The sequence below is a fragment of the Myodes glareolus genome, chromosome 4 (assembly GCF_982192425.1).
Source record: "Myodes glareolus chromosome 4, mMyoGla1.1, whole genome shotgun sequence".
Classification (NCBI taxonomy): domain Eukaryota; kingdom Metazoa; phylum Chordata; class Mammalia; order Rodentia; family Cricetidae; genus Myodes; species Myodes glareolus.
Window position 1 is genome coordinate 66,232,615 of NC_142029.1, and position 70,227 is coordinate 66,302,841.

The following is a 70,227-nucleotide window of genomic DNA, read 5'->3' on the forward strand; positions in this document are numbered from 1 at the left end:
CTCAGAACCAGAGATCGTGGACCTGGCACGTGTACTGCACAGCCAGGTCGGGGCTGTGTACTCCAGCGACCTTTCAGAAACACGTGCCCCAGATGCAGCTGCTGTGACAGATGCTGGGTGGGAGAAGATGCTTCCAGGACTCGAGAAGTGGATGGTCTGGAGGCTTCAGGAACATAACAGTCAGCACAGAAAAGAAATCGATGCCTCATGCCCCTCCCACAAGTTCCTTCCTTCTCCCTCTCTCCCTCCCTTCTAATGTAAAAAGTTTTAGCATTTATTTGTTGTGTGGATGTATTTGTACACACACACGTATGTGAATGCCATGATGCTCATGTGAATGTCATATGCATTTTTTCCTTTCACAGATAACATAGGCAGCAAATAACTGCATCCCCATCTTGTTGACCCTCTTCTAATTTTCTTTCCTTTCTCTTTTTCTTTCTCCCTCTTTTCTTCTCTTTTTTCTCACCCCCCCCTTTTCTTTTTCTCATATTGAAAAATAAACAGTGTAGGGAAATGGACAGAACAAAGGTCACCATGCTAAGAGAAATAAACCAGACTCAGACACATGTCCAGTGTTTTTTTTTCTCATAAGCAGAATACACATACACACACACACACACACACACACACAGAAGGACACAGAAGAGGGACTATGTAAGGGGAAGAAGAGGGTAATGAGGGGCAAGGCAAAATATCAAATGTTTTCTCTTATGCAGAATCTATGCCCAATACACACTATATATGACAGGAAAAGAGAGGGGAATGTTGGGGAGGAAAAGGACAAACAAAAGAGGGGGAGGGTTGGGAATGAATAAAAACAAGATACAATGTAGCCAGGCATGGTGACTCAACGCCTTAAGTGTCAGCATGGAGGAGGCAGAGGTAGGTGGATCTCTGAGTGCCAGGCCAACCTGATCTACAAAGCGATTTCCAGGATAGCCAGAGCTACATGGAGAAACCGTGTAACGCCCCCCCCCAAAAGAAAAAAAAAACAATGTATAAACATACATATACAAAAATCTAACAATGAAAACTCATTACTTTGTATGCTAACTAAAAAAAATTAAAAAAAATAAATATACAATTTTAGGAACAGTGGTATGACTCAGCAAGTAAAACACTCATGGTGACCTGAGTTCAATCCCTGGAACCCATGTGAAGGTGGAAGGAGAGAATGGGCTCCACAAAACTGTACTCTGATCTCTACAAGTCTACCGTGGCACACGCACCCTTCCTCACACAACAATAATTAATAATGATGATTATATCTAAACATCACAGACTCAAACAAGCACAGCCCACAATTATCACATGTCAGAATCTTCCCCAGGACCTGAACTTGAAATGAGCCTCCTGTGGCAGTCGGAGACTGTCAGGGAGGTTGAGAAACACACCACTGTTCCTAACCACTTACCTGTGAGTCGAGTCCCTCGGTCCTGTCTGATGAAAATCAAACATTGAAAGAAAGTAGAAGCTTAGACCACCATAAGATTCTAATCCCTGGGGCTGGAGAGATGGCTCAGCCGTCAAGAGCACTGGCTGCTCTTCCAGAGGACCCGGATTTGGTTCCCAGCACCCACCTCAGACAGTGTAACTTCAGCTCTTGCAGAGGACTGGAGTTTGAATCCTAGTGCCCATGTCCAGCTGCCTACAGCTCCAGTTCCAGGAGCTCTGAAGCCTCCCGTCTGGGCTCTATAGTCCTGCATGTCTGTGGTGCACAGATACACAAACAGGCAAAACACTCATACATACAAAATAAAAATAAATACATCTTTAAAATAAAAAACCAATTCCCATCCTAGGCCCTGGTGCAGGCATTTGTGGGGTTTTTTTTATTTTTGTTTTTAAACATTATGTTATTAAAATGCTGCTTTTAACTTTTACAAACGTACCTGAATATCATGTGACACTCACTTAGTTTGAAGGAATAAACAGTTGTAAGGGGCAGGGATAAAGCGAAGGAGAGTTTTGCCAGGAATGGTGGCACGTGCCTTTAGTCCTATTAATCAAGAATCAGAAGCAAGCAGACCTCTGCTGAATCCGAGTTCAGTCTGGGCTATGCAGCAAGTTCCAGGCCAACATAGTGAGACCTTGGGGCCTGAAATGCTTCTTCCTCCCAAGGCGATGGGGACTTACCACCTTAACTCACCTGCCAGTCAAGAGCCAGAGCATGATGTCTGCCAGCCCCACCTCACATCCAGAGTACAGGAGTCCTGTTTCAGAACCGGTTACTTGTCCTGCCTCCTCCGCAAAACCCAGGGCTTCTTGTCTGGTTCCTCTGCAGTGGGATGTGAAAGCTGGGTAACCAAGAGAAAGCTCACCAGATTCTGGTGCTGTTTGCTTTGGCCATTTTCCCCTTTGCCTAGGGACCTATGTTGGCTCTGGGCTTCTAACCAGCTGCCAAACCTGTGAGGCAAGGCCCCGGGATGCAGGTGGCCTCTGTAGCCTGCTCACTTTCTCTCCTGCCCAGATGTTGGAGGACTGGGTACAAACCCCAGCAAGGATACTTGCTGTGTGACTCTGGACAGTCAGGCCTCACTCTTTATCCTGACAGGGGCCAGGCAGGCATCCCTGATGTGCTGTTGTCTGACTTATGACCAAAGGTTTGCGGTGCTCATCACTACTTATACATGGCAGATGTTGTTACTGTTGTTGCCAGCCCCAAGGCCGGGAAGCATCTTCCCAATTGGATGCTGTTCTCCCATGGGGTCACATCTGGATCTTTGGATGCCCAATACTGCCTCTAGGATGTTCTAAGAGTATCCTTTACTCTTAGACTCACTGTCTCCAAATCCCCACTCTCCAGCTCAGAGCAGTCCCAAGCTCCTCTGGTGCCAATCAGAGCCATGGAACACACGCACATCATGGTTCTGACCACACCATCCTCATCCCCATTTGGCTTCTCAGTAATGTCTGTGAGTCAATTGATTCAGAATGCCTTTTGCCTCCACTGAAGCTCCAGCCACCTCCAGATTGGACAATCGTGGCACTTGCCTGAACCCCCTTTTTCTGTGACCATTTGGAAGAGCACTTCAATGCCTACATGATGACCCTGTAACTCAGCTCAAAAAACCTTGCTTTTAGGTCCCTTGTCCAGGGCTGGAAAGATGGCTTAGTGGTTAAACATATTAGATATTCTCCCAGAGGATCCAAATTCAATTCCTACCATCCACATGGCAGCTAATGATCGTCTGTAACTCTAGTCCTAGGGGATCTGATGCCCTCTTCTTGCCTTCATGGGTGCCAGACATGCACTGGATACATAAGCAAAGATGCAGGCAAAACAGTCATAATACACAAAAACAAGTAATAGACGAGTTAGCCCTGGTCCCTAGTTGTGCATTTAGAGCCCAGCCAGGCCATTGCACTCCCGCTCACTTGGCACCACACAGCCCTGCTCATGTGCTTTCCAGGCCCTAGGCATTTCCCCAGGCTCTCCCCAGTGCCTGCCATATCTTTAGGTTGCGTTCATGTTTCTTATCTGTAAAATGAGGGCCTCACAGCTCCCACCTTACAGGCCAGCATGAAGGCTGATTAGGATAATCCACTGCTCGTATCCTGGTGTGCACCATTCAAGTTCGGTGTTTTCTAGCCCTTCTGCTTGGGTGTGAGCTGTCTTTCTGGAGCCTAACACCTAGTAGGACTTGGGAGACGGAGGTCCTGGCTCTGACCTGCACGTGCCTTAGGAAAGGAGCTCATCGAGCTGCTGCCTTTCTGAAAAGCTCTGTGGAGACAGCCCTGGCAACCTCTGCCCCTGCTCTGAGAGGTGAACCTTAGCGCTGAACTCTGCAGGGTGCACCCCAAGATCCATCTCCACCCATCTCTGATGGTCAGATGAACATTGGAGTAGCCTCATTCTCTCTCCCAGTTTGCTGTACAACCTCATCTGCGGTGTTCTCAGTTACATGGCCTGTAGGGTTTCCTGAGATTTATAGCTAATAATGCAGATCAGCTCTTTGGGGTCCAGTGCCTAGATGGACACTAGACACTTAGCTACAAGGTCAGTGACTAGGTAAAAGGCTCAGGCAGCACTAACCTGAATCTGCTCTGCACACTCACAAAACTCAGCTTCTCACTGACTTCCAGGAAGGACAGAGAGACTTAACTACCTCTTCTAGCAAGTGATACTGTTTCTGGAAAGCAAGATGAGATAGGAGCCTTTGATGGGTGGAGGAAGTGGTGACTATTGGGATCCCCAAAAGAACTGTTCTGCCCCCTGCCCTACTGGGCCTTAACTTCACCTACACAGGGACCTCTGTAGGCATATTGAGCCCCAACAATGGCACCTGCTGCTGGGACCCAGAGCAGGCACATCTGGCCTGTCTGCTCTTCCAGATGTGGTCCTTAGAGCAGAACTGAGAGAACAGGGTCACTTTGATGGCTGCCTCTTCTCTGAGAAGCAGAAGTCCTGGGGAGACCCAGGCCCTGGGAAAGGGGCCACCTGGTCAGAGATTCTCCAAGTTCCAGCTGGGCCCTGAAGAAAGTTAGTTCAGGTTAGCTCAGTTCAGTCTCCCAGCAAGACTAAGGTAACCTCCTTTTGTTCGTCTTACTCTCTGAACTCTAAGACTAGCTTTTACTGACGGGTAGGAGGTTATCTGGAAAAAAAAGAGGACCCTGTGGATAAAAATTGTTCCACTTCACATTCCTGACTGTAAGCCCAAAGATGCTCGGTGGCCATTTAGAAAACTGTGCTGGGTAGTTTTATGTTAACTTGACACAAGCCAGAGTCATTTGGGAAGAAAGAACCTCAATTGAGAAAATGCCCCCACAAGATTGGCCTGTGGGCAAGCCTGTGGTGTATTTTCTTGATTGACAGTGTGAGAAGGACCAGATCACTGCGGGCGGTGCCTCCCCAGGGCTGGTGGTTGTGGGTGCGAGAAGAATGATGGCTGAGCAAGATGTGGAACACGCCAGTAAGCAGCCTTCCCCCATGACCTCACATTGGCTCCTGCTTCCAGATTCCTGTCCCGTTGAAGTTCCTGCCCTCCCTTCCCTCAATGATGGACCAGGAAGTGAAACTGTAAGCTGAAAGAAACCCTTTCCTCCCCAGGTTGACTTTGATCAAGGTGTTTTACCACGACTCCAAGACAGTACCTCAGGAGGCCCAAGAGAGTCAGGGTAGATGCACAGGTAGTTCCGTCAGAGGTGGTAGTGCTCGCTTACTCACCTCACAACTGCCAGGGCTTCAGGTGGGACCACGATGTGGGTGTCCATACACGAGTGCCACAGTTGAGCTAATGCAGCTCATGCTGATCCACGAACCTAGCCCAAAGGGTTTTATACACTAGAATCCCTAGTTATAAGAGCTATCAGTGGTCCTCAATCTTCCTAATGCTGCGACCCTTTAATACAGTTCCTCATGCTGTGGTGACCCCAGCCATAAAGTTACCTTCATTGTTACTTCATAACTGTAATACTGCTACTGTTCTATTATAGAAATCTGTGTTTTCTAATGGTCTTAGGAGCGTCCTGTGAAAGGATCGTTCAAGGGGTCGCGACCTACAGGTTGAGAACCACCGAGCTATATAGAGCCACATATAAGCACCATTTATTGGCCACAGGACTTTGGAGATAACAGAGGCTGGAAGCCCTGAGCTAGGAGTCAGGAGGCAAGTGCTATGTGAACCCCTGAGTGTGGCAGTCCCTCTGGAGCCTGGCTTGAGAGACTGAGATACTGACTGTGCACTGTATGTGCCAGGATTAAGGCAGCTGCTGTGGCTGTGGGAAGCCCTGTGGGACAGTTCTGGCAACTTCTGCTCCTGTTCCGACAGGTGGATCTCAGCTCTGAGCTCTGTAAGACAGCTCAGGACCTAACTATGACAATTCCAGTGTCACTGATGGTCAGGCGGGCATCAGTGGCAGCCTCATCCTCTTCCAGCCTGCTGTGCAGACTTCTGCTTGGGAAGAGGGTAAATCAGGAGTTAAATACTCTAGGCTTCATACAAAGTATATCCAGGGGATTCATGTCCCAGCTCCTCCTTAATCCCAGGCACCTGAACTAATCCAGGTATCTGTCCTCAACTTCTCTTAAATCCACTGGGTTCCAGAAGCTCTCCACGCGACACCTGGTTTAGGACTGTAGTTTCAGGAGGGCTGCACCTTGTCCAGGTGGGATAGCTTCTCCACAGTTCCTTGTTCCTCATTCAGAGTAGTCGCAGCCTCAGACTGGCCAGGGACAGGGTCCAAAGGTAACAGTTGGCAACTCCAGCTTTGAGAACCAGAACACTATGATCCTCAGGGACAACCAGATCCAATTCCAGGATAGAATGGTGACTGAGGACTGCCTGGTGACTGACAAGAACCCAGCTATCCACTGACACGAAGGTGGCAGGCTTTCTTCTTAGGCACAGGTTACTGTACTCAGCTCACAGGCATGACATGCATACAGAGTGGGCCTTCCTCCCGCTCCAGGACTGCTAGGCCACCACATGACTCCATGGGAATCCAGGACCAGGACCTGGGTAGACCTCACATAATCAAAAATAGTCCAGGAGTCCAACCTTGCACACTCTCTAATCCCAGTCCACTCTCCCCATTGCTCCTAGGGTCTCGGCCGGTCTCTCTGTTCTGAGAGACGGCCCACTCTCTCTCTTAAGACCATAAAGTATTGCACACCTCAGGCTGGCAGACTGAGGGGAGCTGACCACCACCCACCCTGGCCACATCCCTTCTGAGGAGAGGTGTCCAAGGCAATGTATTGTGTGTCTCCAAACTCTTCCAGCCTCTGCCCATTTCCACATTCCAATTCCAGAAATACTTCTATTTTTAAGAGTTTAACATGTGGAACTGTTACTGTGGGCCTGGGTTGTCCTTCAAAGACTTCTGTGCTGAAGCCCTGGTCCCCAGCTAGCGGTGTGACTGAGATGCGGTGGGAACTTTAAGAGGCTGGTCCTGGTTGGAGGCAGTAAGAAACTGGGACCTACAGAAAAGTGTGTGCTCTCATTTGGTTTCAGTTGCTGTGATAAAAACATCGACTGAAACCTCCCACTTCCGGTTGTGGAGGGAAGGGTTTATTTCAGCACAGAGGAACTCAAGTATTGAGAACCTGGGGGCAGGAAGTGACACACAGACAGAGGAGGAACACTGCTGACTGGCTGGCTCCCAGGCTCACTTTCTAACACAGCCCAGGCCCACCTGCTAGGGAAGGTACTTCCCAGAGTGGGCAGGCTCTCCAGCATAAATTAGCATTAAGAAACTAGCCCACAGATGTGAAAACAGGCTAGTCTGGCAAGACAATTCTTCACTTGAGGCTCCCCTTTCCAGGTGCATCAAGTTGACAGCCAAGGCTAGCCACGAAAGCACATACTGTCTCAGGACCCTTTTCTCTCTCTGCTTCCTGGCTGCCATGAGGTGAGGCGCTTTCCCCCACCATCTTTCTGCTTTGTCACGTGCCCAGCAGAGCTTGCCAATCCTGAGCTGAAACAATGAACCAAACTAATCTTTCCTCCTTGTAAGAGATTTTGTCACAAGAATATAAATTAAGTGACAGGCTGGCCAGGATAACTCTGGGTAAAGGTACTCAAGACTAAATAAGCCTGAAGAATGGAGTTTAAGCCCAGGACACACACAGTGGAAAACGACTCCTACAAGTTTTCCTCTGACACAAACTAGCATGCTGTGGCACGGATGGACACACACATACACACACAATAAGTAAATGAATGTAATTTTAAAATATTTTACAAAAAGAATACAAAGTGACTAACCAAGCTCCATGGAGCATCAAGATCTGTATTAGTTTTCTATAGTTGCTGTAAAAGATTACCATAGATTTTGTAACTTAATACACACAACTACGCTGTATAATTCTAGAGGTTAGAAATCCAAAATCAATTCCACCGTGCTTAGTGAAGATGTGGGCAGGGATGCATACTTCCCTGAGGCTCTAGGGAAGAAGCTGTTTGCATTCCTTGGCTCTTGGCTGGCTCCTCTTGCAATCACACAACACTGACCTCTGCTTCTGCTCACTTCTGACACCTGTCTCTTTTCTATAGACACCTGTGAATCATGTGTTTACCTGAACAACTCAGGACAACTTTCCCTTCTTCAGATCTTCAGTCACAAGTCTGAGAAGAAGGATCTGTTGGCAAACTACCTGCTGCAAGAACTCGAGAGCCTGAGTTAGCATTCCCAGCACCCACGCAAAAGCTAGGGATGGTTGCACACATCAGTAACCCCAGAGTGGAAGGATGGAGGCAGGAGTCCTGGGACTTGTGTAATCCACGAGATCCAGATCAGTGAAAGGCCCTGTCTCAAACCATGGTGGTGATTAGGCCTTTGCTCCCCAATGCATGTATTCACATCTGCATGCTCATATGAAGACATGCATACCACACGCAGGCATACACACATATAATCTTTATTCATATCTGGCAACATCCTTTGTACCATATAAGGCAATAGTCATGTGTTGGGGAAAGAGGACACAGGTGTCTTTAATCACCACTATATTGCCTATAGAGTTGTTTTGTTTTGTCTCAAACCCAGGGTCTTGTTCAGGGCAGAGAGTTCACAAAGAGAGACCAGGCCACCGTCCTAGCCACCACCTTGACTGCTTAAGGCCTAGAGCTCCAGGAAGCTTGGCGCCTGCACCTGCTGCCGCCAAGAACAGCCTGTTCTCCTGGCATGCTGCGGGGCGGGGATCAGGTGCACTGGAGTCCTCAAAGAGATTATGGCTCAACTTGAACAGCTGCCTGGCTCAGGCAAGAAGCCAGAGCTCATGATTTCCTCTCCCTACTGACTAGAATATGTGAGTGCTATTGTCAGGTCAGATGTGGGCCACTTGGGAAGTTCTAGCCTCATCTAGAAAATGGATATGGGGTCAGTTTATTTGGTGGACTTTTACTAAACCTGCATGTGCCAGTCTCACAGGGGCTCCCAGAAAGAGACTGGAAGGTTTCTGAATTCAGGGGCCAGATATACGGGTAGGGTACTGACAGAGATGTGGGTAGGGGGAGGCACAAAGTCAGGCCAAGTGTGTTAGGACTCAGCAGGTATGACCTGGATTGGCAGTGATGGGCAAGGGAACTCCAGAAGGATGCATTACTGGGGAAAGGGGAAGTGTCTGGAGGAAGGTACCGCAGGGTAGCTGAGGTCCAGGGCAGTAAAGAATCTGAAGGCGGATGGGGAAAGATGGGGCTGGGCTGCAGAGACTGAAGGGTTTCCCACGTCTGCCCAGCAGTTCTCAGGCCCATCAGTGGTGAAACCCTTTACCCTGATAGAAGCTTACTTATGGGGCCAGAGAGGGGTACCCTGGGGGCTTTTCTCGGAGATGTCTTCCCCCACCTCTTCAGACAGCATTCTGCAAGACAGAGACCATGCTCAGGTACTGCGGATCCAGTTAAAGCTTAGAACAGAGATTGGGAACAGATGCCCAGGGTCCATGAAAGCGGGCCTGCAAGAAATGGTGTATTTCTTGTAGCTGGGGACACATTCTAATAAGGTAGCTGAATAGGCCACAAGGAATACGCCATAGGAAGTTATACAAATATCCGACTGTGAGGCAAGACCATAGCTTTCCCCCCTGCTCTAGCAGGAGACAGACTGCTCTCCCAGGATCTGGCCTCAAGACCTCAGGGCCTGTAGAACCTGCAGAGCCTGGGTAGCACCATTTGTACCACATCCTCCTGCACTGTCCCCAAAGGACTCCCTGACTTGTGTCAAGCTTCCGGCACTAGCATTAGGAGAAAGAGGATAGGGCACTGAGTCTGACTTTTCCAGAGTGGAGCCACTGGCTGCCATAGCCCTGATGGAGAGAACCGGTGAGGAAAGGAAGAGGCTGCTCCTGGTGGTTCCATCTCCAGAGGGTGGAGTCACCAATAATAGCCCAGGACTAAAATCCTGCCATCTTTCCTTTGCTGACTGCCATATCTCTGCCTGGCTCATACTGGTGCTGAGCTGACCCAGCAGGGTACAGGACCTTCCCTGTCTGCCCTCAAGGCAACAGAAACACCCACAATGTACTAAGAAAATCTCATAACCATCCTTGCGGTAAAGCACTTTGGCCCTGTTTCCCAAGGTTTGGAGGCCAAAACTAAATAAGGCGAAGTCATCTGCCCAAGGTCACATCCTGGTAAGGGACAGCCTCTAGAATCCAAACCTGGGTCGATATGGCTCCAGCATGGCAACTCAGTGTCTAGCCCAACTAAGCTAGAAGCTACATTCTAGAGGCCCTGCCTTGCCACTCTACTTGGCTTGGACTTTTATCCCAATGGAGTCAAGCCCTACAGTTTTCTGGGAAGGAAGTTGTCCCAAGGGTGGCTCCTGTTCCAGTGACCCCAACTGCCCTCCACTGTCGTTCTCCACCACTGTACTCTCTTGGGTGCCATACCCGCAGGCTCTCCAGGCCTTACCTCAGAAACAGGACTGAGGCCAGGGGGGTAAAACTGTCAGAAAACTCAGCACTGAGTATAACCCAAGCTGCGAGATGAGAGGGCAACAAATGGCTGTGAGGTCAGGGTAGCCTGATGTCTGAAAAGAGACAGAGCCAAAGGGCAGAGGCAAGAGAGAGAAGGCAATTTTCATACAGGCTTTGGCAAGCAAAGGGCAAATGGCATAGGAGGCTCAGGAGGTGAGGAGCCTTGCTCTGGTTGTACCCTATGTTACCCTCCCAGGTTCTTTCTGGAACAGTCGTGAGAGAAAGCCCAGGCTCTCTACTTCAAGGGAAGCCAGAGACAGCTTGAGGGCCACATATCTAGTGCTGGACATAGGATAGGTCACCAGGGCCAGATGCTGGGCTCTGATACCTGCAGTATAGCCTTTGCCAACACAAATAAACCCTTTAACCACAGCAGCAGGCATCATTTAAACAGGATATAAGTCCAGAAAGACAGACTCCCAGAAAGCGAGGGCCTGACTTCCTTTCTCAGTCTAGCTACCTTGTACCATGGGACTGCAGGCAGGCCTTCTCTTAGCAGTTTGACCCTCCTGCCTGGACTGTGGGTATTTAGATGCCAGCATGCATGTTCTACTTTGGTGATCTAGAACAGAATAAAGTGAAGCTATTTCCTGTACTACTCTTGGACTTAGAAGAGTCCATACCTTGGAGAAAGGCGGTAACTGGATCCAACTCAGCTGTAACCTGACACACAGTTGTCTTGGCTCTGGTGGTGTTGTTGCCTATCAGAGCACACTGTCTCTGGCTGTTGCACGTTAGGTCAGGCCTTTGCAAATGCTAGGGGCAGGAGAGAGTCAGGTAGAATGGACATGTTTAGTCTTCAACACTTGATGATCTACCCAGATGCAATCTTGCATCAACACTCACCACTGAGAAGTTTCCTATTGCTGTTGACAGTACCTGATCTTTGGGCCTCCTGGTAGCTGTGAATCTGCTCAGAGCTGGAGCAAAGGTCACAATTCAATGATCACACTTGGTTGGGCGCATCAGCCGGGGAGATTTATGTGGGTTATTTGAACTCCAAATTTGAATTTCCACATTTGGAAAGGAAGTTCAATGAAAGCAAACAAAAGTCCTGTGGGTTTTTTTTTCCACCTTACTGTCTCAAACCTTCACTGACATTAGTGTGGGCATGCAACCCCAGGATCATGTGTCAAAAAACCCTCAACTCCACCCTCATCCTCAGACATGGCCCCCATGCTCAATCTAGACCCAGTCAAGGAAGGGTATATAGGAATACTCAGGCTGGAGGTAGACGATGTTAACCCAAAGAATAAGCTATTCTGTGCAGTCCCTACAGTGTCCAAGGACAGGATTAAGCCTCATACCCCTATCCCCATTATGTGCTCTCCTTATACTGGGTCCCAACCCATCACACAGTCTGCTTGACTTACTGGGTAGGAGGCTCTCAGGCCTAATCCTATACAGAGGACAAGGGCCCACAGATACTGCTAACAAAACACTGGCTTACCATTTATTGTTCTCTCAGTACTTAACTGGCTGCATTTCCCAATATCTGCTCAGCAGTTTCACCAACAGGAACTCCAGGTATCCTGTGACACTGCGGAGAAAGAGCTGGGCTCTTGAGTCTCTGTTCTTTGCTGCCCCAGAAAGAACACTCCATCCTTATTTCCAAGTCTCCTAGCAACTTCCATCGTGGGGAATCGCAGAACCACGGGCCATGCCTGTGGTTCTGGACAGCATTATTGCCTCTCTCTGAGCAGTATTCCATGCAGGGTCAGCCAGGCCCCCAGCAGACTGGAATCCTGGCCAGCTGTTCAGAGTAGCCACACTATACTGCAGACTTCCGGACATGCAGGAACCGGGGCCTGGGGAGACAGGATGAGTATCTGGGTACCATCTACGCTCTAAGGAATGCACAAGTGGTGGGGGCTGCTAGAGAGCACGGAAGGAGTAGGGCGACGGGAGCTGTAGCCTTACCTCCCACAGAAATCTTTCCGTACAGCCACAAGACTAAGGCGCAGATCGGGCCGGCTCTGAAGCCAGCTGCTGACAAGCTCTGGGTGTCTTGGGTCCACTTCTAAGAAGATGCTTCTACATGGTGGAAAGAGAGGTCAGCTCAGCTAGGGAGGGCCAGGACCTGTGCTTCTACATTGTCTGGACTGCTAGAGGCAGGGGCACAAGATTGCCAAGACACATCAATTATACAGTGGAAGTGGAGGTGGCGTCCATACCCAGAGACATTGAATAGCCGGGGAGCCAAGGTCAAGATGTGGGTAATGATGTCCATGCCTTCCTCACCACCATCCAGGGCCACCAGGTCTTCATAGCTGAATGGGAAAACAGTGGCAGGTAAGAGACTGGGGTAGGGTAAGTGAAAGGGTTGACAGGCCAGGGGGCATTCACAAAGGGCCTGGGACTTAGACTCTGGGTGGAGAGGTAAGCTGAGGATCCATTAGCAAGTGGTTCCTAAAGTCTGACCTTCCTGCCCGCTCTTGCAGACCTCCCCACAGAGCAGGGCCAGATGGACTTGGGAGTCCCACTGACAGAGAGTCCTCAGGGCATGAGGCTCTCTCAAAACCCAGCTGCTTCTGCTCTTCATCTGACTACTTCTATGTGCCCAGAAAAGAGGAGCCAGCATCCAGCTGGTGTCACCAGGGCTTATGGAGGGACATGTGGTTACACTGGGTTTCCCGTCCTTGTAAATGCAGGATGGCTTTCCCACTAAGTCCTCATGGGGCCTTAAATGGGCAGCCCCCCTCTCTGGTGTAAAATGGCACATTCCTCCACAAGTGCCTTCTATCACGATGCCTGATGCTAAGTCCTTCCCATGGTCCTGCAAGTACCGCTGCTTTTCAAAGCAGGAAACGGAGGTTCAGAGAGGCTAGGGACCTCCAGGAGTCAGAAGTGCAAAGGCAAAAACTGTCCCAGTAAGGCTGTGGGCGCTAACGTGCACCTCTCAACACTGCTGTCCCTCTGGGCCCCACCCGTTTTCTCCAGGCGGAAGTCCTCCAGCATAGAGGGATCTTGGTAGAGCTTCTCTAACAGTCTACCCACCCTGTACCTGCAGATCTCTGGGGCCAGCTGTTCCATGTCCTTGTGGAAGACGTAGGGAGGGTTACTGACCACCAAGTCTATGGGACCCCAGGACAAAAGGTGTGTCCAGCACCCTTCTGTGGACAAAGAAACAGATACATATGGAATGGTCCACTGTGAAGGGAAAGTTGGTAGCTCCACTTGCCACCTTGTCCCTTGGACAGTCCCTCTTCCCTAGTCATACTATGGGCCTGTCTCTAGACCTGGCCAGACTTGAAGATTAGTAGCCAGAGTCTCTACTTAGCAGGCTGGCCAGAAGTGGACATGTTCTGACAGGCAGCCTTTCACCTAGCATGTCTGCATTCCCTCTGCTCCCTGTCAAGGTCTCCTTAGTAAGCAATAATCAAGTGCCACCTCCAGAAAACCCTCCCTGATTACACAGGCAGAGGAAGGGCTTCTCGCTCTGCAGCCCCCTGGCCTTGCTACTCTCTGCTTTATAAACAGTATGTTCTGAAAGCATATGGAGGGCAGCCCGGCCCTCAGCCAACCCCTTATGGCTGTGTCTGGGTCCCACTTGTACCAGATGCTAAACCAGGCAGATCACACTCTCACAAAACTCGGGGACCCTACGGGTAACAGAAGAATCAGAACTGGAGCTGGAAACCTGAGACTCTTGCAAAGTTCCCCACAAGCCAGGCACGGCCTCGCCACCTCTTTCAGGCCAGGCGGAGACAGAGAGGCTCACAAGTATCTTGGTCCTAAAATTTTCTTTCTTAGTTGTTGATGTTTTATTTGATGTTTTTGTGTGAGAGATGTTTTACTTTGTATCCCACGCTAGTCTAGGCTTCACTTTGTCCTTAGACAGGCCTTGAATTCACAGGAATCCTCCTGGGGCGGGGGGGGGGGGGGGGGGGGGGGGGAGGAGAGAAGGGCACTGCTAAGATAACAGGTTCCTGGCTCTGAACGACTTTCCTTTGAATATCTCTTTATCACTTGCCAGTAAACACACCCTAGTTAAACTTATCAGTTATAGGGATCCAGAAGATAAAGAAAAGGCCTTGTTACTGGGCAGTGGGGGCTCACACCTTTATTCACACCACTCAGGGAGCAGAGGCCAACAGCCAGCCAGGGCTACATAGAGAAACCCTGTCTCAACCCCGCCCGCACCCGAGAAGACCTTCATGGGTCAGGTCAGCCAAGGAGACGACAACAGTATCTTGTCTATCCTCAGTAAGGGCTAATCTGAGATGGTCCACTGGTCCACAGATATGCTTACTGGGAAACCCTTACCCCATTTCAACAGCGCCTCACCCACCAGAAATTCCTCTATCCAGGATCCCCACCCCAAAAAGATGGGCAGGGGGATGTACCTGAAGTTATATCAAGGGGAACGATCCGAATCCTGTCCTGCAACTGAAGCCTGGAGAGATGGGGAGGTGGTGGTGAGCATAGGATGTGAGCCTTTACCCTTGGCTGCAAGGACCAGGAGGGGAAATGAGACCTTCTCGGACCAGCAATATAGCCGCTGCTCACAGTCCATCCATCCATAAACCCATGGGACCAACGCCAGGCAACCCTCATTGCATCTCTCCCTCAAGAACAGAAGGCAGGAATGGGTTTGATACTAGAATAAAGGTCAAGTCCAGGTCCCCAAGTCCAACTCCCCAGTGCTGGCCCTCTGGGCTTCTCAGTCCATATACCTCTGAGCATTCTGATGGGTCAGACGAACAGCAGCTTCTCCCTTATCCACAGCAATGACTTGACTCTGCCCCAAGAACAAAGGAAGAGAGGAGGAGTTCTGGAAGATGCCTGTCTGAGAACTCCCCACTAAACTCCTCAAAAGAAAGAAACATGGAACAAAATTTTCCTATAGTTAGGCTCCAGCCGGACAGACAGGGGTGGAAGGCAGAGGTTATCGCCATGCTGGGCTGAGCACACCTTCCTTTTCTGGCCACTTTCCCTCAATGCTTCTAGAAGAAGGATGTGGGTGAAGGGTCAATATAAGGGACAGTGAGTGACTATCTCAATCTATCTCAATGTCTAATAAAGGCAGGGCAGAGGAAAGCTGAGGGGGCTTACCTCAGGGAGTTGATTCAGCAGGCTGAGGGCAATGGCTCCTGATCCACAGCCCACCTCCAGAATCAGGGGACCACCCTGGGCTCCCACTGTAGTGGGTCTCTGGGCCACTTCCTCTAAAACCCATTCAACCAGTTCCTGGAAAGCAGAGGGCCTGGATTAGACTGGGTGCCATCTTGCTCCTGGGAGTCTTAAAAAGAGGTCCAAGCAGTTGGTTCCAAGTGAAGACAGGTGGGGGACTACCAAGGCCAAAATGATCCTGACATCAGCAAGGACCCTGAGTGGATCACTTTGTCCCTGCATGCCTTAGTTTACTCATCTGCAAAACTGAACACTGCCCTCAAGAACACAGTAAAAATTAGTCAGAGTCATATGCCTGACCCCTTATCTGCCTACGTGCACTTAATCAACCCCAGTTATGCCTGTCCGGACATTTTCCATTTTTATACTCACAGCAATGCTGAGAACCATATTGGATGACCAATCCCTCTGTGCCTGGTCTTGAATCAAAGGGTTGGAGTTGAGGATATAGCTCACAGGAAGAGCACTTGCCTACATATGTAAAGTCCTGGGTTCCATCCCTAGTACCATGGTGGGGAAAATAAATAAATCAGGGGTGGCTAGTGTGCCCTCAGCTTTCTCAGAGTTGTGTTTGGGAATTCCCAGAAGATTCCTAGACCAAAGGGACAAGCAGTTACCTAATGGGGCAGGGACACACCTCTGTCCACGTCTCATACCTGCAGGTGGCTGTGGCACACACAGAACATGGTAAAGGGGCACAGGTGTGGTGAGAGCCTGTCCGGACGGTACCCACTTCTGGAGCAAAGTATACTTTTAGAAATCATCAGCATGAACGCAAGAGGGTTTAGGGTCTTGCCCACCATCTGATGCCCACTGGGGCTGTACATGGTAATCAGCACACGGTGAGGTAGGAGTGAAAGGTGAAGGTTGCTGTTGTCCAGAGCTGAAATGTTTCTACCCAGAGAGTGGGGGATCCAAGCATACAGCAGGTTGTCTTCTCAAAGACAAACCCCTTGGGTATGGGCAGAGGGACCCTTCAAGGCTCAGGAAACTGGGAGGAAAGCAGTTTCCTTTGAAGGAAGCCTTCCTCGGCCCCTGTAAAGTGTCTCTGTTATCAGACTTGGAGGTTACAAACTGTGCCCCAAATCAGAACTGGCCACCCATCCTCAATAAGCCAATAAAAAGAGCCAAATTAAAAGTAGAAGGCAGAAAGGAGGGGAGGTTATGGGAGGGAAGGAGAAGGGAGGGGAGGAGAGGTTATGAGAGGAGAGGGGAGTAGAAGGGAGGTGAAGAGAGGTTATAGGAGAGGCGGTGAAAGGAGGGAAGAGGAAAGGAGAGGAGAGGAGGAGGGAGGAAGGGAAAGGAAAGGGAAAAAAAGAGACTTTTTCAGTGTGGCTACAATGAGAGGAGGGACAAAGAAATCCAGCAAACCCTTCAAGTCTATCTCAGATTCCTAAAGTGAGGTCAAAACATAACCAGCAGGCCAAGGATGCACAGGTCTAAGCAGTCCGGCCAAGGTGTGGTCCTGCCCACCACCAACTCATCACTGCCTAGGCTGCAGTCTGACAGGTTGTTAGCACTGTGAGATCCCTTTGTGGGAGACAAGCTCCCTCCTGACTAGTGCATGAGATTTCTCAGGAAATCCCTACTTCTTTGGGGTCCGTTGTTTCCAACAGTCTGATAGATTGAGGGACACAGTTACCTCTTTAGAACATCTTCATTCTGCAGACTGGTTGCATCTCTACAACCCAAAGATATTCAGCCTGACTTGAAGATCTAAGACAGGGGTTGCCTCTTATATTAAACTATGAGAAGACCAGGCCCAGTGGAGCAAACAACATCAGATCACCCAAACCCCCTTTCCTTTTAAGTTTGTCCTGCTGAGTCTCAAAAGCATTTTGCCCTTCCTAGGGCCCCAATCTCAATGGCAATGCTCATTCACACCAAAGGTAACAAGTCCAAAGCAGACAGAGAGGAGAGCTGGACCAGCCCTCCCTGAACCAAGCCCATTCTGCACTACTGTCTATAGATGAGGAAGCTTGATTCAGTCCTGTGCCAGGGATGAGTGGAGAGCACTGGGTGTGTGCACCAAACTGGGCTTATGGCCGGCGAAAAGCTCACAATCTAGGACTGTGACTGAGAGGCTGTGGTAAAGGCAACAGGTTGAAAGGCCGGCAAAATGACAGCCTATGTTAGGGGTGTGAGTTTCTCTGGGTTTCCTGGCCACAAACAGCCCACTCTGGCTGGAGGATGACCCCTCAGCCAGCCCACACTGGCTAGCCACCTCACAGAGGCATCCCTGACCTCAGACACACACACCATCCATGCAAATGGCCACCTGGGGCAGGGCTGAGAGACTGGGCCCTCACTGACACCAGTGGCCTCTTACCTCTCCTTCTACCACAGACCATGAAAGCTCATCTTGATCAGAAGACCATCTGGGGACTATCTATGTTGAGATTGCATTCAGGAAGTCCAGAAAATTCTTTCCTAGGCAGTAAAGACCTTCCCTCTACCTAAGCTGTTGGTTCTTTGAGAAGGGATATGAGCCAAGCTGGTCACAGACCCAGACCATCTGTTCCAACTGAATCCAGGAAGAATTCAAAACATGGGGTGACAGATAAGAGAAATAGGAGACAGAGGCAGGGAAAGAGCAGTGGGCGGTTTTGCCCAGTCATTGCTCCCAATGAGACTGCAGACACCTTATAGAGGCAACTCTGAGGGCTCAGAAGGCTTCTCATGAACACCCTCTAGTAGGATCATATCCCTGGTGAGTTGACACTAGTCAGGTGTACTGCCTCCCTAAAACAGTGACGGCACTAGGCTCCCACAGCCTCTACAGTCATACCACACAGATGGGGATGGAATGGCTCACACCCCAGACTTCAGTTTCCCACTGTACAGACTGCCATACAGGAGACTCAGCCACCCTCTCACTCCCCCTCCCAGGGAAAATAAAACTCATCAGGCCACAAGCCACTTGCAACTTTGCATTTCAGACTTTCACACCCACCAGCAAAAGCCGCCCTTTGATGGATAGAGAATACAGACTTCGTGACCCCTCCCCTGCACCCAATCTCTCTCCTCTCTGCCACAGGCCACGTCCTCTTGATTTCTTAGTAAAGCACCCCTGCCTGATGTGGCTTCACATTGGGGCGAACCTGGTGAGTTCTCAGAAATGTCTGTACAGTGAGGCAGACCTGGCCCCCCAACCACAGCATCCTCACTCTTCCCCTCCTCAAGCAGCAAAGCTGCCTTCCTGGCCCAGACACCCCGAGAATGGGTGGGGCACACGGGAGTCAAAAGCTCACACCCAACACCCGGAATCCAAACACACACACCAGTTACCACCATGATAGCATGATAGCTCAGACCTTCTATGTCTGAGCCTTGACAGTTTCCATGCATGGCTAGTGATCTCCTAGCCAGACGTCAGGTATTTGGAGAAAGCTGCAGGGCAATCTTCCAAAAGCCTGAAGATGACAGGTCACATCCTGCTTCTGAGTGTCTGTACCCCATCCCAGGTTATGTCAGTACTAAACAGGAGAGAGTCAGGAAGTTCAGGTGCAGCCCTTCCTTGATAGCTCTTTGACTTCTCAAGGCCTCAGACTTCCTTGCAGTTCTGCTCCAATTTGGGGGAATAAAGTGAAGTTCAGTCTTTCAACCACCTGATAAGGGGGTACCCCAGGTAATCAGCGAATTTTTTTTTAATGTGCATAGTATTTTGCTGGTATGTATGCCCATGTCCAGTGTGCATGCAGTGCCCACAGGGGCCAGAAGAGGATGTCAGATCCCATGGGACTGTAGTTACAGATGGTTATAAATTACTGTGTAGGTTCTAAGAATTGAACCTGGGTCCTCCGGAAGAGCAGCAAGTGCTCCTAACCACTGAGCCATCTCTCCAAAATGATCAGAATATTCTTGGCCAAGGGACAGAGATTGAAAGGGTGAAGGACAGACAGCTCAGAGGCCCGGGCTAGTAAAAGTGGAAGGGGATGAACTTTCCCCCAAAATGTTTATTTGCCAAGAAATCTTTCCAGAAACAATCTTTTCCAGAGTCTAGCGCCCTCTGATTTTGCTCAGCATCCCCTCTGCAGCCCCGCTTCACGCCAGAGTTCACTTCTAGCTCCCAGCTCTGCCACCAACAAAATAAGGGAGCAGTGTAAGGACAGAGAAACATCTCTCCCAGATGAGGGTGTGTCCCAAGGGACAGCATGCATGGGCCACACAATCCCCAGTTCTGGCCATCTGAGGGACTGACACAGACAATCACCTGACCAGACAACAGACCTAAGCAGGTCACCCAGTCACAGATACCCTAGCCTGACAGGCCAACACTCCCATCATCTGAGCCGGCAGCAACCGCCTCTAATCACACGGCTCTTATGGAGGGCCCCCAGGTGCCCAGCTAGAGCACTCTCTACTTCTCCCTGCTCTATAAGTTGCTGGAGGCCATTTATTTCCTATGGGTTGAGTCAGCCATGGGCCTACAGGACAGCTCCTAAGGAATGGCCACAACAGGTGAAGCACTGGGACAACACTTGGAGCATTCTATGTCACTTCCAGTCCTTGGAGCTGGGTGGAGAGTCAAAGGAAGAAGGCAAGAGGAGTCTTCTATCCTGGCACAGCCAACCTGGACAGCAAGAAGACCTGTGTGGAAGGGCACTGTCCCTGTGAATGGCAGCCATGGGGCCCCAGCACCCCCTGGAGGAAGTCTGGGGCAAGGCAGGTACCTTCCCCATTTTCTTATCTTCATCCTGACTTGTCTCAGTGATATACTCACTTCCGTCTCTGGCCGAGGAATGAACACCGGGGGTTCCATTTTCAGACTGAGTCCCTGAAAGTCCCACTCCCCAAGGATATATTGCACCGGCATCCTGCAAAAGGAGCATTCAGGGAGGTCATCAGAACCAGAACCTGGACTAACAAAGGCCAGAGCTGAGGTGAAGATGACTGTGGCCAACACTATCAGGCAGGTTCCCTGTCTGCAATGCCCTAAGACACAGTCTAGGCCTACCCTTTTTCCCTTCTTTAAACTTACTATACCAGTCCCTCTCTTGCCACTTCCTCACCCCAACAGATCTCTTTACGCCTCCATGACCATAACTTGGCAGGAGTAGGGGAGGATGATTCTCTGTTCCTAACTCAAGAGTTCTCAGATCTGTCCATGGCTGCTTACCTCTGTAATCGATGACTACACAGTTCCTGGATGTACTGCAGTTGTTTAGGGGTCAGTGGCTTGGTCCAAAGTACTGGTCTCAGGCTCTGAAACTGTCCCCATGGAGAACGTGAGTGGCTGGCTCCCTTGGTTTCTTGTGTGGACAATGGACTCAACACTCTGGACTCAACACTAGCCACTTAGTCCTCCCTGGGCCTACAGAGCCTGGAATGCACTGTAACCATTTGTTGGATGAACGAATATCTGCCTGAAACATCTGTTCAGCAAAATTCCACCAAGTCTCTGCTAAGCACTCTGACTGAGGAAAACAATATAAAATAGCAACGCCCCCCCCCCCCCGCCAATATCTGTTCCCTAGAGTTCTCCCTCCTCTCTCTTTTTATCCCCAACACAGCACTTAACTGTTTTGGCTCCAAGAACATGGGCCACGATGTACTCACTGGACTCCCGAGCCTCTGGGATACCTCTTTGCTCAAAGACCTGTGTCCAGTGGCTGACCACCTCTCTGGCACTCAACAGTCCAGTTAGAGATGAAAGAGGCTTCCATGAGTTGAGGGCCCAGCCTTGGGGGACTCCCCTCCTTCCCCTGGAACCAGATAGGAGGGTCCAAAGTATTCGCCCCCAAAGCTTCATGTCTTAGAGAAAGGTTTGCAAGTTCCTAAGTCTCCCTTGTGATACCAGTCACCGAGGGAGGTGCCAGGGTGATCCCTAGGCTGGACTGGGTGCAGAAGGATCAGTCATAAACTCTGGTTCTCTGGTGTTTTATTTCTCAGATGCTGTTGTCACCCTAAAGGAGAATGAGGAAAGATTCAAAAGCTGCCTGAAAAGAGTGCGTATTTTAGTCTGTCACCTCCTGGACTATATTCACACCCTCAACCACCTATTTGATTTCTTGTCTTGGCCAGGTTTTTTTTTTTTTTTTTTTTTTATGTAGGTTGAACTGGCAGAGCTTGGTTCCTGTTAATAGTCAGGGTGTGGGCTTGGGAGTAGGGCTAATGTCAGACCCCAGTGTATGTGAACTCAGGCAAATCATTGTTTCTGACTTCCAGTTTGAGCATCCATATGTGGGGAAAATAACTCCAGTTCTATGGCGACTGCTGCCTTAACCAATGGATGTCAAGGGCCTGTACAACAGTACACCACACACCAGGAACTCATTAATAGAGGGCAGGAGACTGTCATGCTTCGGAGCTTTGCTTCACATTCTGTATGCACCATCATTGCTTGGAAGCTGAATTTTTCCCTCCAACTTAACCCATAATCCTAGACATTTGCATGAATTGAAGGTTGAAAAATCGTTACACTTAAGTTAACATAAATAAGTTATCTGAAAAATTAAAATCGGTGGTCCCCTCTGCTTCCAAGCAAACTAAGTTCCAAAACTAACATCTGCTGAGCACTTGCTAACAACCACAGCCTCAAAGACTGGGCTTCAGAAGAAAGAAGCAACTTGTTCCCAGGTCCGGAAGGAAGCAAAGCTCCAAGTCTCAACAACACAACTTCCATCCCAAATACGCAAGGACATTATCAACGACTCTGTTAAGCGTGCCTTCTCTCCGAGTCTATTTGCCAGGACTGTGAGGGATAGGACCGGCTTGGTCTCAAAAGGCAACACTGCGGCCATGCACTCCCATCCCGATCTCTACCGCTGGTGCGTACCCGGTTGAGGGAATGAACGCTTGCCCTACTTACACACCAGCACCAGGAGCCGGCCCCAGGATCAGCCCCGGATATGCGTATTCTGCAGTGCACTCCCTCGGCACCTTGCTTCCGCCTCAGTGCTGTTGAGAAAGTGCTCGGGTGCACCACGTCCCCCTAGTCTAGGGTTCCTACAGCGGTAAATTCCGCCTTTAAAGACTACGAGAGGACGGGTGGGCTGAGCTGACTGGCACCCACCCGCAGCCCCACTAAGGGGAAAGTGCAGAGGTGTGTGAGTTGCTTTGTAGGGTCCCAGACCCACTAGTCTTCCTTAAGGTCGCAGCAGAGCTGTGGCTCCAGCCTGCAGTGACTGCTTCAAGCACACGGTTTTTCCTTTCCAGTAGGGGCGGTGTATGGGCAGAAACAAACAGCGAGGATGTCACCCATGTGCGCTGGGTTTGAAAACCAGGCTAGATGGGGAGGGAGGGTGCTGTTCTAACATCTCGTAAGCTAAGTCTAGCAGCGTGTGGTTGGGTTCTCGTGTTTGAGGGCAGTCTCTGTTTTCGGGAAGGGACTAGACATATAAAGACCCGCTTGACCTCACATGCACATAAAATATGGACCAGATAGCAGAAAAGCAAATACTGGGAAACTGGATTTGAATCCTAATTTTGTTGGCAACTCGTTGATTAACTTTGTTTAAGTGCCCAAACCTTTCTAGGCTTTAGTTGCACCTTTTATAAAATTCATAGCGGTTGCAGGACCTGCACCGGCATGTAGCCGCAGCTCCTGGAGAGGCTGAAGCAGGAAGACCATACGCTCAGGGACAGCCTGCCAGCCTGCGTAATTTAGTAAAAACCTGTCTCAAAATTTAAAAGTTGGGAGAAAACCTTGAAGGGATAGCTCAGCGGTTAGAAGCACATATTGCTCTTGCAGAGGCCTTCAGTTCCAAGTACCTCAGGCAGCACCTGTGCTCACCTGTACATACCTACCCCCACCCACATACACATAATTTTAAGAAATAAAATTTTAAAATTTTGAAAATAAAAAATATTTCATTGGGGGTAGCTCAGTTGTTGGCGTGCTCACCTAACATGCACAAAATTCTGGGTTTGGTGCCCATCAATGGGATATGGTGATATGCACTTATAAACCCCAGCTCTCAAAAGGTGGAGGCACAGAGACCAGAAGCTCATCTTTCAAGGCTAGACTGGGCTACAGAAAACCCTGTTTCAAAAAAGTAAAAAACAAAAAATTGGGGGGAAAGAGGGAGGGGGCTGTGTTGTGGAATAGAATATTTGTTTAACTAAGATGTGTTACATTTGTTTGTGCTGCAGAATAATTGTTTAGCTATGTAAAGATGTGTTGAATTTGTTTTTTAAAAAATGTATTTATTTATTATGTATACAATAGTCTTAGTATTCTGCATGTATGCCTGCAGGCCAGAAGAGGGCACCAGATCTCATTACAGATGGTTGTGAACCACCATGTACATGGTTGATGAAAACTGAACTCAGGACCTTTGGAAGAGCAAGCAGCGCTCTTAACCACTGAGTCATCTCTCCAGCCCCAAATTTGTTTAATGATGTAAAGATGTTTTGCTTTTGTTTATGCTGCATTTGTTTAACTATATAAGGATGTTTTGCTGTCTTCCCTTGCCTGCCTAAGGCACCTGACTGAGCTAATAGAAATCTGAACAGCCAATAGCTAAGCAGTAGAGGAATAGGCGGGGCTGATGAGCAGAGAGAATAAGTAGGAGGAGGAATCTAGGCTCAAGGGAGAAAGAGAAGGAGGTGTCCAGGGCCAGCCAGCCAGGCAGCTACCTGCCTGACACAGATACAGAGTAGGCATACAGAAGGAAAGAAAGGTTAAAAAAAAAGGCTTAGGCAAAATGTAGATGCAGAGACACAGGTTATAAAAAAGGCTTAGGCAAAATGTAGATGAAGAGACATAAGTTATAAGAGCTAGTGGGACAAGCCTAAACTAAAGCCAAGATTCATAACAAATAATAAGTCTCCAAGACATGATCGGGGAGTTGGTGGTCCTAGAAACTCTGCTACGGGGTTGGGTACAGGGTGTACTGGTGCACACCTATAAATCCCAGTACAAGGGGTTCTGGGGAGATGGCTCCGTGGTTAAGAGCACTGGCTGTTTTTCTAGAAGACCTAGGTTCAATTCTCAGCACCCACACAGAGGCTAACAGCAGTCTGTAACTCCAGTACCAAAGATTCAATGCTGGCTTCCTCAGGCACCACACACACACACACACACACACACACACGCACGCACGCACGCACGCACGCACACGCACACATGTGAGCTCACGCGCACATGGTGCACAGATATACATGCTGACAAAACATTCTTACACATAAAAATCAATTAAAATTCAAAATCCCAGCACCCAGGGAGTGGAGGGTTGGCTTGTTTCAAGACCAGCCTTGGTTACATAGTGAGTATCAGGTCATCCTGGACAACACAACAGTATGATACTTTGTCTAGAGGGCCAGAGTTGGGAGGGGGCGGTTAAAGGGCTGGGGAAATCTAACTCTGGAGTAGAGGGAATTAGTGCCTCAGTCCTGAGATGAATTTTACTGTGGATGGAAGCTGTTATGAGGGGTATAGGCTTGCTTGGGTCAAGGTACACAATTATACTATAATGTCATTCCATTATAATTCCATTCTGCTCCCAACATCTCTGGACTGAAGACTTTTCATTTATAGCCCCATAGTTGGAGTCATTTACCAAAAAATTACCAAAAAGTCCTTTCATCAGTGTTCCTATCTAAGCAGGAAGTGGAGGCAAAAGGAAGAGACGCAGTTTGCTGTTCAAGGACATAAACTCAGTAGAGGATCGAGCCAGAGTTCAATTTAGGCTTTAAAGATCGAGTCTACTGCTCTCATCAAACCTCTGTACCTAAGCATTTTTTGCTTACTAGACTATCCCAGTGCGGGTGGAGCTGGTCAGGAGCCCGAATTCTGGCCCAGAAAGGATCTGGCCACCTACGGTCCACTGCCCAATTTCCGGCAGGTCACCAGGGTCAGAGGTAGTCTCCGAGAATCTCTTCTAGGCTGTTGGATTTCAGCTCCCAGCTCCCGCTGGGGGCGGAACTATATCCAAACGACAAGAGAGTGAGCCAATGTTGGTCGGGTTTTAGGCCTGTCAACCAATCAGAGCCAGGAGGTGCGGAGGGGGCGGGAGGCAAGGCGCTCCGGCTACTGGGGATCCCCCGGGGCTGCTCATCCTAACCCCACCCCCTCCATGGTGCGGACCCAGCCCACCCCAGCTCCGGCTGTCAGCTGGCGCAGGCTAATACTAGCTGATCCCTGCGTTCAGGGAAGGCGGACCTTGGGTCGGACCTGTCGCCTCCAAAGCCCGGGCCTGGGTGTTCCCCCCTCCCGCCCACGCCTCCCGCCCGCCTGCCGGTCGCTACCACCCTTAGCTTCTCAGACTGAGCTCCTCGTCCCGGAGAGGATTAAGTAAGTGCCTTAGCTCTGCTGCTTCTGAGCAAGAATGGAGGAATAAGTGTTCGTGGAGGCGGGCGTGGGGACTGAGGCAGGGAGGACTGAGAGACCTGATGGAGAATGGCATGCAGCTTCTTGGAGGTCGCGGTGCCCACCACTTTCACCCCAGTGTTCGTCCTTCCCCTTTGGATCCCGAGGCAGGCCAAGAAAATACCCAGCAGGATGCCTTCTCTCCCTTTGGCTCATAATAAACCGAGACTCAAAGCAAGTTAAGGGTCTGATCCAAGGTCATGGCTGGGATCAGTGGCAGAGCTCAGAAGTGAACCTGAGACTTCTTCTTGAGCCAAGCTGGAGAGGTCAGAAAGGAATAAGTCTGCTCCATGCATGACCTTCTGCCAGTTTTGCTCCTCCCTAGGGGACCATGATGGGTATGTGCTCATTTTCACATATAATCTTGCACCTGCAAGAGGAGGTATCCCATGCACGCCTATGAGCCACACAGAGAAACATGTATGTAGCCATAAGCTAAGGACCCTTTCTTTTTCTAGGTCTGCCCCTCTGCGCCACTGCTAGGACTCCTTCCCATCCTGCTTTACCTAAGACCCACGGGGCTCAGTGATCTCCCACTCTCTGGTTCCAAAATAGGAGAGAAACAGGAGAAGGCGGTTCAAAGTGGGTATTCCCTTACTGCCTTTGCAGATGTAACTCCTTGCCTTGCTTCTAGGAATGACAGGAGTTGGTCCAGTGACCACCCCTGCCAACTGCCCCCCTGCCAGAGAACCTAGCTCAGTCTGTCCTTCCTGACTCTTGGTGTCTCAGCACCAGCCCCACCTCAGCCCCAACCACAACCTGGGTCACACAGGTCCAGGGACTCCTGTGCCCTCTTCCTCCTGGCTTGTGGGTGGTAGTGAGGGAGATTTGAAACAAGTACCTCATGTGGACAGGCCTTGTGCTCAGCTAAATTCTCTCCCTACTGGGAACGTCCCCCCTGAGGGACTTGTTCATTCTAACTAGCCCTACCACAGATTGGGATTACTCTTACCATTTCCACTTCGGGGCGGGGAGGGGGGGAACTAGACACAGAGAAAAGTGGGGACTTGCCTGGGATTATCCTGTGAGCCCAGGATTCAAAATCAGGTCTTTCTGAATCTTAGGCAAGCATTTCCCTTCAAGCAAGGAAAAGGCTGCAGGTTTTTTCCCAAGCAGGATGAGAGGTGTATGGGGTGTGAGGAGGTAGGAAGAGGAGAAATTGAGAGTGCAGAGATTTTGTGCAAAAGTGGACTTTTCCTTTCAGGCCTTCTGCATCTTCTCCTATCTTCCATGTATGATCAATATAATCATATTTTCATGTCCCTGCATCCATATAGGAACCATAGGCAAAGCCTGTGTTCTAATACTCCCTGAACTTGACTTACTCCATCTTGAAACCTTTACTTCCTCAGCACCTCTAGATTCTAGAGGGATTTATCTCTGGCCATACCCCTGCTGTAACTCCTGCTTTTATTCTTGCCTTCCTAGAGCCCAGAAAGGCAGGGGTCTCCTGCTAAGGATTTGGCTGTGCTGGTGGTCATCACATTGGTGAGAGCTACAGCCTTGGACACCCCTCACGTCAGAAGTCAGTGGGCAGGTTGACTGAGCACTGGCAGACTCCCAGCATCAGCATGAACTCCAGGGTCCCAGCTACTCAGAACTGGTTCAGCAGCCACCCACCCACCGCAGAGCCTGACTTGGAACCTGCCACTGAAGGGTCTACCACAGAGACTGCTACCCTCAGCCCAGAAACCACAAGCTTCAATGGCACCAGAATCCCTGATATGGCAGGTGGTGCAGCTGGTGTGGGTACCATGCTTCTGTCTTTTGGGATCATCACAATGATTGGCCTGGCTGTGGCCATGGTGAGAGCTGGGGAGAGCTGGAGAAGGTCAGAGGCTGTCCTCTGGGGGAGGGTGATTAGTGTTTAGACTTACAGACTTCCTAATTAGAAGACAATGGTCCATTAATGATAATGCAATTCCCTCCCACCTACTCCCAAGATTTATTTACTGGGGCCCAGATAAGCAATTCTAATCGGAAGAGCCAGAAGCAAGTCTGAATAATACATGGTGTTTTGAGCTGGGACATATAAGATTGAGACTGGGGAGGGGTCAAGACACACCTAGTCTTGGTAGGCAGATTTTGAAGCAGATAGGAGGTTCTGTGAGCAACAAGCAGGGCAGTGAAGCAAAGGAGTTTCAGTAGCAGTAGAGACCAGAAGGTGGTTGAGCTGTTTTGTGGGCAACAGAGTCTGGGTGGGATGCTTTAGCATGGCAGGCTGTGAGCAGTTCATTTATGCATCGTTTGGCAGTTATTTACTGACTATCCTCCTTTACCCTTGGAACACAACAGGGCCAGAAGAGACAAGAGAGATCCTGACTTGTGTTTCTTATGAAGAATGGGTTAATAGGCAAGGCGTTTTATGTAGGCTAGGTGGTCATAGACAGCTGGGAAGAAACATTCGAGTTCTGACTCCAGGTAGGAGCCTGACCTCATTGTCACAGGAAGGGCCAGGGCAGGTAGCCATCAGAACACAGGTGAACTAGAAGAACACTGTGAATATCCTTCAACAGTGACAGACACAAAGAATGCCACTGAAGGGCCACTAGCGGTTGTACAAGTTAAGACTAAGGAAAGTGGGGTGCACCTGGAGTTCCCTAGAAGGCCTAGTAATAATTTGCATTCTGCCCATTGCCCTTTACAGGCAATGGATGGCTAGCCTTAAGCTCAGGAACATGTGGATCTGACTACAGGGCTGGACAGGGCCACGGGAATGTAGATCAGTTAGTCAAGTGTATAGCATGTACAGCAGGTGCAAAGTCCTAGGTTCAGTCTTCAGCAGTGGGATAAAAACAAGTAAACAAACAACGCACACACACACACACATTCACACACACACACACACACACACACGCACACACATTCACACACACACAACACACTCACAAGCTCACACACACAAAAGGCAAGGCTTGTCATCCAAGGCCTGACTAGAGCTAGGGTTAAACTAGGGTTGCCATATGGGCCCTGCAGGCTCCAGATGGATGCCAGGGAGCAACTGTTGGCCAGCAATGGGGCCAGGATGCATCACACGCAGAGGGAGGCCAGGAAGGAGAGCTTTCCTGGGGTAGGAATGAGGAAAAATGGTAGTGCTGCCCCTCGGCACCTGTGGCGTTAAAACAGCCTGAGACTCCCTGACCTCAGGGGCAAATGGCTTAGAGTCTGTCTCAGTTCTAAGCGGAAGATTTTGACATGGGAATTTGATAAGGCTGCCTTATTCTTTGTCCCTAAGGGACATTCAGGCCAGAGTGGATGATCTTCCCACCAAAGGTAGAGGGCCAGAAGGTGGTAAGACAAAGACAGTGGAGGGCAGGGAAGAGCTCCAAAGCACACAGGGGAAGACTTCTAGAAATGTCTCACGTGCCTCTTCCTTCCCCTTGTGCCAGGCTTGAGCCACGCCATGGATGCATGCAGGAGTCAGTGCCAGCCTCATGCCTTGCATGGGAAGCATGAAAAGAGCGTAGTGCAGGCAGATGCAGAACTCCCAGCAGATCCCTGGGAGATGTGGGGCTGGGCAGACAGTCAGAGGCAGGGGGACTGGGTAAGGAAGTGAAAGCTGTCCTCAGCTGGGGCGGAGGGCCCTCAGGGCAAAGGCCTGCAAACTGGTTGGAGTTTCTGTCTGGCATTTCCTGAGATTATCCTGAGTCACAGGCCACAGAGGAGGGGGGAGATTTGGATTAAAAGCCATGAAGTCAAGGAGCAAGACCAGGGTCCTGTGGCTGGAGCTCAGGGTGGAAGGGGGCTGGGGAGACTTAGACCTGAGTTTCTCTTTCATCTACCCATAGGACAGCAAAGAATCACTCCCTGGAGCAGGTGGATGAGCAAGGGGCATTTTCGCTTTTTTCCACTTGAGATCAGATGAGAAAGCTCTCAGACAGATTGGGAATTAAACAGATTCAAGCTATTGACTTGACTACAAAGACTGTGGGAGCCACAGGGGCTTAGGACAAACTCGAAGATGTGGTTTTCCCCAAGCAGAAGCTGTCATATTCTTTTGGTTGATCTGCTTGTTTTTGTTTTTCGAAGCAAGATCTCACTTAAACTCGCAGAGATCTGCCTGCCTCTGCCTCCTAAGTGCTGGGATCAAAGGTATTCATGACGATACCTGGCTGTCATATTCTTGATATTCAAAACTTGTCGGTTTGGGGAAGAGCAGATGGTGTCAGTAGGCCTTGGAGTCCCTACCCAGGTGTGGTCTCCCAAACATTCCCACCTTCTTCTCTCTCTTTGGTGCTTGGAACCAAGGTCTCCCACTCCTGCTGGTGAATTCTAGATAGTATCTGGTTGCCAACCTTTCACTTTTGTGTCTGGACAAGGGAGGGAGGGACCCAGGGACTTCTTTAGGATCCCTTAGCACCAGAGTTCTGATCTGCAGGGCTGAGTTCCAAGACTCAGCTGTGCAGAGCGTTGCCTGGAGCTACGGTTCTACAGCCGGGCTGTCATTGATCTGTCCTGCGTTTTACCTAGAGGTGGCTTCAGTGGGAATTGAGGGGAAGGGACACACCGAGTCCTCCCTTTCCCCTTCAGCACTGAGGAGTCCCAGGCAGATGCTGAGTGGGAGTTCAGTCAGGATTTGGAGAGCTGGAAACAGTCAATTCTAGACAGGCCTAACTAGTTTTTCTATGCCTGATCCCCATCTGCAAGTCTCCAGACTCAGTCCGGGATCGGTCGGCTTCTGAGGATATCAAAGGAACCAGGTGTGGGTGTGCAGACCTGCAATTCTAGCTCTCAGAGACTGAATTAGAAGAATGGAAAGTTCAAGGCCGGCCTGGACTACATAGGGAATTCCAGGCAAGCCTGGGCTACCTAGCAAGACCTTATTGAGGCAGGGGATGGGGCGAATATGAAGCGTACATGTAAGATATACATGTCTGAATGGGATGGGGAGCCACAAGTGTTTCCCTCTTTATCCTCTACGGCTCTCCCATCATGAGGACATGCTGGGTTGGTGGGGATCTCCGTTTCTCACTATCTGATGCTGTTCCTTCTCTTGCAGGTTTTATACATCAGGAAGAAGAAGAGGTAATTCCCCAGATGGTTCCTGAAGCTGTAGCCCACAGGAAGGGCTGGGCTAGGGTCCAGGGGATGTGAGTGGGAAAGGAGAATGAGGCCCAGCACTAAGGCTCCTGTCCCTGGGTGTGGGGGTGGAGATCAAGGCCTCTTCAGCCCACTCATGATTGGGGGTGGCCACTTTCACACGCAGGCAGGCAGGTATGAAGATTCTGAGAAAACAGGTGTAAACCCCGGAATCGGGGTATGGGGAAAGGAAAGAAGAGTAGGGATCATCACCACCCAGCTACCCTGGCCCTGATGGCTTATGTTGGCTGCCACCGGCTCCCTCCTCGACTTCAGTCCATAGAGGCTGGGAGTGCAGTAGATTCCTGACCCAGGCAGTCCCCATAGATCCTATAGCCAGACCCTGGAATGGCTAGTTGTTCATGCTAAGGCTGGCCGTCTGAGAGTCAGCTTGATACTTCAGGTTCAAAGATGTCTACCAGTGAATCCTGAGGGAAGATTTAGAGTACCTTAAACTTGGTGTGTGGCTCTCTTGGCCACCAGGACTGAGGGAGGAAAGCTCTGTCCTACCCTCAAAGAGCCTCTGTCCTCCCCCAAGGCTGGAGAAGCTACGCCACCAGCTCATGCCTATGTACAACTTTGACCCCACGGAGGAGCAAGACGAACTGGAGCAGGAGCTCCTGGAACATGGGCGAGATGCAGCCTCCATACAGGCCGCGGCCTCCCTGCAGGCCACACAGGGCAAGGTAGGCACTGGCCAGTTTCCCCACCCACCCCCGGAGCTGTCCAGTCTCCTACAATCCACCCTCCATCCTTCCCGTGCATTTTGCCAGCCCCTGCCAGGTGGGGAGGTGGCAGCTTTGTGTATGTGGGTCTCCTCAGATATTTTTAGAAAGTGCTGGAATTGTTCTCTGGCCCTCATGGACTCACCATGCAAAGCCAGGCTTTGTGGGCTCAGCCTGGCTAAACTCTAACAGCCTATAGATCTTGGAGGCCCAGCTGGGATCCCTGAGCCTAGTTTTCTCGTCGACGTATGGAAATCCTAATTCTTGCCCTATGAACCCTCATGTACTACCTGGGAAAGCAGAAAACAAATGAAAACTAAAGGCAAGACTGAGAGGGGCAAGGAGTCTTAGGCTGCTCTAGTCCGTGAAGATCCATGGACCTGCGTGAGTGGTGAGTGGGCTCAGACTCTTCACCTGAGACAGCTCTGAGTAGGCTGGCGAATCCTAACGCCGGACAGTCCAGGGCTGTGGAGACCTAAGCCAAATACACCTCAGCCATGCCCTTATCTTCTCAGAGTCATCAGGCAACCTGGCCCCTTGCTACCACTTTCCCAATCCTCAAAGCTCGAGGACCATGAAGGGGAGGGGGAGGCTGTCCTTGATCAAGGGCGAGAAGGCCAGAGGTGAGATCTTCCTGCTGACAGAAAGAACACATGCTGAATTAGTTCAATACTAAGCCCATAGTAATTGCTGCCAAGGTCCAGGGCAAGCTGGGAATGGCTTGGGAGAGGGAGGAGTCATTGGAGCCAGGTCACATTTCTAGACTGAACTTGGCAGAAGGGCACTGTAGGCAGAAGGCATAGCTGATACCAGGCCAAAGCAGGCACCAGGAAGTGAGTGTGGAAGCGACTGGACCAGAGACTGGCTTTGGTCAAGGTTTTGATGCCCCTGCCTATCTCCCTGCAGGGCACTCTCTCTTCCCAAGGCCCACTGCAGAGGCCTAGCAGGCTGGTGTTTACTGATGTAGCCAATGCCATCCATGCGTGAATGGCCTGAGAACAGCCCTGGACCTCTGACAAAGACACCTGCCACAGTGCCAGCAGCGCTGCCCACTTCCTGACTGTTGAGACCTATTCTCAGGACCTGCGCCTTTGCCACCACAAGACAGAAAAGGGCTGCAAGAGACCCCAGCTGTGCTGAGGCCCCATCCGCTGACTCTCAGGCTTGAAGAGGGAGCTCTGACCAGGCTAGCCATCTGGCCACTGACTTCTCCTGAACCGATGGCTCTGGCACGGAAGGCAGCCCTCATGCAGGCAGGCTAAGAGCCACACTGATGGCTACCTGGTCTCCTGGACATAAACCTTGCATCAAGGTCTGCTTCTCTGATGGGGAGGAGGGCACAAGCTTGACAGGCAAGGGAGAAGAGAGGCACACTCCCCCCTCTAGGATTGCCTCTCTCTCTCTCTCTCTCTCTCTCTCTCTCTCTCTCTCTCTCTTTCTTTCTTTCTTTTTTTTGCCTGGAGCCTCCTCTAGGGTAGAGAGAGGCAAAGCCCCAGATGATAGGGACAGGGAAGGGCAGCACCTTTTGGGGAGGGTTGTTTGTTTGGTTGTTTGTTTTTTTGAGACAGGGTCTTGCCTGGCCTGGAATTTGCTGTGTAAACGAGGCTGATCTCCAACTCATAGAGAGCTACCTGCCTCTGCCTCCTGAATGCTGAGATGAAAGGAGCACCCCACCACATCCAGCTAAGACAGCACCCAGGGACAGAGCTGGAAATGCCTAATAGAAAGGGCCACAGAAACCCAGGGGCTGTCCATTGGTAGGGTATTGGATATTATGGTGAGTGGGTGAGCACGAAATCTTTCAACCACATATCACTGGCAGCCAAGGTAGCTGAGAGAGATGAGATTGGGAGCCTGGGTATGGAAAGATGCAACTCCCCCAGATGTGGAGAAAGGCTTTACGAATGTGCATGAGTGGGCTGTACACAGACATGTACCCGTTCCAGAATAAGAGTAAGACGGAGGCCCTCCGCATCAGCTCCACTTTGCAAGCTGACTCCCACCCCGCGGTATGTGGTGGAGAATCACCATAGGCTGCTTCCTCTCCTTCAGTGCTCAGGGCTACACGGAAGAGGGAAAGAGGGCTGGGTTCCTCTGTCCACTGTGTTTCTTCAGTGGGCTCCAAAAGCTGGGCTGAACTGCTCCTGGAAATGGCTCCTCTTCCAATATGGGGTTCTGGGAGAGGCCTTTGGTCTAAGGGCAGTCACAGGTGAGACTCGTAGGAAAAGTTATGGTTGCCTAGAGGGGAGTGTTCTTTGAGGAAAAGACCTAAGAAAGCAAGTCTGGTTTTAGTTTTGCCCTTCCGCCCTCTGTGCAGGAAGGGCCACTTGGTGTCGTGGACTGTGGAGGGGGCTTCTACCACTGGTCTCAATCTAGTCTTGGATGCGGGAGCTGACACCAGGGGCCTCAGACGGGGCAGTCTTCTCGACTGGGACTCACACGTGAGCATGCACAGAGGCGTGTCCCCAGCTCCATCGCCGTGGCTGTCCTCTGCTGGCTAGAGGGGATGCGGGGGTGGCACATGCCGTTGGGCTGATCCCATATGTCAGGAGGTGAGAGGCTAGGAGGATCCCATGGGGACGGCTCTGGTTTTATCCCTGCCCGGAGATGCTATAAATATGTTAGCGCTTGAGCAACTGGAGGGCTCTGAGTAATTTAGGATGCACAACGCTGTAATTTAACTCGCAGCATCTCCATGTGGGAGAGCATTAAAGATGTAATTAAGATGTTTACACAAAGAAAATGGAGTCTTTAACACTTGGGGTGCAAAACCCCAGGAGGGGACACAATGGGTGAGGCGAGGATCTGTGGGAGGTCTGGGGACAGTCATTTGGATCCTAGCTATGAGGTGGCAGGCAGCCCAGCTGTTTTTCTTGATCTGTCCATGGAAATGCTTTGGCCTGGAGTCCAAGGTTGCTCTGGGGCCTCATGCTTCAACTGGGAGATGGGGTGACAAGGCCTGCAGTTGTGGAGAGGTCAAGAGGACAGAATCTTGTGAGATCAGGTCCAGAGGGCTTGATCTCCAAAGAGTGTGGAGTGGCATGTGGTGTCTCAGGATTCACAGGAGTTAGGTTTGAAATACAAAAGTAAAATGGTTTTCTATGGAACACAAAGTAAAGGATATATAGCATGGGACGGGAGTCAATCAGGTTTTACGTATGGGACCCACCTGCGAGGCTAACAGAGATTTAGAGGAAAAAGACATTGCGGTGACCAGTTTGCCCAGGAACGCTCCAGTGATAATGCTGAAAGCCCCATAAGAGGCTTTCAGACCAGCATGATGGAAATATGGAGGGAGTTAGCCTCCAAGTTTCATGATGAGGGCTGGGCTGAAGGTGGGGGGCAGTGGGTCTCAGGATAGAGCTCCAGCAAGGCTGAGAACCGTGTACTCTGTGGGTCACGCACATGAGTTATGACTGAACCTGTTAGTGATAGATTGCTGTTAGGAAAGCCTCCCCACAGAAGACTGCCCGGGCATGGGATGAGCAAGTGGGCTGTGTGTTCCCACATTATTAGTCAACCCTTGGTTTGGGGATGGGGTGCTGCAGAGCCCTTGTTATCCTGAAGAAATAGTTCCTGGGGAGTAAGGGTGACACCCAGGGATCAGGGATGCTGATGGAAGTAGGAGAACCCCTGTGCCCTTTCCTTCTGCCACATGACCAGGCCTCTTTCCTGAATGGTGGACCCGACTAAGAGAAGGACACAGGCTGCTTTCTGTGAGTGGCAGGCCACCTATTTATAGACTGTACCCTCACGGTCACCTCGGCAGCAAGGAAGACGCAACACCGGACTCTTCTCTCTGTGGTTTATTCAGGAACCTTGAACAATCTTCTGACCCTCTCGCCCTGGGGAAAGCCAGCCCATAGCTTAAATACCCTCTGGGTAGCCAACCCTGGCATGCTACGTGGGGAATGCAGATAGGTCCAGATACACGGAAGCAAGCCAGATCTCTAGCCTTAGCCTTATATGGAGTTGTTTGTGCCAGGGAGCACTCACCTTCGGGGAGGTGGAAAGCAGAAATTGGCGCCATCTTTAAGGCTTGGAACTATGCAGCTCCCTACAGGTAAATTGTCCCTTCTACTCACATTGCTCTGTTTTCTAGATCTTCTACTCTCAGAAGAAAAATCAAATTCCTGTATCTTTCACAGAGTGTAGGGTTGATAAACATTGAGGTGAAAGGGTCTGGTGGATGTGTTCTCCTTGAGGACTTAGGCTTGGTTGCCTAAGGAGACTCTCCTTGCCTCTCTCAGTGGTGAACAGGGTAAGGCTGTATTGCCCACCATTGCTGCTTCTAAAATTGGCAATTGGGCCTCTCTAAGGAAGGCCCTCCCTCCTCCCTATAATCGATCAGACTCTCTGCCTGTCTCTGTCTGTCTTTGTCTGTCTCTGTCTCTGTCTCTCTCTCTCTCCCATGCATGAAATTCTCTCTTTGTGAATAGCAACCAGGGTTTCAGGTCAGAAGCAGCGGTGGTTGGCAGTGGGCAGTGTCAAGGTAGATGTGGATGTCTCTTGTTTAATATAGTGAAGTGTCACCTTGGAGCCAAAGTGACTAGAGTAATCCCATTGCTTGGCTGCAGGCAGACAGTGGGGATGCCTTCAGAATGTAAAGGGAAGCTCTTGTCGGAGAGAGCTCAAAAACCCTACAGTGTCCTGACCTTCCTGGAGACTCTTAGAAACATTTCCCTCCAGCCCGGTAGCCCATTAGTGAGCCAACCCACACTGTACTTTGTTCTACACAGGAGAGAAGGATGCCAAGTAGAAAAAAAAAAAAAAAGATGAGCCGTGTTATGAGTGTCCTGTGTGTCCATATCTTTATATTTACAGCTAAACATAAAAAAAGGCAGAAGGTTAGGTCAGAGAATGCCTGGAGTGTTCCAAGCTCTGACATCCCTACGCTGTCCTGTGAAGCTGTACCTACTTGGTAGGCCTCAGTGTGTGTGTCAGGGTGGGGCTTGTCTAAGAATGTCTGAGGGAAATCCCAGGGCATCCTGGCCTCCAAGGGCTCAGGACATGGGACAACTGCAGGTGGGACAGCTGTGGCTTCCCAGAGAATGCCCTTGAAAGGCCATACTGAGAAACGAACACGAAATCTGTGAGGGTGCAGGGAGAGGAAGAGTATGGGGCCCTTAGGTGTCACCAAGTAGGATTAGGACACGTGCCATCCCACCTGGGACGAGGTTTGCCTTTGCATGCCACCTCACTTCACCTTCAGAGTTAGGTGGCAGTGGTCACTGGCTCTTACTTCTCAGTGTGGGTCCTGCAGAGGCAGATCAGGGTAGGGGACAGGACTCCTTAGGGACATCCTGGCCACCCCCACACAAGGCCCCAAAAAAGCTAGCTCAAGTAAGCATGCAAAGTAAGGATAAGAATCTCAGAGAAGGACTGGAGAGACTGATCAGTGGTTACAGCATGTACTGCTGTGGCAGAAGATCTCAGTTCTGCTCCCAACATTCTTACCAGATGGATCACAGCCCCTGTGACTCCAGCTCCCAGCATCCATGTCAGATGGATCACACCCCTTGTGACCCCCAGCTCCCAACATCCATGTCAGATGGATCACAATCCCTGTGACCCCCAGCTCCCAACATCCATGTCAGAGGGATCACACCCCCTGTGACTCCAGCTCCCAACACCCATGTCGGATGGATCACACCCCCTGTGACTCCAGCTCCAGAGGGCCCCTCTTCGGGCCTCCATAGACATCTGCACTCAGGTACACAAACCTATGCATACAGATAATTTTATAAACTATAAATAAATCTTTGTAAGTTTTTTTTTCCAGAATCCCAGAGCAAAGCCCAGTGATAGAGCCTTCATTCAGGAGGGGGACTGTGTAGGAGGTAGAGGGACCGAGTGCTGAGACATGAAGGTGGTTTCCTTCCCTCGCCCCTGCCCTGGGACAGGGGTGTGTGTTAGAAAGTCCAATGCTCTGAGAATCCCAGTTTGCGGGTCACTTTCCAGTTTTCACAGTTCATCTGTGAAGCGACAGGCCTGAGATCCCTGTATGGTGGATAGGAAGAAGGCTGGGACACTGCAAGGTCCCTCAGAGTCAGGGTTTCTGTACCTAGTGTAGAAGTAAGTGCTGGAACCTGCAGGCGGTGGGGGGGGGGGGGAGGGCACTGAGAGAGGTAGCCTTTCTCCAAGGCCAAGGATCCTATCTCTGACCAGTGGGTCACAGCCTGGGCTAGTGTCTTAGGGTTTCTATTGCTGTGATAAAACATCATGACTACCATAAACAACTTGGTGAGGATATCGGTTTACAGTTCCACACTGTCATCCACCATTGAGGGAAGTCAGGGCAGGAGCCTGGAGGCAGCAGCTGGAACAGGGGCCATGGAGAGGTGCTTCCCACTGACTGCACTTCATGGCTTCCTCCTCTTGCTTTCTTACACACTCCTAGGCCACCTGCCCAGGAGTGGCACCACCTACAGTGAGCTGGGTCCTCCCACATCAATCATTAATCAAGAAAATGCACCACAGGCTTGTCCGCAGGCCAATTAGGGTGTGTGTGTGTGTGTGTGTGTGTGTGTGTGTGTGTGTGTGTGTGATGTGGAGGAATTTTCTCAGTTGAGGCTCTTTCTTCAAACTGACTTTAGCTTGTGTCGAGTTGACATAAAACTAGCCAGCACAGCACAGTCCTCGCAGTTAGAGGAAAGCCCCAGGCAGCTTGGAAGCAGAATCGATCACAGGAGGGCTTCCTTCCAAGTGTCCCCCATAGTGTGAGGGTTCTAGAATGTGTAGGGAGCTAGAAGGGCAGGAGGAGGGCTGGGACACAGTTGAAGTCAAAGTGAATACAAGAGCCCCGTTAAATTTCTCACTGGCCTCTGGAGTCTGGGCTCCACTGCACAAGAGAACCTTCTGAGTAATAGTTGCTGGTAGCCGACACAGGGGTGACATGGACCCTCACAGTGGCCTAGAAGGCGACAGCAGCAAACATTACCCAAAGTGGTCAGAAACATAAATAAGCTAGTTCTTGAGTGTGGAGGGTTAGGAAGAGGCTGAGAATCTGCCTGGCGGGTGGTCTGCGAGCTTGGGGAGAATTGAGACTCTCTTTTGCCTCCTGGAACACCCCTTGAGGAGAGCCCTCAGAAACAGACCAGGCCCTCTGTTTCTAGGAGATGGCTTCCTTAGGCTCCCGGACACATTGCCACATGATTTCCAGTCTAGACCTCCTCATCAGAGGCTTCGCCTGGTCCAGAGCAAGACATGAGGATACCTGGGCCAAGTACCCACTGCCTCTTTCATTTCGCGTGGTCACTAGGCCCATTGGTGCCTTGCTCCATCAGGTGACTGGCAGGCCTGAAGATCCCTCTGAGAGTCCAGGTCTGACCTCACCTCACCCCAGTCATCTCTCTCACCACCCCACTTGCCTGTCCCAGATGGAATCCAGGCCAGTCCCCAGGGACGGAAGTTTTGGCAGAAGCCACAGTTTGGGCTGGATTCCACTTGGCGAGAGAACTCACACTCCTCCCTGTTTCCCTCAGTCCAGCTGGATGCTCCTACAAACACCTCTGCATCTCACATGTTTATAGCGCCATGGGATGGGTGGGGGCTCTCAGACTCTGACACAGGAGTCTTTGACATGTGGCTTCCTTTCTTCCCCGGGCCCCTCAGACCTCACAAAATACACAGGACTAAGCAAGCATTTTGAATGTGGCTAACAACATGTGAGGTGCTTCCTGCCTTCCAGGATTGACTTTGCTGAGTTAGAGAAAAGGTACTGACCAGAGTTGCTCCCAGGCCCCAAAGTTTTAGTCAGGGAAGTCTTCCTGGAGGAGGCACGGGGCCATGCCCAACCACTTTCCCCTTCAGCTGTCCAGGACATGGCTGTGGCTGTGGCTATGACTCGCCTATGACTTCCCCCAAGAAATTCTGTGGAAGTTAGCGCTCTCTCCCCCAACAAGCACCGTGAGTCCAGGAGATTCCACACTCCAGCCAGATTTCCTTGTATTGACCACACAGGCTTCCTAGCTCTGAGTCAGTTGGAAGCCCAGTACAATAGGTCCCTCAACCATAGCCTGGGGATGAGCTTCTCTACTCAAATAACTAAAGCTTCTTCTCAGGTCTTGGAGCCCTTTGGGTCTAAAGCAGGGGAAGAGGGTTTATCCCTCATGAGGAGTGCTAGGGGGAGGACTTGGGTAAAGTCATCTTAGAGGCCTGGTACCTATGAGCCTAGAATGGGACAGATGGCAGGAAGGCGTAGATGGAAACCTGCCTGCCTGGCACCCAGGCACCCATCTGGTCAGATGGCAGAAGACATGCTTAGCCTAAAGCTGGAGGTTGCATGAAAGCTGGAGTCCAGCTGCCTGCATTGCTTAGCCAGAGGCTGGAGGTTGCATGAAGGCTGGAGTCCAGCTGCTGGCACTGGCAGGAATGGGACCTGGAACACCCTCCTGCTACAGACACGTTCCTGCTGGGTGTGACAACTCATGGGGAGCTGCCTTGTGAACTGGAGCCACTGTCAGAGGAGGTGAGAACACCCAGTCCTTGTGCAGCTCACCCTCATAGGCACCTCCCCCTGGTCACCCACTCCCCCACCTGGGGGCTCTTCCTGACCCCTCAGGGCAGTCACCTTTTCTCTTCCATTCACCTGCCCTTTGACCCAGCCAGTGGGCTCTCTATTTTGCCTAAAGCATGGCAGAGCAAAACTGAACAGGGCGGCGTCTATTGGCAATCCCAGCCTTCTAGAGGTCAAGACAGTAGGATTGTGAGTTTGCGATCCAGCCGGGCTACATCATATGAAGAGGACAAAAATGAGGAGGGGAAGGAGGCAGAAGAAGAAACTGTCAGACATAGAACCTGAAAGTAACAGCCTCCTGTGTGCTACATAGTATCTGCTGCAAGCCAGGTACTTTCGCCCATCCCCCTCCAGGGCGAAAAATCAGAGAATATATCAGAGAAAGCATAGGTGTGTTCAGGGAGCCATGGGGACTAGTTCAGGACCCTATGGCCAGGAAGCAAGACAGAAGGGGGACAGCTGGAGAACATGTCTGGATCTTTGCAGAGCTGATACCCAGGAAGGCTGCTGATTTCTCAGCCCCCCAAGATATTTTCCGCAGACTGACTTGCTTATGGAGACCCCATCAAAGAGATAGCCCGCCCCACTTTGTCCAGAGGAGAATGAAAAGGAACTGAGCAGCAGTCTGAATGGAGAGGCAGAACTTACACCTGGAAAAGTTGGCTCAGAGGAGGCCCCTCACCTATGTTCACTACAGTGGGGAAGCCCACGAATACCCACCGCACCCCTCAACTCAAGTGCATGGAGCAGGTATTGGCAGTGGCTTCAGGTGCCAAGTCTGGCTCCAGGCTACTTGATCCAGGCACAGCGAAGGGTGTGGTGATCGCAGACACCCATGATTGTGCGATCTGCGTGATTGGCCCCTCCAGCAGGCCAGAGGGCCACCTGCATAGCACAGGAGGTCTAGACTCACAGACTGGGGGCATCAGGCTTCCACCTGGGCCAGGGCCGTCCACACGCGTCCAGACCAGAGCTTCAGGCAAGGCCTAGAAGAGGGGGGAGGTGTGTTTCTGGAATCTGACCGGTCGCCTGCCACACTCAGTTCCAATCGGCCTTTCTGCCTCTCAAAGCAACTATGATGCCACCTGCTGGCAACTCTATGCACTGACAGCCTCAGCCAAGTACTAATGGATAGCCTAAGAGCTGTCCTCTGACTCCATTCTTTGACCTCTCTCCTGTCCCCTCCCCTCTTCTCCTATTGTCCCCTCCTCTCCCCATTTCCCCTTCCCTCCTCTATCCAGAAGCCCTGGTCATGCACTCTCACCACGGACAACACTCACTCCTTACCTCCGCACCCTGGCTGCCTCTCTCACTTCACTCTGACACCCATGCTGCTACCCATACTTCTGTTGGTCAAGATCCACAGGGCCCACCCTGCTCTCCTGCCATTAGACTGCAGGACCCAGAGAGCCATAAAATGGGCCTAATTTTCCCTGTCTGGCATTCAGTGAAAGACTCATTCACCGAAGGAAGTCAAGAACACAAAATTATCAGAGATTTAAGAGATTTACCAGTAGCTCAACAACAAATTGATAAAATGACACACTGAAGCCTGGTTGAAGTGTGTGAAGCTCCTGGATCCTCATAGACAGAACCAGAGCTCTCCAATCTCCCGGCAACCTAGTGAGCATCCTTTGTGTGTCCAGATTATAGGAAACAAAGTCACAGGACAATAGGGGAGCCTAGTATATAGCAGAGCCTGAACTTGGCCCCAGGTAAGATAGCCCTGGATCCCATTGCCAACATTCACAAAGAAGGAAAAAATATTCTCTGGATCTGATGCTGCTTCTTGGCTAGTTATTTGTTCTTTTGGGTCACTCTTAACTTTTCTACACCAGGTCCTCTGTGGGGCTCTGGTTCTGACGGGCACAGATGGGGCTGGCCTTAGAAGAACCCCAGCTGTTGAGAGTCAAGGCGACATGGCCATGAGCAATGACATCCCTTACCAGGAAGTGAGGGAAGGCACAAGTGAGGTCACAGGAAGATAGAGAGGAGGACCCATAGGCAAGGGTGTGTTGTGCTGAGTCTTGCAGTGGGTTGAGTTAGGTTTGATATACAGCAAAATTTCAATGGGGACGCGCTTCTTCCGAGGCAGGCCACTAACAATGGCGATCTGACCGCAACCCTGCAAACATGGAACACTTGTCTGTGTGGGGTTCGCACCACGCGACACACCCATTCTGCTTCCCTTTCTAAATTGCCTTTCTTGGGACTAGTGCTAGTTGAGATGACTCTATTGGATGCTTCTCTGAGACCACACCTGTGTCTCCAGCTCCTGCCCTCTCAGTGATAATTTTCTAGACAATGAGTGAGATGAAATCAAGTCCGCCTGGCCAGAGGAGGCAGCGGCACTGTTGGGAGTATTCCCTCTGTGACCACCAGGTGACAGTACAGGTCAGAATATTGGGTTGAACGGTGGTGTAGTGGGTGATGAGTGGGAATGGGGCTGAAACTGGGAGTGGTGTCCAAAGGGTGGCCCAGGGGATGCTGGGGCTTTCGTAGGCTTCTGCAGGGGCAGGGGTGAAGCCTCTGAGCCACATTCATGCTCAGTCTTTGGAAAGTCCTGCAGTCCACTGGGCCGCAGGGTCCCCTAGTTCTAGGTCACATTCCAGGCTCACCTTCTGCTCTGACTCTCCCAAGTGGCTCAAGTTTCAAAGTGGCCTCCCACTACCAGCGCTTAGGAGACTATGGAAGGCTAGCCTGAGCTACAGAGTAAGACCCTGACTCAAAACGAGAGAAGGGGACTGAAGCTACCTGTCAGTGGTAGAGAGCCTGCCTACCACGGACAGAACCCTGACTTTGATCGCCAGCACCATAAAAAGGAAAGTGGCCCCTGACCAACAGAAAATGTGCAGACCTCCCCGCAAGTTTCTCAAAGCCCAGCCAGGAAGTCCCTTACTTCAGACGCAACTGACCTTGTACTTCTTGGATCCAGCCTGGGAATGGTCTAGCCTGGGAACTCTGGGACAGGGCCTGAGCTCTAGAGCCAGGGAACCCCTCTGACAAGGCTTCAAGCGGCAGCCTTGGGTCACAAGACCATGGGGGTTTATTTTACACCGGCCAAGGGTGAGGTTCCTAAGATTTGTGGAAACACAAATGGCAGGGGCTGCTTCCCTGCTCGATCTGAGATGACATTTCCAGAAGGGCATTTCACTACAGCTTCTGTCTTAGGATAGATACCCACTCCCTCCCTAGTGCCCAGGTCAGATATTATGCTCTATCCAGCCCCAGAGGCCAGTTACTCTCTCCCCTCCAGTTTTATGAGCACATGTGTGTATGTACCTACTGAGCCTCCCAGTCTCCCCCACTATGCTCCCTTTGTACCATCTTCACCCAAGAGACTTCAGTTCATGAAGAGCCCAGTCTGGCCACCAAGGTCCTCCATGCACCGCCTCTCATTGTGCCCCAACCATTTGATCCTAGACCATCCGGTCACTGCTGCTGCCCCCTCACCCTCTGCTTGGGCTGTGGTCACTTCTCATTCTGCCCCTGGTCAGGTCTTCCCCTGGTGGGCAGTGGCCTCTTCCCTGCCCTCCACCCAGTTCTCTGGAAATTACCTGGGTGATTAATTTGGCAATTAATTTAGTAATTAATCATGTTCTGGCTTTTCAAGATGCTCTTTTTAGCTAGCCTGGCCTGGAATATAGATCTGCTTGGCTCGACTTTCCTGGGAAGGGGGAGGGGAACAGGTCTATCCAGGTCTATTCTGAATGCTCTTAAGCAGCCCTAAGAATACAGCAGCTATGGGTGGGAGTTGGGGGAATTCAGGCTGCAATTTCTCAGGGAGAGAGACTCAGTTCCACCTCCAGAGGCCCAGAGGGAGCTCCCAGCTATAGTTCGGCTCTCTCTCAGCCTGTATCCAGCTATGAGGACTTGTTACTCCTGAAGCGCTTGTCCCACCTCCTGCCTAGCCTCCCTACAGCCTCCTGGAAACTTCTTTCAGGATCCCAGCAGAGCCAATCACTCTTGGATCGATGAAGAACTGTGGGCCTGCTCCTCGATGGGTCCCCAGTCCTCTGAAGGCTACTGTCGGCCTGGAAGAATGGCAGAGGTGCCATTCAGATTAGCTTTGGTCAATACCAGGACTTGGCAGTAGTGGGGAAAGTGAGTCTTGCTGTGTGGTGAGGTTTGAGAGCTAGGCTTAACCTTGGTGGCCCTGACCTTGCTGTGAGCTCCTCTGGCGCTAGTCACCAGATGGTGGCCCACACTTCTAGTCACCAGATGTACTGCCAAGATGGGGTCCCTATGGAGCCAGCTCTGTGGCATTGATTGAAATGCCCCCTGCCAATTATGATTTTTAAAGAAATGCATAATGATCCTTAATTGGCACCCTCATTAGGTGCCAATTAAACACTTATGTGTTTTTTTATAAGTTTAACACATTAATAAGGCAGCTCATTACATGGTAACAAGATTTATTTCTCATATTCAGTATATTGTTTCACCATCATTGGCAGTAGAGTCATTTTGAAAAACATGGCATCTTAATCATTGTACAGATATGCCTTCCCACCTTGCCTCAGCCGCTGGATGATCCTGCCAGACACCAGATCCTTGATCTCTGGTGGGCCAGGTGCCAGTCCCTGGGTCCCCTGGATTCTTTGAACTGGCCTCCCAAAGTGAGTCAAGCAGGGTCACTTTCTTTCCGAGTCTGGAAGGGCCAGAGTTGGCCTCTGCAGCAGGGTACAATCTGCCGGGCCTCAGGGATGAGGAGCCCCGTACAACTCCTGTCCATTTAGCCAGCTTTGCACTGCATGGGCACTGGAGTCAGGAGGGTGCGTGCTTTCTGCTTTCTGTTACCTGGCAGAACCCAGGTGGGAGGCAGACACCAGACTCCTGACTGACATTGTAAGGGCAGGAGGACCGAAGCCAGAGGAGGATGGAGGCTCTTTGAGGTTGTACCCTAGAGTGGGCAGAGGGTTGCAGAGAGAACTATGCAAAGGCCAGGGACCTGGGAGAGGTTGGAGACGCTAGACCAGTGGTTCTCAACCTGTGGGTCGCAACCCCTTGGGGGGACCCCATGTCAGACGTCCTGCATATCAGATATTTACGTTACGATTCATAGCAGTAGCAAAACTAGTTAGGAAGCAGCAACAAAATAGTTTTGTGGTTGGGGGTCACCACACGAGGAGCTGTATTAAGGGGCTGAGGCATTAGAAAGGCTGACAGTCAGTATTATGGAGCCTAGAGGATGGACTTCTGACTGGAATTGACCCTCTAATGACCTCCATCCAAAGAGCAATGGGGAATCAATGCTTTGAACATACACTCACATAGGGAGAAGAGAGAGACAGAGGTGACCAGACGCCTGGCTTAGAAAACTCAAGTGGAGGAGCCCGGGGTAATACATACAGCCTCTGTCTCCTACCTGCTTAACCCCTAGGTACCGATCACCAGACTGTAGAGCCAGATGCAGTTACATTTTTTTTTGGAACAGGACAGTAGGGATGGAAATGGAGAGAGGTCTGGAGAACACTGTAAGCTTTGGGCTGTCATTTTTTATTATTTGTTTATGTGTGTACCTGTCTTGTATGCACATGTGTGTGTACAGTTGTGTGTCTTGTATGCACATGTGTGTGTACAGTTGTGTGGCTTGTATGCACATGTGTGTGTACAGTTGTGTGGCTTGTATGCACATGTGTGTGTACAGTTGTGCGTCTTGTATGCACATGTGTGTGTACAGTTGTGTGTCTTGTATGCACATGTGTGTGTGCTATTGCACTCACAGGAAGATGCTGAGCATCTCCTAATGCTCTCTTACTCCCCTGAGACAGGGCCTTTCACTGAATCTAGAAGTCAACCTTTTCCAGCTGTGCTGGTGGCTAGCAAGCCTCACCAGCCTTCCCAGAGGAGGTCACAGATGCGTGTGGAGAAAGTCCAGCCGTTTACGAAACTGCTGAAGACCAGAACTCAGACCCTCGTTCTTGCACAACAGGCACACTTACCCACCAAGCCGTCTGTCTTCCCAGGCCCTGCTGTCTTCTTAAAAACAAACAAAGCAAAGCAAAGCAAAACAAAACAGGTTAGCATCCTGCAGTTTCAGGACTTCCCGTGTTTCTCTCGCTGCATGTGGCCCCCAGCCTTCGCCCATCCAGGTAGCTGCAGACTATACATGATGCAACCACTCCCTGTTTACCCAGACGTGCTCCCCAGGCCCGCTGTTTCCAATTACTCCTCCAAACACTGCGTAGTGAGCATCCTTGAGCATAATTTCACACGTGTGTGAGTTCATCTGTAGGATATTCCCTAGAAGTGGGTTGTATGGGTCAAAGGGGTTGTGCATTTTACATTTTGACAGACATTGTGAAATTGCTTTCAGGGAAGTTGAACAATTTTCTCCCAGCAAACAGCTTTAATTCCTGCTTCCCCCACCGTGAGATGCTTCCAAGATTTGCCTATTTAACTGCTTCTCTTAGAGGAATGCAGTTGTGTCTTAGGATATCTTTGAATTTCCTTTGATATGAACTATTTGTTCATCTCCTTCATCCATATTTCTCTTCTTTCCTTTCTTCCTTCCTTTCTTCTTTTTTTCTGTTTGTTTTTGAGACACTGTCTCATGCATTTGGCCTAGGCTACCCTTAAACTCATTACGTAGTCCAGGATGACCATGAGGTGATCTTATATAGGAGGGTTCCAGAATGAGTTAGGAATAGCAAAGGCAAGGGTTCAGAATCTTCTTGGAGAAACGTGGGGTAGGAAGAGGCAGTGTGTTATAGTAATTGGAGTGTGTACGTGTGTGTATGTGATAAACATGTTCATTTAGGTGTGTGTTTCTGTATGAGTGTGAATGCATGTGCCCATGTGTGTGTACTCTTGTGGAAACCAGTTGGTCTCTGGTGTCTTCCTAAATCATCTTCTACTTTGTTATTGTTTGAGACCTGTGTAACTTCCATGGCTGTCCTGGAACTCTCTCTGTAAACCAGGCTGACCTCGAACTCACAGAGTTCTTCCTGTCTCTGCCTCCTGAGGGACTAAGTGTGCATGCCACCACTGCCCAGCCATTTTATACTTTTTAATATATATTAATACATATATTTTTTAATAATATATTTAACTTTATTTTATGTGCATTGGTGTGAAGTATCAGATCCCCTGGAACTGGTGTTATAGACAGTTGTGAGATACCATGTGGGTGCTGGGAATTGAACCCAGGTCCTCTGGAAGAACAGTCAGTGCTCCTAACCGCTGAGCCGTCTCTCCAGCCCTTAAAAAGCATTTTGATTAAATTTTTTTATACGATATATTTTGGTGATGTTATCCTTTTCTCCAACTTCCCCCAGGTCCTCCCACCTCCTTACTCACCCAACTTCATGTTGTCTCTCTAAAACAAACAAAACCAACATAAAAGAACTCATAAAAATGAAAACCAAAACAAAGAAGAAAAAGACAAAAAAAAATCAAACAAAGCAAAACAAAGCCAAAGGTCCACAAAAATAGCACTGAGTTCATTTTGTGTTGGCCAACTACTTCTGGGAACAGGGCCTGCCCTGGAGTGTGGTTGATGTAGCCAGCAACAGTGGAGAAAACGGATTTTGTCCTTGCCAATTGAGGCATCAATTGCAGACAGCTTCTTGAAGTGTTCACTTCTCTCTCTCAGAGCTGAGCACATCCAGCTTGATCCTGAGCGAGTCCTGCGTGTGCTGTGAGTTTGTATGCATGTCAGTCATGCTGTGTCTTAGATATTGTTCCCTTGGAGTCACCTAGAGGTAATACATGGCTATTAGTCATCTGGCTCTTAAGTCTTTCTGCCTCCTCTTCCACATAGATCCCTGATCCTCGAGGAAGGCTTTGATGAAGACATCCCATTCAGGACTGAGTTCTCCAAACTCTGCACACTGTCCAGTTGTGGTCCCTGTGTCTGTTCCCATCTACTGCAAGAGGAGGCTTCTCTGATGAGGACTGAGTGAGCCATCTATCTGCCTCTTGGCTCAGTATGGGCACTGGGGGTCCTGATGGAGCTTTCCTGCTAGTCAGCTGACACAGAGGAATGAAGATGAGCAAAATGGAGGCTGAAAACATCCTTGGAAAAGATTGTGGGGGATCCTGGATCTGCATCAAAATGTGAAGTTCCCAGGGAATGGAGGCAGGGTGGGAGGAGGGATTCCAGGAGAGGCTGCAGCAGGACCAAGAGTCAGTCTGGAAAGACCAGAATGGAAGAACTCTGTGATGATTTGAATAAAAATGGCTCCCTAGATTCATATATTTGAATGCTTGTTCATTATGTAGTGGCATTACTTGAGAGGGATTAGGAGATGTGGCCTTGTTGGTGTAGGTGGAGGAAATGTGTTACTGGGGATGGACTTTGAGGTTTTCAAGCACCCAAGCCAGGCTCAGAGGCACTCCCTCTTCTTGTTGCCTTCGGATCCAGATGTAAAACTCTTAACTACCAAGTCTGCCTTTCTGCTGTCATGCTCCCTGCCATGACGGACTCTCTACCACTTCTTTCTTTATCTAGGATCTCTCATTAAACCTTGAGCTTATTGATTCACTTAGGCTGGCTGGCCAATGGGTTCCAGGACACTCTCTAACCCCACATTCCCTGCCCAGGGTTACAGACACCTCACGATGCCTGGCTTTTACGTGTACACTGGGGATCTGAATGTGGGTTCCCTTGCTTGTGTGTAGGGTGCCTTACAGACTGAGCCACCTCCCCAGTTCATGATAGCTCATCTTGATTGACAGCAGGGCGAGATATAAAATCTCCTGAGAGGCAAGTCTCTGGAGTGCCCATGAGGATGATCAGCTGCCATTAGAAGACCCAACCGAATGCAGGAGATAACCTTCCATGGGCTGGGGACCTGAACTGAGTGTAGAGAAGAAAGCAAGGAGGGTAATGACATTCATCTGCCTCCTGGCTGCAAATATAATGTGACCAGCCCCCTCACGCTCCTGCCACCATGCCTCCCCATTGTGATGGACTGCATTACTTTTAAACCCGTGAGCCAAAAAGAACTCTTCTTAAGTTGCCCTTATCAGGTCCCTGGTCACAGAAACAAGAAAACGCAACTATGCACAATACAACTATGATACCATTGGGTGACAGTCAAGTGCTGAACAGAGCCTGTGGGACTCACACCAGTGTGACAAAGATGGGATAACAGAGGAAGGGCCTGGCTGGGCTGCACCCACTTTTCAGTGGCTTTTTTTTTTCAAGACGGGGTTTCTCTGTGTAACAGCCCTAGCTGTCCTGGAACTAGCTCTTGTAGACCAGGTTGACCTCAAACTCACAGAGATTCGCCTGCCTCTGCCTCCTGAGAGTTGGGTTTAAAGGTGTGCACCACCACTGCCCGGCCCCAGTGGCTCTTTCTGCCTTTTCGCTTCTTGTTCCCATTCTTGCCATTCTTCTCTGTCACCAGGACTGGTAGGTAGGATGTGGCTCTTGGTGTCACTGGAGCTCTATAGAGTGTAGGCAGGACAGGCTGCCCCTGATCCTAGTCAAGTCATTTATTATAACTTTCTGCAAGGTTCTGAAACCTAGACCAAGAAAAGTGAAGGCCCAGGATAGTGGCCTGGAAGAGGCACCCCACCCCCACCTCTGCCCTGTATCTTTGCCTCAATTCTATGCTATTTCTTTCACCCACCTTATTTCCTGGAATTTCAACAGCACACTAATATATATATATTCTCCTTCAACCACCAGGTGGCAGCAGTGAAATCTGCAGGCTGTTTTGCTTGATTCCTGTGGACTTGACCTCCAAAGAGATCTGAGGTTTCTGTGGTGGGTCTGGACCAGACAGAATTGAAGAAAAATGGGGCCTATACTCTAAAGCAAAGGGTCTAAAAAGAAGTTGGGCTGGAGGAGCTGCAGCTTGGCTCCTGGTAGATGCGGTAGAGACACCGCATCTACCAGGTCTGCTGATAACCTCAGTGAACCATAAAGGACCTTTCCTGGAGCTGAAGGAGGTTAGGAGGGTGGAAGGAGAGAGAAGAGGGCAGGGCAGATGGGATTAGGAGACAGGAGTCATGGGTGAAGCCTCTCCATTGCCGCCTGCCAGTCCCTACCAGGGTCAGCACCGCAGTGATGCTGCGAGCTCTCATGTGGCCCCTCCATGGCCGAAGCTGAGCCAGACCCTAGACTTACACCATCGTAAACCTTCCGGATTGCCCCCCTCCATCAAGGACAGTGTTTTAAAGGGTTTATGGATTCTCACATCTCGTAACGTCCCTGGTCTCCCTTTCCTTCGCCACCTCCCAAAGCCCTGCATCACTCGGGCTGCACTAGGCTTCTTGTCATTTGTCAAAGATCCAGACACCTCTCATTTGTCACTGTCAGACGGAGATGCCCTGACTTTATGTCAACATCCCTTCTAGGCTCTGGTCACGGGGTCTAGCCCAGGCAGGGTTCCAAGAATGTACTTTCTGGCTTTACAGTACCCTTATAGTCCCGATCATATAGACGGCCCCTCCTACAGCCTGGACCCCAAATATAAGCCTTTGCAGAGTTCCTTGGAGATGGACCACAACCCTCTCACACTGCTCCATGAGATGAGCCTGCTTTGCCCTGTCTTGACTGCCCTGGGGACCTGATGGGCAAGGTAGCTAGGACCTCGCATTTTAGGGAGGGCTTGATGAGGAACTTGCTTCTCTTTGGGGCTCCCCAATTCCTGGTAGAGACAGCTGATGAAACTGGTGAACTAAGTAAAATAAAATAAGTTATTTTGAGGTTCTGAAAGGAAACAAGCAAGGCCTGTGTGGATGAGGAGACCAAGGAGGGAAGGGTGGGAGACCTGGATGTCAAAAGCTAACCCCAGGGGACATTGCAAAGGGGTGTTGCAGGCTAGGTTGTAGATGGCAAAGGCAAAGGTCCAGAAGCTTCTTAGAGAAACAGCCAGAGGCCAGTGTGGTAGGAGGGGTGCGCAGGTGACAGGGCAAGGGGACATGGGTGTCCTTACCTCTCCAATGCAGACGGTTCATAGCAGGCAGGAAGTACAGCAGGGGCAGATAAGAGAGTGGATGAGCGACCAGGTTTTTGCAACAGCTTAGCTCTCACCTTAAAGCTGTGAGCAGTGGGCCCCTCCTATCTGAGCAGATCTGCTACAGGAGACCTCCTTTACTTCCTGGCCCAGCCCTGAGTCATCCACCAGGCCTAAAACTACCTTACCCAGCCCTGACCCCAACCTTGGACAGGAGCCATTTATCTCCATCAGCCGCTCACAGGAGTCAAACTCTCAGCCAACAGGTCCTGTCTCCTCACTTTGGAGCTGAGGCAGCTGGTCCCCTCTGATCTCTCAACTCATCGGCTGGACTCCTTCAAGGAAGACACTACAGCAGTTGGGCACCTTACTTAGTTCTGAGGGACCTAGAGGAAAGGCCCCATCCACTAAGTCTCAGGAGCCCCAGCTTCTAATATCTTAGCATTACCTGCCTGCTGCCATAATGGTATTGGGCACGCTTAGAGAGTGAGGCCAGTCCCACCCCATCCACACAGAATTATGCTAACACTGGTCAAGACAGTTTCTTGGGCACAGTACCCTGAGCAAGGCAGGCTCTGGGAGCCTCAGACTAGGCTTGCCGCATCCAAAACTCAGGGTCCATGAACCTCCTGTCTTGGAGAGTGAGGGGGTGGTAGTCTTCATAATTTAACCCTAAGAATACCCTTAGGCAACAAGGTGTTTTCCCTCACCCAGCACCCAGCCCAACTCCAACTGACTGGGGCTCATTTTTATCTACTGTGGGTAAGAGCCACAGCACCAGGTTGAGTGTAGGAATCAATGACGTTCGAAGAGGGGACTGTAGGACATAACTATACAAAGATGCAAGGGTAGCTAAACCCCACTGGGGCAGGGACAGCGACCGTGACTAGAATGGGTTGCCATGCCTGCCAGGGGTCAGGCTGGCCACAGTTACTGCTTGTCTTTGGTTGGGAGGCTCCCTGCACGCAGGGAATCTTCTAAACTGAAACCTGACTGGGTCTAGTCACCTGGGCCTGAATAGATAGTCCCTGCTTCTAGTCTGCTAGGCTGCAAGGATGGGGCTGGTGACATAGCGGGTGGTAGGGGGCTTTCTTATTCATCCCAAGGACAGAGGGTTCCCTTAAATAGGGACTTTCTCTTCTTTCCTCCAGCCTTCATCTTCCTGGGTTTCCATTCGCAAGACAAGCCCTTGGAGTCCCTAACTCCCATGCTCCCATCAGCTACTGTGTGACTATGAGTCTTTCTCCCCAACCTTATCTGTCTCCTGCAGCCATGGTTGATTCCCCTGTGGCCCAGGCTCCCCCTCCCTCCAGACCCTGCAAGTCTGGCAGTTGTGTCCTCCCCTTTCCTCTCCCCCTCTCCTCCCTTCAACTTCCTTCTCCTTCCCTTCTCCTCCCCTCCCTCCTGCAGTCTCCCCCTCCTTCCCATCTTCCCCTCCCTTTTCCCTTCTTTCTCTCTCCTCATCCCCCTCCCCATTCCCTTCTCCTTTTTTCTTCATTCCTTCATTCACCCCCCCACCTCTTAGGGAGGAGAATTGAGGGACGCTGGCCAGCAGCCACCACACTCACTCCAAGGTCAGTCTTACAGCACCAGCACCAGCTGACAAAGACCCCTGGGCCACTTCCTTAACAACCCCCAATCTAATATGGCCAAGTGAGGGAAGAGCAGCTAATGACACCTGACAAAGAGAGGGCCTGGGGCTGTTTTTTTTTTTTTTTTTTATGGAGATAAGAGAGGCAAGGGTAGGGGCACGCTTACCCGCAAAATGTGAGTTGCCTGCCCTAGAAGGGCTTGGATCCCACCCCACAGAACATAATCTTCAGGAAATCTGGCAGGAGCCTTGTCACGCAGCTCCAGAAAGAATAGGGAAGAAAGAAAACGTCCTATGATTGCTTTACCTCTTGCAAGGGTTGTAGCCCAAGTCCCTCTGACAAAAGCTGGATTAGCAGGAGTAAAGCCAGACCTTCTTTAGCCAGTTCTACCTGCCATGGGACTCTTAGGAGGGGCTCAAGGACTAGGAAATCTAAATAGAAAGGGTGTGGTGTCAGGGTAATAAACCCGAGCTGTGGTGCTGCCTTCCTGTGTCCCCTGTGAGGTGTCCTTTCCTCTCACCCCTCCTGATTAAGGGGCAAGACACTGTGGGAACTGCAGCCCCGAGTTACATATCCCTGCCCCCATTTGAAGTGCTCATCTGTAAAGAAAATAAATAATTTCCCTCTGCTCCTGGAGTTGGGGAAGGAATTTTGAGTGCATGGTGACCATTCCTTGATCCCTGCTGTGGTCAGGTTACAGTCCCTTCGCAGCCCCCTCCTCATTTGGTGCTATGGTATAAAAGCTAGCCCCAGCAGAACAATAAAAAAGCTGTTCCACCTCAACCTTGTGCTCTGTGCATTCATTCAACCTGGACACCCTCTGCTGAGATTCTTGGTTACAGCCCACACTGGCGCGGCATCTGTAGGCCCCCACTGAGATCGGAAAGTGAGGTACAGTGGACCGGGTTATCCTGTAAGCCAGCCAGGACGAATTGGGGAGATATATAAAAAATAAAAATAAAAAATTAAGATATGGGGAATATCCTGGGTAAATCAGAGTTAAAGTTTCAGTTAAAGAGATTGTTGAAAGAGCAGGGAACAGCTGTAAAAACTAAGACTTTAGAAGATTTTCTTAAAACTATAGAAACGCGGAGTCCCTGGTTCATCACCAGTGGAGCCCTCAATATTTCTGAATGGGAACAGGTCCACAGGGATCTTCAAAAACTTTGAGAAAGGAGGGGCCTGAAGTCCTGCCAATCGCCACGTTCTCCCTTTGGAGACTGATCAGGGATGCTTTGCATACAGAGAAAGTCTGGGTTAAGCAGGCTTTGGAAGCAACAAAAGAGGTGTTATCTGAGATTCAAGACAGTGAGACTAAGGCTCCCTTTGTTCTGATATTGCCTCCTGACACGGAGGTCGAACCACTCTCTCAGCCTAAGGGGAGGCCCAGTAAGGTAGAGGAGAGGAAGACTAAAAAGAGAAAACCTCCAGACAGGGGGGAGGGAAATGAGTCCTGGGACGGAGTTTCCACTCAGAACTTAGGGGCTCATCCCAAGCAAAATTCTTCGGGGCAAACACGCCTCTATTCCTCTTTGTCTGATTTTGAAGAGAGCTTGGGGGAATCAACAGGCTCAGAAGAAGAAACTTTAGAGGGAGAAATCACAGCACTTAAGCGGGAATTATGCAGGGCCCCTTTACAAGAAAAGACAAAAGGGACCTCTGGGGAGCAGGACAAGCCCCCGCCCTATCTTCTTTCTGCCATGGCCAGGACCTCTCCGGCCCCTCCCATTCGGTTGGGCTCAGAGGAGGCTCCCCGCGGAGGCGTTAAGTGCTACCCAGTGATTGCCCCTGTTATGGAAATTCCAGATCCCAACAATCCAGGGCAGGTTTTTCGCCATCATGAACCTCTGGCTTTTAAGGATTTAAAACAATTAAAGGAAGCTGCCAGCCCTTACAGCACCCAAGCCCCATTTACGTTATCTCTTATGGAGTCTTTTCGGGCTCTTAATCTCACCCCAAGTGATTGGCAGGAGCTAGGCTGCGCTGCGCTTAGTGAGGGAGACTTTCTTATACGGAGAGGAGAGTTTCAGGATAGATGTACCCAGACTGCCACTCAGAATGCGCTGCATGGGCAACTCCAAAGAAACGCTGACATGCTGGCAGGGACAGGTGCTTTTGGGACCATCCAGGAACAAATTCAGTACGGTCTGGCAGTATATGCCCAGGTGGCAACTGTAGCCATCAGGGCCTGGAGGGCTCTCCCTCTAACTGACGGAGGAGATCATGATAAGGGAGTTCAGCCAATCACATTCTGTTCGTGGGGTGTGTTGCCCTAAGGCAAAAATTTACCTATAAACCTGGTGGGTGAAAGCCCCCGCCCTCTCTCTCTCCCTCTCGACCTGGCCTAGATCCAGCGTTCCAGATGTGTGGGACTCTGTGTAGGTTTTTCCTTCTGTTTTATTAAAGCTGTATCTTTTGTAAGATAGTCTGGGGACTTTTCATTATTGATTGCCCTGTGGCATCATCTGGCGCCCAAACATGTGGGTTTTTCCTTCCTTGTGGTCGGCGCGGGCCGCAAACTGGCCAGCAGAGCCCACACCGCACCTGGGGTCTGTCTGCAGCCCCATGGCCTTTACCCTGACTAGCCAGCTCCAGATTTCCTAGCTTAAGTGCGAACCACATTCGCTCGGCTGCCACTGAAACAGCAGTTGGCTAACTACAGCTTCCTTGCGCGGGCCGAGCAGTAAAGCCTGCACACTAGATCCCAGCTCCGTTCAATAGAATCGGTGCGGGGAACTTCCTACCAGAGCCGTACACCACTGCTGGCTCCTGACTGGCCCCGACTACCGTGGAACTTCGGGCACATAGGGGAGGGAACTTCAAGAGCACCCCTGCGGCAGCTCTACCCCCTTCGGGCAATGTCTTCTCCGCCGCCCAGCTAAGTCTGGCCTGCGCCAGAGCATATGATCTGTGAATTTAACCTCTGGATTTGAGTATATATATTGACTCCCTTGCCACGTGGATTCAGGTGCGCCCCGCCACCTACTGGCGGGCAATAGTCATTACAGGTAAGATTTTTCTTTTCGGTTGAAAATACATACATACAGACATACATACAAGTATGATTTCTTTTGATTGAAAATGTCAGAAAATATTACTATCCAAAAGTTCAATGGCCTTTTTAATTACGCCATGGAGGATATCCTGCAAGATGTTTCTGATATTCCTCTTACTTGGTTATTTCTGGGGTTTACCATTTTTCTGGTGTTTGGCTGTCTTTTAAGAAGGATGCAGTTCTTACAGACCGACTGCATAATGCTGAGGACAGAGATTCAAACCTTAAGGATAATTCAGACTGACACCAACCTCCTCAAAAGAGTTTGGAGTTCTCAAGGAGGAGACTAGATCAGAGTTTGGAGTTCTCAAGGAGAAGACTAGATCTTTGTCTGATATGACTCGGTCAACTGACCAAAATATCCAGAAGGTGCAGTCTAATATTACTTTTTTAGAAGGGAGCTTCACTGCTCTGGAGGAGGGAACAACGAAAATGACTCGTAACCTCCAGTCCATGACTGTAAGTGCTGAAACATTAGCTAAGAGGATTAAAACCATTGAATGTGAAAATCGGACTTTATCAAAAGGGTATGATAGATTAATTGACAGGATTTCCATACAAGAAGGCACAGTACATGCCTTGAGGATTATGTCCAAGGAGGATATGGTATCTCTAATGGACAAGTTCCGTGCCTTAGAATTATCAATGAAGGCGATTGTGTCCAAGGAGGAAATGGTGTCTCTAACGGACAAGCTCCATGCCTTAGAATCTTTAATGAAGGCTTTGGAGCATAATACTGGGCAGGAGATTCAGGACTTACAGAAGGCAATGGTGAGCAGATTTAATAAGATTGAAGAAATCATAGACTCTAATGAACAGGAGCAAAAGGTAGAAAGGCAACATTTAACTCCCAAAACTCTCAGTCTACACAGAGGTATACCTGCTTTTCCAGTAATAATATCAGAAAAGATAACTGGCTCCAAAAACCCTGAGGTCATTAAAGAACATACATGGGGGCCTGTACGTATGAGTGATCTGAAAGAATTTAAACAAGCAATTGTGAATTACAGACTACATTCGTCCTTTGTTAGAGAGATGTTAAAAACCTGGGCTCTCAGCAATAGGGCAACTCCTCAAGATTGGAACCAGCTCACGTCAGCTGTCCTGGAGGACGGACTTTTATGGCATTTCAAATGCCTATTCAAACAAGAGGCCAGACTTTTACAACAACATGAATCAGCAAAAGGAATTGAGGTTTCTCTAGATCAAATTCTGGGTGAAGGTCTTTACTCTGATCCTCAGGAACAAGCTCTTTATGACGAAAACATTTTATCCATATGTGCCACAGCAGCTCTAAGGGCCTGGGACAGGGTTCAAGACTCAGGTCAGAGAGTAGAATCATATATCAGGGTAAAACAGGGTCAGAGAGAACTGTTTAGTGACTTTTTACAAAGACTAACTAAGGCTGTACAAATAGGGATACCTGATCCAGAAGCAAGAAATATAGTAATTGAGTCTTTGACTTATGAGAATGCCAACACAGAATGCAAAAGGATCCTGGGGCCTTTAAAGATCAGATCAGTGCCTTTGGATGAATGGGTTCTACATACAATGAATGTTGATACATTTGATTATGACAATGAAACATGGGTACAAGAAGCAATTTCCAAAGATAAAAGGAGACATCAGATTACAAAATGCTTTCATTGTGGCAAAATGGGACACATGAAAAGGGACTGCAGACAATGGAATTCCAGGAACAATGCCTGTTCTAGGAATAACAGGAATAGGAGGAATCAGCCTTCAGGTTTATGTAGGAGATGTGGAAAGGGCAGGCATTGGACAAATGAGTGTAGGTCAACAAGAGATAAACAAGGCAACCCGTTGCCATCGGGAAATGCAATGGGGGCCTCTTGCAGGCCCCCATGGCGAATGTGGTCCAGTCATTTCCGGTCACTGCAGAGAACATGCCTCTTCAGGGAAATTAGAATGCCCCATGCCTGCTGTTAAAAGCAATAACAGCCTGAAGGATGAGTTAAATGTGGTGAATGAATCAAGAAATCTAAGAGGACAAAGTAAACGTATATTCTGGCAGACATCTATAAATTAACAAAGACCAAAGCTAAGAGTGTGTGTAAATGGCAAATTTATTACTGTCTTACTGGACACAGGTGAGGATGTGAGTATCATTACTCCAGAATCTTGGCATCCACATTGGCCTCTTCAGGAGGTAGATATTCAGTTCCTGGGAATTGGAACCCTATCTCGAGTAAGACAAAGCATGAGATGGGTTGAATATATCGGTCCAGAAGGACAAATAGGAACACTAAGGCCATATGTAGCCAATATTGCAGTGAATTTATGGGGCTGTGACCTATTGCAGCAATGGAATACCCAAATTAACATTCCTGCTGCTTCTAGAGCCTATAGTTCTGAGGAAAATATTACAAGATATTACAGATGGCAGAAGCCAGCCATTAGAGCTGTACAAGAACACAAAACAATCGATGGCCCTTCAGAGGTACCAACAGCCATGCCTCTAAAATGGTTGACTGAGAAACCAATATGGACTAAACAATGGCCTTTAGCTGAGGAAAAGTTGCAGGCTTTAGAACAGCTGGTACAAGAGCAATTAGATGCGCGACATATAGAAGAATCTACCAGCCCTTGGAATTCTCCTATATTTATTGTTAAGAAAAAATCTGGTAAATGGGGAATGGTGACAGATCTTAGAGCTATCAACAAGGTTATTCAACCTATGGGCCCTCTACAATCTGGAATTCCTCTGCCCTCCCTGTTACCAAAGGGATGGCTTCTTATAGTTACTGATCTGAAAGATTGTTTCTTCCCTATACCTTTACAAGAAAAAGATAGAGAAAAGTTTGCCTTCACAGTGCCTACTTATAACAACTCTCAGCCTACAAGGAGGCACTAGTGGACTGTCCTCGCACAGGGAATGTTAAACTCTCCCATCCTGTGCCAATATTTTGTAAGCCAACCATTGAAAATTATACGCAATTTCCCAAGTTGATAATTTACCACTATATGGACGATATCTTGATATCTGATCAAAACAAAGATACTTTAGAAAGGCTGTTTGAAGAAGTAAAAATAGTTTTACCTAAATGGAGATTGCAAATTGCTCCTGAAAAAATTCAGAGAGGAGATTCTGTTAATTATTTAGGTTATGAAATAGGTTTACAGAGAATTAACACACAAAAGGCACAAATCAGGAGAGACCGGTTACAAACTCTTCATGACTTTCAAAGATTATTAGGAGACATCTCCAGCCTACAACCGGCTGTTGGGATAACACCTGATCTAATAATTCATTTAAACAAGACCTTGGATGATGATAAAGACTTGAACAGTCCCAGAGAATTAACAGCTGAAGCAGAAAAAGAACTGACAATAGTTGAAGAAAAATTACAGGAGGCTTATGTGGACAGGGTAAATCCAAAGCTTAGTTGTATTCTTGTCATATTGCTTTCCAGAATTTCTCCTACAGGAATCTTGATGTAAAGAGATGATATTATTTTGGAATGGATCTTTTTGTCACACAAACCAAGTAAAAAATTAAAAATTTATGTGGAAAAAGTCTCTGAATTGATTATAAAAGGAAAATTGAGACTTTGTCAATTAGCAGGTATAGACCCAGCAGAAATTATAGTGCCTTCACTGCTGATGAGATAAAAAGTTGTGGGAAGACAATGAACCATGGCAAAGAGCTTGTGCTAATTTTTTGGGAGAAATCAATAACAATTACCCAAAAAGCAAGAGACTTAACTTTATAAAGAGAACTTCTTGGATTCGTCCTCAAATCATCCATGATGCTCCAATAACCGGAGCCTGTACATTTTGTACTGATGCTAACAAATCAGGGAAAGCGGGTTACAAATCAGAAGAATTGAGTAAAGTGGAACAAAGTCCTTATGATTCTGTCCAGAAGGCAGAATTATATGCCATCCTTATGGTGCTTAGGGATTTTAAAGAACCTCTTAATATAATTACTGAGTCACAATATACAGAAAGCGTTATCTTGCATATTGAAACTGCTGAATTTATACCTGATGATACAGAACTGACCTCATTGTTTATCCAGGTACAAGACATTATCAGGAACAGGCTTTGCCCTATGTATATAACACATATCCTATCCCATACGGGTCTGCCAGGTCCTCTAGCACAAGGTAATGCAGATATTGATCAATTATTGATTGGTAGTGTGCTGCAGGCATCTGAATTTCATAAAAAACATCATCTCAATAGCAAAGGCTTGAAAAAAGAGTTTTCTATTACATGGCAACAAGCTAATGAGATTGTAAAGAAATGCCCTACTTGCTCTTTTTATAACCAAACACCATTGCCTGCAGGGACTAATCCAAAGGGTATTAAAAGGAATGAAATTTGGCAGATGGATGTGTTCCCCTTTCCAGAATTTGGCAAATTAAAATATGTACATCACACCATTGACATGTATTCAGGTTTCCAATGGGCAACTGCTTTAAGCTCAGAAAAAGTTGATTCAGTAATCACTCATTTATTAGAAGTTATGGCCATCATGGGTATACCTACACAGATAAAGACGGATAATGGTCCAGCTTATGTTTCTAGGAAAATGACACGATTTTTTGCTTATTATAATATTAAGCATGTTACAGGTATACCATACAATCCCACAGGTCAAGCAGTTATAGAAAGATCAAATCGAACTATAAAAGATATGTTGAACAAACAGAAAGGGGTGGAAAATACCTCCAGGAATAGGTTACATAATGCTTTATTAACCTTGAATTTTCTCAACGCTAATGAGAAGGGGACAATGGCTGCAGAAAGACATTGGATAATGGAAAAGTCTGCTGAATTAAATCAACCAATTTATTTCAAGGATGTGCTGACCTCACAGTGAAAGCTAGGAGATGTGCTGCGTTGGGGAAGAGGTTTTGCTCTTGTTTCCACAGGAGAGGAAAAATTGTGGATACTATCAAAATTAATAAAGTTTTGGTTTGAAGAGGAGAAGCCTCTTGGAAGAGATAAATGATAACTCACTTACAAGGATATTAATCACACCAAAGGTAAGAGAAATATATAGGCTGGGGGCAGGGTTCTCTTCTTGTCTCCACAGGAGAATGCTCATTTTCAAAGGATTCAAGGGACCCTGGATAATTGAATACTGATGGATAGAAACCACCTATGACCCAAAGAGGATCAACAAAGAATCCAAATAGTTTATTAATATGTACTAATGTGCATTTATTTATAAATATGTAGAGCTGGTTTTGGAGTTGGACTATGGCTCAGTCCCTCTTCATTTTCAAGCCTGTTGATAAGAGATATCCCAGAGTTTCTGTCTCATGTCAAGAGTCAAGATATGGGACAAAATAATTATAATTGATAAATTTTCTTTGCCTTTCCCCACATCTGTTTCTGTCTTTATTAATATATATGTCTGTATATGTCTTCATAGATAATGTTTAACTTTCCCATGACAAACAATAAATTTTCCTGCAGTAATTTTTAAAGCTTCTAGGATGAAGATGGGGCCCCACAACACCAACTCCACCTGGTTACTATGACGTCATAATGTTGATAGTGCTATTTTTAGACCTGTTTTTTGGTACCAGCTACACAAGACAGTTCCGAATGATGCGCAAAATTTGACAACACTCTGGCCAGACCTCCTCAAACTACTCAGAGACTATTTGCAACTTCCTCATACCAAATGTTAATATTGGAATTTTACCATCAATTATTTTCACAGGACCCCCTAAGAGAAACATCACTCCATGACAGCTGGAAGCAATTTTAGAGGACGACGTCCCCTCTCCCAGTAAAATTTGCCCTCAGGTTTAGGGACATCATTTAGGGGTTGGTTATAATTGATATAGAAATGAGGGAATGAGGGAGGTATTTTATAAGCTCAGGGATGTTTATCAAAAAAAAAGAGAGAAAAAGGGGGATTGATTGGTGATGGGATAATAATATATTGGTATTTGTGAGTTATTGTTTTTAGAAAATTGTATTGGTATTGATTTCTGTACATTGATATATTGAATATTGTATGTGAGTATGCTTCTACCTCTATTTGTATTGATATATATATACATATATATACATATATTTACATTCCTACCTCTGATTAAGATATTTATGTAATGATATCCATTGTTACATTTGGAGGTCATTGTCTTCACTCATTGCACAGTTGTTCATTCTCTTAGTCTTCAAGTTAGATAGATAGAAATCAATAGTCATATATGTTTGTTATATTTATATTTAGGCTAATCAGGTTATTTAGGTGCATAGAGATCATACTGAGTATAGCTAGTATAATCTTCATCCTCTTCGAAGAGCTGTAGAAAATGGCCTTTAATCTAACTCATAGTTCTATAGTAGTGAGACACAATCGCTCCTGGCATCACCGCTCTACTCCCAAGAGAACATTGAGCACCAAAGACACTCCACCTGGAGCTTGTCTTCTTCCTGGCAGAACTGGCCTTTGGGCAAAGAAAAAGCCCATACCTCGACCACTGACAAAATTACAGAATATCCGTAAATGGATAAAAACAGGATTGTCTTATCTTGCCAAGACAGGGTGAGAGAGTCCTAAAAGGTTTCTTGCCTTTGAAAAATGGCATGTCAGTTACATCAGGCCTTAGCCAAAGTTGGTTGACTCAACATTGCAAACGAGACTTTGGGTGATTGCCCAGGTATTCAGTTGTCTCTTCCATTTGCTGCACATTTTGTAAGTTTCCCGCTTGTACTTCTGGGCTGCTTGAATAAAATCATTTTCCTTCTCAGATCTTTGATGGAGTTGAAGATTAGATAGTTGTAGTTACCATCTACATTATTTAGACTCCCTGAAATAGAATGTTTAGTAAAACTTTTGTTATATGTTTCTTGCTTAATATTGGTTGTTGTTTGTAACTTTATATTTATTATTTGTTTCTATTGTATATAGTTGTATTTGGTTTTGTTCTGTCTTATTTTAGAAAAAAGGGGGAGATGATAGGGGAGTTCAGCCAATCACATTCTGTTCATGGGGCGTGTCGCCCTAAGGCAAAAATTTACCTATAAACCTGGTGGGTGAAAGCCTCCGCCCTCTCTCTCCCTCTCGACCTGGCCTGGATCCAGCATTCCAGATGTGTGGGACTCTCTGTAAGTTTTTCCTTCTGTTTTATTAAAGCTGTATCTTTTGTAAGATAGTCTGGGGACTTTTCATTACCGATCACCCTGCGACATCAAGATCATCTGTCTAAAATCCTTCAGGGACCTTCCGAACCATTTTCAGATTTTGTGGATCGACTCATACAAGTAGCAGAGCGACTTTTTGGACCAGCAGGAAATTCTATGCCAATGGTGAAACAAATGGCCTACGAGGATGCCAACAGATTCTGTAAGGAAGCCCTCCATCCCCACTGGAAGAAGAGTCTTAATGACTATATCCAGATATGTCGAGACATCGATGGGAATTTTATTCAGGGGCAGATCTTGGCCACTGCACTAGGGCCCCAAAGAGGGGGGGACAATAATGGTGCCACCAAGGGACCAAGGACTTGCTTTGGTTGTGGCCAAATTGGACATTTTCGCAGAGTGCCCCCAAAATTTAAATAGCAATCTTCGCCACCCGGGACTATGCCCCCGCTGCAAGTGAGGATACCATTGGGCCAATGATTGTCGCTCTAAGACAGATGTGGAAGGACAGCCTCTTCCTCCTCCTACCAATCAGGGAAACTGGAAGAGGGTCCAGCCTCAGGGCCCCAAAGCCAGTGCGTATGGGGCTATGACCTCCCTTCCAGGGAGTGGCAGGATTCGTTTCGTTCCCCAGTACAACCCCTTCACATCTCAGACCTCATCCATGGAACCCCAGGGAGTGTAGGACTGGACCTCAGTCCCACCAGTCAAACAGTTTTGACACCTGAATGGGAATACAGGCCCTGTCTATGGGAGAGAGGGGACCCCCACCTCCAGGTTTTATGGGCCTACTGTTGGGACGCGCTAATGCGCTCCTTAGGGGCATCCGTATACATTCCGGACTGGTGAATCCTGACTTGGAAGGAGAAATTAGGATTATGGCCTCTGTGGAGAGGGGAGTGGCAGTAGTGCCAGCTGGGGACCGAATCGCCCAATTAATCCTCATACCAGTGGTCCTGTATGACACTCTGGTGTTAAAAGAGAAACGGGAAAGACAATGTTTAGGGGAAACTGGGGCATCCGCGTTTTGGGTAGCCACCTTGAATAAACACCCTCAACTCACCTTAAAGGTAGAGGATAGACCCTTTATAGGAATTTTGGATATGGGGGCGGGTGTCTCTGTTCTGGCTGAAAAACACTGGCCTAAAGCATGACCTAAGCAGGCAGGGACCTCCACCCTTCAGGAGATTGACCAGGCGATACCCCCAAAAAGTGCAAACATTCTAAAATGGCAGGATCCAGAGGGACAGACAGGCTATTTCCAACCATATGTCCTCCCAGAACTCCCAGTTAATTTGTGGGGTCGGGACATTTTGGAAGACATGGGGGTCATTCTCACCATGCAGTGCTCCTCATCAGCCCAGAAAGCCACCAGAATAATGCAAAAGATGGGATGGACTCAGGGCAAAGGCCTAGGAAAGTCAGAACAAGGCTTAACGTGCACAGTAGCGGACCTCCCAACTGATATCTGTGCCCCCAAGGATAGAAGAGGCTTGGGGCATTTTTGATGAGGGTAACTGTTGCACCGCCAACGCCCATACCAATTAAATGGCTTGATAACACTCCAGTGTGGGTAGAACAGTGGCCTTTGTCTAGAGAGAAGCTTCAGGTGGCCCATAAGTTAGTTGAAGAACAATTGCAGGCTGGACATCTCATCCCCTCTACCTTTCCGTGGAATACTCCCATCTTTGTTATAAAAAAGTCCTCTGGCAAGTGGCAACTGTTACAGGACCTGCATGTCATTACTGCCACCATGCAACCTATGGGACCCTTTCAACAGGGCTTGACCTCCCCGGTGGCAATTCCCCAAAAATGACATTTGTTCGTTATAGACCTTAAGGATTTTTTTTTCTCTATACCCCTGCATATTCAGGATAGCCCTCGCTTTGCTTTTAGCCTTCCCGCCATTAATTTTCAAGTGCCTGCCATGCACTATCAGTGGGTTGTCCTCCCCCAGGGCATGGCTGCCAGTCCTTCAATTTGTCAGCTGTATGTTGCTGCTTGTTTGGATCCACTTAGGTGTAAGTTTTCCTCCTTCCATATTGTCCATTATATGAATGATATACTTCTGGCAGCACCAACAAAAGAGGAAATTTACTAATGTTTACAGAGTTACAGACCCTTCTGGAGGGACATGGGTTCATTTTGGCCCCAAAGAAGGTGCAGATGCAGCCCTCCTATTCTTATCTGGGCTTTCAAATCCAATCCATCGGGCTTCAGCCTCAGAGGCTGCAGCTGGATTGCTTCCATTTGCGGACCCTCCATGACTGGCAGAAATTATTAGAAGATGTTCTGTGGATCCGTTCCTCCCTTTCCATTCCTACGGGAGCTCTTAAGCCCCTTTACAATAAGCTGCCTGGGGACCCTTCCCCTGCCTCCCCCAGGATCATGACTCCAGCAGCAAAAGAAGCCCCATATGCCTTGCTTAATGCTCTTGAGTGAGCACATCTCCGATGCCTCGATTATGCCCGCCCTTTTTATTTCATGGTCTTTTCTTCACCTACTGGCATTTTTTTGGCAAGGGGGGCCGATTTATTGGCTACATTTACCCTCTTCCCCTAAGAAGGTAGTGACTCCATATTATGAAATGGTGCTACAGCTCCTATGGAAGGCATATGATTTTAGTTTACAAGTTTTGGGCAGGATCCCAAATAAATTTCTAATCCTTTATCAAAAAGAGGAAATAACAAGGCTACAGAGGGTTCAAGATGGATGGACCTTGTTCATCTCAACCACTGAAGCCATTTTTGATAACCATTATCCTGATTCCTGTTTAATTTCCTTTTTAAGAATCATCTTGTTATCTTTCCAAGAATTATTAAAACTTCCCCCCTTAAGGGAGTGTGCTCACTGTTCACTGACGGTTCTTCCAAGGGCTATGCAGTGGTGGTCTGATTCAATTAAAGAAAAGCAGCCTCTAGGTCCAATTTCTGCCCAAGCTGCAGAACTCACGGCCTGCCTTATGGTGTTTTCTCTTTTCAAGGGTCAACCCTTCAATTTGTATATTGATATTATAAATGTGACAAGGATTGTTGGGCCATTGGAAACCTTGCCATATATATTACCTACCTCTCAGGTTTTCTACCTGTTGGTTAAGCTGCAAAGTCTTATATGCCAAAGAATATTTCCTGCCTTTGTTGCCACATTCGGGCCCATACTGATCTGCCAGGGCTCTTGGCAGAGAGAAATAAGCTTGCAGATTCCCTCACCTGCCCAATGGCATTGTTCATTTCTGAGGAACAACGAGCCCGTCATCTTCATGAAAAGTATCATTTAAATGCCTCTTCTCTAAAGTTTCACTCTGGCTGTACTCTAGCCACAGCTACTCAAATCACATCCCAAAGTCCAGCTTGTGCTCCGTTTCATAATGCCCCCAACGAAGGTGTTAATTCTCGAGGCCTCCGTCCTAACCACCTTTGGCAGATGGATGCTACCTATTTGTCCCAAGCTGGCAGACTTAAATTTTTACATGTCTCTGTAGACACTTATTCCAAGGTAATTTATGCCTCCCTGATTTCAGGGGAAAAGATTAAGGACGTTATTGCCCATTGTCTACAGGCTTTTGCCTATATGGGCATCCCAGACTTTCTCAAAACAGACAACGGACTGGCTTATACCAGCCAATGGTTTGCAAAATTTTGCCAAGAACAACAAATTACACATACCTTTAGAATTCCACATAATCCCACAGGACAGGCCATAGTGGAGCGCACACATACTATCCTTAAACAATTTTTTTTTTTAAAATAAAGAAGGGGGAGTATATCACCTTCCCAAATACCCAATTATCTACAATTTTATACATTTTAAATTTTTTAACAGTAGATAAACAAGGTCTATCAGCAATGGAAAGACATTGGTAGAAACCTTCCCAATCTCTGGGTTGGGTTATATGGAAGGATAGTATCACAGGACAATGGCAATCACCCACACCCATGTTGGCTAGGGTGAAGGGAGCCATTTGTGTCTTCCCTCCAAGAACCAAAAAACCCACCTGGGTGCTGGAGCGGATGTTTGGCCAGTGGAGCCAGGTCCTACTGGCCCTGATAATATGGATTCAAGTGAAGAACATAGAGGGAGGCCTGAGATGGGCACTGGTGAGGAATCCAACCATACTGATGCCAGTAAGTAAAATAAGCTCTGTTTTTCCATCCTTTTATTCCACCAATTATACATTGGGGATTCCTGCAGCAAATACAGCATTAGAAAGATCTTCATTGGGTAATTTAACGTTTGATATATCCTATGCCCTCTGCTTCTGGAGGATTAGCAATATTTCAGAGATGCCTAGTGTCTCCCTTTCTGGACCATGTGTGGTCCTTAGTAATTATTCTCTGGAAGACTTTTCTTCTAATTCTTCTGGGCATCCCTGTTTTGGATTGAGAGATATCTTTTACCCAATAAATTTTAAAAGAAATGTTTCTGGACTTCCAACCCCTCCGAGACCAGCTCCCTTATGTTGGAAGATGCCACAATCCTTCAGATTGTACTTACCATTGCCTTGGGGAAATTGTGCTCCTAAGGAACCATGAAAATTGGAGGGAGACAAATATTTATGGTGGTTTGGTCACCGACCTACCTTTAAAAACTCCTTGAGAGGGGCCTTTGATTATTCCTATAGAAATCCAAATATGGCAAGAGTTTCACCTATGTTTGCCGGCATGTTTCTCTGAGGCCCTCGTGCATGTACAGATATTAAGCCTTTAGTCCTTCAAAGGGGCTTGGCCTTCAATGCTACAGCCCGATGGAACACATCAGATATCTTTGAAACCTCCCTCCAGATTAATTATGCAGCGGGAACGAATTTCTCTATTGTCAGCCTAGCTTGTGTTCTACCTCCCTTTATGTTTGTCTCCTTTAACGGGTCGGTCGGGGAGGATGGTGTCCTTAATTGTTCTTCCAGCTCCTGCTTTTTGAGCAACTGCTGGTCCCCGATGGATGAGTCCGTGCTGATGGTGAGAATTCCTGCCCTGGTTCCCCTGGTGGTAGAAGACCCACACGATGGACGAGAGCTTATCTTGTATAGAGAAAGAAGAGACTTTGGGATCACCGTCGCAGTCATCACAGCTATTGCCATATCAGCCACAGCCGCCACCATTGCGGGAATCACCGTGTCCCAGAATGCAGCTACTGCAGAGACTGTTAGCACTCTTGCTGCCCGTGTTACCCAGGCTTTAGAAACTCAAAATACCATTAACTCACATATTCTATTGGGGATGTTAAATTTAAATCAGCAAACAGCCTTATTATAGGAACAGATTAATGTGTTGTGGATGGTGCAACAAGCCTCTTGGTCTCATTTTTATCATTCTGCCTGTGTGACCCTTATGGAAGTGAAAATTATGTCCTTCGAGGTGCAACACCTTAATGTTTACCTTAGGAGTCCTTGGAATGATTCCTTTGTAAACTTTACCCACTCTTTGGTACATCAAATTATTGCAATTAATGAAACTCATGTTAAACCTGTATCTGCTGAGGGATGGTGGAATACCATGACCCAGATTGGGGGTCGGGCACAGCGATGGAGAGGTGCCTTATCCCTGGGGATCTTGGGACTAGTAGGGGTGGCAGTAGGCCTGCTCCTCTTAAAACGACTCTTAAACATCTTCACCCTGACTGAGCTTGTCCACCGTCAGGTGTTACTCAGTCTGGCCCATGACTCTCCCAGAAGTCATGAGGTGTGGCTGCAGATGCTGAAAAAAATGAGGGCCTCCAAGGAGGGCAACCTGTGAGGAGACCCCCCCCACACCTAAGACAGGGCATCGGGGGCCCTATGGTGGGTAAGGGAAGGTACTTCCCTCGCAGGACCTAAGACAGGACCCCTCATTATAAAATAAAGTAGTGGGAATTGTGGGAACTGCAGCCCCGAGTTACATATCCCTGCCCCCATTTGAGGTGCTTATCTGTAAAGAAAACATAATAAATTCCCTCTGCTCCTGGAGGTGGGGAAGGAATTTTGAGTGCATGGTGACCGTTCCTTGATCCCTGCTGTGGTCAGGTTACAGTTCCTTTGCAGCCCCCTCTTCATTTGGTGCCATGGTATAAAAGCAAGTCACAGCAGAACAATAGAAAAGCTGTTCCACCTCAACCTTGTGCTCTGTGCATTCATTCAACCTGGACACCCTCCGCCGAGATTCTTGGTTCCAGGCCGTGCTGGTGCGGCAAGACACCTGTTTTTAAGGCACCTGTCTTTAAGGGAAAAGGGAGTTGAGTAGAGTAGCCTCTCCAAGCTTTGTGACTAGCATTGGGAAAACAGAAAATTGGCTTATGACCCTTTCTGGAGGCGAGAGATGGCAACAGAAGGAAGTATGCCCTAGAAGGTCAGGATGACCTCCAAGGTGCCATATTTGGGTAGGTCACTTTTTTCCGAGCCCTGACAACAGCATGTTTGAGTGTCATGCATCCCACACCCAGAGGGCTCTATGTGTGGCTCTGCTTGAGGCCACCCTGCACTGTTTTTCCTTAACCTTCCGTCTATGTGGAGTGGGGTGTCAGGCTCAAGGTCAGTTCCTGCTGCCTCTGCAATTCCCAGCAAGTCATCTTCAACTCCCAGAGTCTTACTTCCCTTCCTGGGTGTGTCACTGCCACAGAGCAGATGAGGGCCTTGGCAGTGGCCTGGCATAGGGAAGTCCACAGGAGACAAGACTGCAGAGTGTTACAGTTGCTCAATGAATCCGTTAGTGGTAAACAATTAACAACTAACAACGAGTCCTCTCTCCAAAAAGGTGGCCTCAGAGACACCCCTGACCTTGCAGAAACAACCAGAGGACACTGGAGAGGGAACTGCAGGCCTCTGTGAGGAGCAGGGATGTCCTGAGGAGCTGCTTCCTGATCTCTAAGGAGAGGACAATGTGGGGTGGGAGAGCAGGTCAGGATAGTTGGAAGTGTTGTGGGAAGAGGCAAGGACAGCAATGGGGCTCCAGTGGCCAGTAGTCCCTCGGGAAGGGGCAGGGCCACTTTCCTCTGAGTCCTGCCTTCTTCTCTACACATTCTCCTTCTCTGATGCCCACGATCAGCCCAGGGCAAGTCAGAATCCAGGTACCACCTAGTTCAGGGTGGGAAGCCTTTGGCTACTTATACCTTCTCAGGCTCAGAGAGAAGATGCTAAAGACAGAAACTCTGAGAGCTTCCCTAAAGCAGTCAACATATATTCCCCCAGCCATACAGACAGTCTGATGGGCAGAAATGGAGACCCTCCTGTCTCTGGTCAGTCCTTCAGCTGCCCAGCTCCTGACCTCCAGCCCCATCATTAAGCTGTTCCATGTCCCATGTGTCAAGGGATCCCTCAAGGAGAGAGGCTGGAGTGGTCTGTTGAGATTTGGTTAGAGAGGCCTCTAACGCCAGGC

The 70,227-nt window shown here is 48.9% G+C and overlaps 2 protein-coding genes and 1 long non-coding RNA gene across 12 annotated transcripts in view; 1 reads left to right on the forward strand and 2 right to left on the reverse strand.

Annotated features, from left to right (window-relative positions):
* LOC125388657 (uncharacterized) overlaps positions 1-321 on the reverse strand; it is a 7,485-nt gene extending 7,164 nt beyond the window's left edge. Inside the window, exon 1 of the long non-coding RNA XR_007228306.3 lies at positions 1-321. This exon is cut by the window's left edge and continues 23 nt beyond it. This is a non-coding gene — a long non-coding RNA (uncharacterized LOC125388657).
* An 11,524-nt stretch (positions 322-11,845) lies between these two features.
* On the reverse strand, positions 11,846-22,431 carry Hemk1 (HemK methyltransferase 1, mitochondrial release factors N(5)-glutamine). 8 transcript variants are annotated; one of them, XM_048416875.3, is made up of 11 exons: positions 22,365-22,431; positions 21,075-21,459; positions 20,673-20,764; positions 20,277-20,370; positions 15,476-15,610; positions 15,097-15,161; positions 14,767-14,816; positions 13,425-13,533; positions 12,595-12,690; positions 12,341-12,454; positions 11,846-12,228 (listed from the first exon to the last, which is right to left on the reverse strand). In XM_048416875.3, exons 2-11 carry the CDS (start codon positions 21,303-21,305, stop codon positions 12,192-12,194), a joined length of 1,023 nt encoding a protein of 340 aa, XP_048272832.2. In that variant the 5' UTR covers positions 21,306-21,459; positions 22,365-22,431; the 3' UTR covers positions 11,846-12,191. The 8 variants fall into 8 exon arrangements, 7 of the variants coding, with proteins under 7 accessions (XP_048272832.2, XP_048272834.2, XP_048272833.2 ...); XM_048416877.3 differs by having other exon boundaries at positions 22,369-22,409; XM_048416876.3 differs by having other exon boundaries at positions 22,332-22,394.
* A 3,108-nt stretch (positions 22,432-25,539) lies between these two features.
* Positions 25,540-36,454, forward strand: C4H3orf18 (chromosome 4 C3orf18 homolog). Of its 3 annotated transcripts, none has more exons than XM_087905522.1 (5): positions 25,540-25,790; positions 27,294-27,696; positions 30,865-30,890; positions 31,483-31,630; positions 32,576-36,454. In XM_087905522.1, the coding sequence occupies exons 2-5, from the start codon at positions 27,437-27,439 to the stop codon at positions 32,634-32,636; spliced, it is 495 nt and encodes a 164-aa protein (XP_087761648.1). In that variant the 5' UTR covers positions 25,540-25,790; positions 27,294-27,436; the 3' UTR covers positions 32,637-36,454. The 3 variants fall into 3 exon arrangements, with proteins under 3 accessions (XP_087761648.1, XP_048273367.2, XP_087761649.1); XM_048417410.3 differs by having other exon boundaries at positions 25,545-25,790; positions 27,294-27,670; positions 32,576-34,412; XM_087905523.1 differs by lacking the exon at positions 25,540-25,790 and adding an exon at positions 26,324-26,447 and having other exon boundaries at positions 32,576-34,412.
* The last annotated feature ends 33,773 nt before the right edge of the window (positions 36,455-70,227 follow it).

What these genes read in the sequence shown, in the direction of transcription:
- Hemk1 (XM_048416875.3), bottom strand. Translation starts at nt 21,305, where the DNA reads ATGAAGCTTTGGGGGCGAATACTTTGGACCCTCCTATCTGGTTCCAGG. An exon ending in ATGTTCTTGGAGCCAAAACA is followed by an intron (nt 20,765 to 21,074) that starts GTTAAGTGCTGT and finishes CCATGGGGACAG; the next exon opens with TTTCAGAGCCTGAGACCAGT. An exon ending in ACCCATCAGAATGCTCAGAG is followed by an intron (nt 14,817 to 15,096) that starts GTATATGGACTG and finishes CCATCTCTCCAG; the next exon opens with GCTTCAGTTGCAGGACAGGA.
- C4H3orf18 (XM_087905522.1), top strand. Translation starts at nt 27,437, where the DNA reads ATGAACTCCAGGGTCCCAGCTACTCAGAACTGGTTCAGCAGCCACCCA. An exon ending in GCTGGGGAGAGCTGGAGAAG is followed by an intron (nt 27,697 to 30,864) that starts GTCAGAGGCTGT and finishes CTTCTCTTGCAG; the next exon opens with GTTTTATACATCAGGAAGAA. An exon ending in TGCAGGCCACACAGGGCAAG is followed by an intron (nt 31,631 to 32,575) that starts GTAGGCACTGGC and finishes ATCTCCCTGCAG; the next exon opens with GGCACTCTCTCTTCCCAAGG.